Source organism: Nyctibius grandis, chromosome 6 (assembly GCF_013368605.1).
Source record: "Nyctibius grandis isolate bNycGra1 chromosome 6, bNycGra1.pri, whole genome shotgun sequence".
In the NCBI taxonomy this organism is placed as follows: domain Eukaryota; kingdom Metazoa; phylum Chordata; class Aves; order Nyctibiiformes; family Nyctibiidae; genus Nyctibius; species Nyctibius grandis.
This window is the reverse complement of record NC_090663.1, coordinates 75,047,151-75,119,239: the sequence shown is the minus strand read 5'-3', so window position 1 is coordinate 75,119,239 and position 72,089 is coordinate 75,047,151.

Genomic DNA, 72,089 nt, shown 5'->3' with positions numbered 1-72,089 from the left:
GCTTGAGTATGAAGGCAATAATACCTAGTTGCTTGAAGAGATCAGGACAACTGATATGTTTAAAGATATCTTGTCCATCTCTGCACTGTTGGAACATTAGACCATAGTTTCTTTGTGCAAGGATTGCCTGTTACTATATGGCTGTAGAGTGATTAATAGCATAAGCCTTTGGGATGTTACACAGTAGAAATAATTCTTACACTTCCTATTGTAGGAATGCTTCAATTATCACAAAAGAGTGCAGTCTTCATTAGTGACTTGTTAATGTAGGGATTTTTGGCTGTCTGCATGTTTTTCCTTACATTCAGAAATGCTTTGTAAATTATACTACATAAACTGAAGTAAATTTGAATATGTGGTACACAGGTCATCAGCAGTATTTGGATTATGAGCTTTATTATTTGGCTGAGGAAGTAATTCAAGAGGTCCAAGGTTATCAATCTTATGTTCTGTCCAACTTCAGGAGAGAAAGATATTTCCTGGAGGGATTCTCTGAATAGTTAGCTATTTTTGTTCCCTTAGCCATACCCATGTAAATCACATATATTCCTCTCCTCGGTAAATGTGCAATACCAGTTCTGAAAAATAAGAAGCCAATAAAGCCATCAGTAATGACCGTGGATTTCTTCCCTAGTTGGAGAAAGTAAAATATTTTCATGGCTCTCCCAGTACAGAAGAAAAATAAGATCCAACCATTAAAGACCAGTAAGGAAAAAACTAACCTACTAAAGGACTTGGGGAAGATATAGCCTAGGAAACAAAAGTTAAGGCTCTTGTGGTATAGTCTGAACTGAAGAGCTGGAGAGCAAATGTTAGACTTAATATGTACAAAGTTAATGAATTAACATATTTGTGCAATGAAAAAGCAAAAAAAAACCCTAACCCAGCACACTAGCCAGAAAACAAGTATCTGTTGCAGAGAAGGGGTATGGAACAAGGGGCAAGAATCACTTTAGTCAGTCTGTTCATTTGGATGAACTGGCAATACAAGAGCTGACATGCTTTGGTGGGTAACGGAACAAGTTTAAAAAAGAAAAGGTGAAAAATGCAATATGCATGAAAAGTCTAACTTCTAAAAGAAATATTGAAGGGTCAAGGGAACCAAGTAATGTTACAATTAATTACTCAGCACTCAAATAAATTATAGCATTTATAATAAAAGTCCATTCTTTTGAGAATCCGACAAAGAATCTGTTGATAGCTATCCTTCAGAGGTCAGGAGATAAAATAGACCGAGAGCAGTAACTCCCAGGATATACAGGATAAAATTTTGGAATAGAGAGGCAAGGGCCAAAAGATAGCACTACAACCTCCAAAACCCAACATACACAAAAGTAATCAGTGCTTGATAAAATGTGCCCAAGAAAGATCATCTGTGAGTCTGTAAGAAGCACTGTAGTCCATATACCTCAGTCAAATACTAGCACTCATATGACTGTAAGAAAATTATATTTAAAGGAAAAAAAAAAGTAATAGTAAGGGCCTTTGGGTTATGAAGTTGATTATATGACTATTTATACATATCAATAAGTAGCAATCAGGCATACTGTCAGTTCAGTCATCTTTTGTTCCACAAACCTTCATATAAATAAAGAAATGCACATTTTAGCTACTCACCAAGAATTTGTGTCACAATACTATTCAGGGGTTAGTAAATTACTTAGAATATGTTTAGTTTTAAAGAGGCTTAATGCATTGTAAGTAGTGCAAGGCTCTTCTGAAGATAACTAAAATCATCTTTACCTAAAATGATTCTTTATTTGGCTCATTGAGCTTGTGCTTTCTCATTTTACCCGGTATTTTCTTAGTAGCATCAGTTACATTCAGCGTTGTAAAGTGCTGTCCCCTATCGCCAGCAAAGAGGTTGTTCTTTGAAAATATTAAATAATTTTTAGTTCTCACAATTTACCATGGCATTAAGTTGCTTGATATTCTCAGTTTTTGACCAGAGCCTAATTTAGAGATGAGGAAAATCCTATTTTGTGTAGCGGGAAGTACATTGCAAAATTTGTCTCAACAGTAACAAAGAACATTTGAGTTTGTTTGTACACCATGCTTAGTATTTAATAACATTATCTGATGAGTTGCTTTTCAAGTTTCCTCTCACACAGGTGGCAAATAATTGTCCTAAGTGATAAAACAAAATACATTAAAAATTTCTCTTTGTAGTACTGATCTACTGTAGAACAGACACAATCTCAAACTTCATCATCTAAATATCCTCTAAATTCTTCACCTCTGATGGTGGAAAAACATATTTCATTAGTGGAGAAATACATTTCATCAATGTATTTCTCCTCACACTCAAATAGATTTAATTTACAATAGAAAAAGAATCCCCTGCTCATGAGTTTTTTTACTGCTCAAGTCATAAATCCCACAAGATTTTTTTTTTTCTTTTAGGTAATACATAATAAGGAAACCGTTGAAGCATTTCCCAGAGTTATAAAGTTGTCGGTACTTTAGGATAGCTGTTTCCATCTGGAAAAACCATGGCCCCAGCAGTAGTAACCTCCTACCATTGGAGGGAGCCAACAGCACTTGTTCAGAAATTCTCTTTCTTAAGTCTCTCGTTTGAAGCCAACTTTTTCAGCACTTCAGTAGTCGAATTGTGTACTGAAATGCTGCAGCACTCTCCACTTTTCATAATAAAGAGGAATTCTAAAAAATAATGGCCTATTCCTTATGATACCCTCTAGCTACCCTTATTTTGACATATCAAAGAACATGCTTTAAGCGTAGAGCAAGCTATATTTGGTGCTTATTTTGAGGTTTGTATAATAAGCAATAAGTTTTACTTTATAAAGCTGTCACATATGCTTTTTATTTTTTTAAACTAAGACACAAAAAGTATTTGTTAAATACTAATAAAATGTTTTTAAAGGTTTTAAAATAAAACCACATTCTGCCTCACCATCTTATTTAACTCTACATTTAAAAGAGAGTAGAAGTAGGAAGAAAGTAATATAGAAACGTGTTGCATTATATTTGGATTTTTTAAGTGTTGTTTTACTTGAGCACCAAGATGGTGTATGAACCAAGATTTTACCTTTTGTGTGGTTATCCAGAAACAGAGAACAAGATACAACAGTATTGGCTGTACCTTCAAATTAAATACTAGGTTCTGAACTGTCGGAAGATCCGTTGAGGACCTGCAATGCCCATATCCAACATTTAGAAATGTTTTCTTATTTTTTGTCTTAGAGTGTAATTTCACTTACAGCTAACCACCACATAGGTAAATGAGGCCAGGAAAACCAGAAAATATGTTAACATAAGAACCCACCAAGGCTTTACTCTAAATAAAATGCAATTGTTGAGTTAAACACTAGTCAGAACCAGAAGGGAAAAATAAATTAATCCATTTTGTATTCCATCTTGTAAATATTTATCCTCTATAACTCAAAATAAGTGTGTATGACTTTCACAGCCTTTTTTATTTTTAAAGTGTTCTCCGTTCACAGATTGATAGATTATAGCCTGGCCTGTGCTTGCACATAGAGAAATAAGGAAGACTAAAGCCTCTGTAAGGTTTCTGGGCATATTGAAAAGGCACAAAAGTGTGGGAAATTGGCATGAGGTATTTACTCTCCCTTACTCCTGTCCTGAGGTAACTTTGGATGATATGGCTATGACGATAGCCATGCTATTGCTGAGTCATAATTCCAGCACAATATGAACTACCTTAATATGTAGCTTATTTCCCATGTCACCAAGTTATCATTATAGCAACACTACAAAGTCTCAAATGACTCAGACTAGGATTACCTCAGCCAAAATCCCTCTGTTGTGGAAGAAGCCCTTTTTCTCTGTGATAAAGAGATCCATTGAAGTTCTGGGTTGGCTGCATCAGCTTCCCTGAAAATCAGACCAAGCGAGACATTACGCTTATTTCATTACTTTTGTACTTTGTGTTTGGAAAATCGGGGTATTCTAGTTAGTTAAAGGAGTAACAGCTGACACTTCTGGTTGCAATTGTTGGTGATCCCCGAACTATCAAGGTAGTCTATAGTAGAGAGATTCGCTGCAATCAGATGACAACTATTCTTTTGTAACATTCCAGGCTTAAGGGTATAAAATGGACATCTTGTTTTCTTCTATATTTTAAGACAACAGTATATTCTAAGAAGCTAAACTATTAGTCACTGTGCCTAACTTGCTAGCAAAGTTATCATGTGTCTTCTCACAGAAGACATCTGTGAGGACAGACTGTTGCTGTTCTTGATGTGCTTTAAGATATACGATATGCAAACTACAGACACATGCAAGACTGTTTATAATACCATCTCTGCCTTTCATCAGGTCTCACTCTTTCAAAATGTTCTGGTTTAAAGGTGTAGCCTAAATAAGAAGATTTAGCAAAGGAAGTTTAGGACTGAAAATTTTCAGTTGTCATATTCTCAGCATTCAACCCATCTGACTCATTTTAAAAAAGTCTTAGCATCATAGGATAATTCAAATTGGAAGGAACCTCAGGAGGTGTCTACTCCAACCTCCTGCTCACAGCAGGGTCACCATTGAGGTCAGACCAGGTTCCTCATGGCTTTATCTTGTAAACCCCAAATGACAGAGACTGCACAAGCTGTCTGGGCAGCCTGCTACACTGCTTGGCTGTACGCAAGGTGAGAAAGCTTTTCCTTCTATCCCGTCCGAATGCCTGTTTTTTCAGTTCTTGTCTGCATGCACTATGTGGGTATGTATCTATGCCTGTACCTGTACAGCTATATACTCACTGAAAATGCATGATGGCAATGTCAAAATGTGACAGTTCTTAATAAAAATATCAGATTGCCACAGATTGTTACCTTCCTAACATCTGCACTGGTGGGAACTGAGCTGGGGTTTTTTGTTTGTTTGCTTAATCCTTCTGTAAAAATTAAGAGATTTTGAAGGGTTATGGAAGGGTTGAAGGGTTATTGATTCTGTAGTTTTGCAGTGAAATAGAAGTTGTCACTGGATTGTAAAAGTAGTCTTATGTAGCCTAGTATCATTAATGTTGACCTAATAAGCCCTTCACTTCCTCTAAGAGGCACTTGCTTCTCTCTGCTTCAAACTTGACTACAATACTGCAAATTTGTGTGTATCCAGCATAGTGCTATGATTTCTTTTTCCTCCAAGATCACATATATGTGGCATCGTTTATCAACTGAAAAATGAAGAAGCATTTGAAGGATTATGAAATCTCAGGTTTCATAAGATGTTGCAGTGAGTTTGTTTCATTTTTCATATACATATCAGTATATTACATATACATATCAGTAAAACGCATATCATGTGTTTTAAGCTTTTCAAATTAAGTAACACATGCACAATTCACTTAAAAAAACACAAAGTGTATATACCCACAATTATGCTAAAAAAAGATACTATTGTATTGGTATTGCACACTATCACTTATGGTTTTCCAGGAAGTTTCCTGGAGCCTGCATTTCTCAGAGCTACCACACATGGACTGCCCTTTGACCATGGTTCCTAGAAGCCTGTCTCACAAGTCAACAAGCCCTTAGCTCTGCATCCATCCACCTAGAAACATGGGGAAGCCTGTCTCTAGCTGCACTTTGGCTTCCAAAGACCCTTACAGCAAAACTGGGAAATATCCTTTGGTTAAAAGTAGGGTTACAAAGGGCCCCAAGAGAAGGATTTTGGAACTTCAGTGTGGCATGCCTGGTCTGCTACAGAGCTGCTGACCTCTGAGTCCCACTAGAGAGGTTTCTATAGAGCTCTTGCAGTTTGTTTGCACCAGGGACAGGTTTTCCAGATGTATAGCCAAGCTCCGAAGTCCATCTCTTATGTAAAGTGGCCATAGGCTAATCCAGAGTCCTACTCTGTGTAACACAAGCCATTTTGCAGAATTCTGTAGAGTTGGGGTAGCTGAAAAGGAATTTTAGGTGGAATTAAACTAACCCTATGATATTTCAAATTAAATTGGAGAAGTAGCAATTCCTGAGTTCTTTTTTTAGCAAAATTATAATATTTGATTGCTTTTTTCCTCCTGTTTAATATAGTAAAATAATAAAATAATTACTGTGATGCAAACTTTAAATTGTGGATTGTTTTTTTGTTTCCTCAGTGGTTTTAAACATTCAAAATAATTTCAGAGTGGCCAGAAGCCAGAGTGACTCTAAATAGGGACATGCATCATGTTACACACTGCCCAACACTGCCCATTCAAGCAGCTAAGAGCAGAAATAGTGTTTGTATGATCAACCATACCTTGTCAGTTGAATATTAAATATAAACAGATATATATAAATGCTGTAAAGAGAATCATACAATTAGACTACAGTACAAAAGTGAGACCTTTGTCAAAACTAAAGCACACAAACTTTTTTAAATAGCAAGTCGGTCTCTCAAAATAGGATAACGTAGAAAACATCAGATAATCCATTTATTTTGAACAATTTTCCATTGTCCTAAAATGCTACTCAAACATTTTAAAATTTTAGCATTGCTTTATGTTAATAAGTGATAGTTATTGTAATAAGGAACAGATGCTATCTGTTCATAGTAATATCTGTAGTGCTGGATGTTTTGAGTTTTCAGAATAAAAAAAAACTAATGCTTTACTAAGAGTGATAAGAACGAACAGCATTTGCTGTCATTGACTTCAAATGTGAGGGAGACACTTTTGAAGATAAAGTAACCAGATCCTCTGGAGGCAACCATTTGTTCATCTTGGAAGAAGTGAAGAGGTTGCAAGCTTTTGTCAGGAAAAATATAAAAGACCAAATGGTTAATTTCCACTGTTGCTGGTCAGGAGTGCTTTAATGCTTGCCAGAGGCAAGTCTGTTAGCAACACTGGCACTTTGCACTGTGAACTTTCCTTCGCACCACTTTCATTGTAGTTGTCAAAACACTGCACACAGTTTACCGGAGCTGCAATCTGCCTTTGAGATAAATTTTATCCACCGATTTCCTCTCCCTGAGACTGAGACCAATATGGGAAAAGCTTATGCTTATTTGCTTATATTATTCCTGATTCCTTTCAGATCTCACACATCTCAAGAGCTTTCTGTAATTCTTAACTATGATTATCAGGTTGATCAGTTCCGTATGTCTTTTATAAGAGTGCTAATCTGTAAAGATGGTACAAAAAGCTACTATCACCAGTCTCTAACCAGATCTGAATTTTAACTTGGATAGACAGTATACAAAGTATTACTAATTTTCAACACAACCCTTCAGGATGGTCTGACACTTGACTATGAACCATTATATTTCTATCCATTTTGAATTAAATTTCCTTTGCCAAATAGGAGGAAATGTTGCTGTAGAGCCTCCAGGAGAAGTGACTTTGCCTGCAGAACAAGCTTTTTTTTTTTTTTCTAATAATTTATGTCTGCAAATGTTATAGCCTCATTGACATAACAGTATCCTGCCACAAAATGTTACAAAACTTTATATATACTTGATTGTCAGATACTGATCATAACTGGGAGAAAAGAATTTTGTTATTCCATGGTGGTATTTACAGTATGGAACTGTAAACACCACGGGTGAGTCTGCGCCCCACACACCTGCAGTAGAAAGAATCATGCAAAGCAGAAAAAGTAACTGGGTTTGAGCTCTCTTGTTCCAAATATTTCATATTCCCATTGTTTGGGGTTTTTTTTGTTTTGACGTTTGTTTTTTTCTGGTCAATGAACTATCAGCCTATGAAATAACATGCTCCGCAGAGAAAAGATAAGTTGTGCGATACAGCAAAAGCAATTTAGCTATCTTTTACTACGTTGGAATCACATATTTAGGCAACCCAACTTTTCTGTTCTGCTGTTTTGTTCATATGGCACTTGAAAAGCTCCTACAGGACACTCCATAAGAATTTTCCAAAACGATGAGAATCTTCAGGATAAAGACCAAGACCTTTTCCTGGTTTCTTCAGCAGAACCCACTTTCTGAATGAAGTTCGGTGCAGTACTACATACCAATCTTTGAACATAAAAGGATTGCCAACCACAGCTGTAAAGAAAAAGGGCAAAACATTGCTCCCATGTGATCAGTGACTACTCTCAATGACTAATATGAATGACCCAGTATCTCCATGTAGCATCGTGATCACTTGAACTACACCTATTGTTATTCTTATTTTTTTTGACTCTACATAAACTTTTAATCAAGATAGGGAAGATTTTTTTTCAATCAGGTAGATTAACAGACATAACTAAGAAAGACTAAAAAAGCTGTAGACCAATTGTTTGGAAAACAAACAAAAAACCTACCTAATCATGATGAGTAAGGTTGTGTATACACATTTGACCTTGTATAAATTTCCCAAGAAAACAATTGAGGTAAGCATTGATTCACAGTCTATATTCAGTTGGTTGCCCCCCTCCACCCCGAGTCTAACATTTTAGAGCTGTGTGTAGTGAAGAAAAAGCTTTGAAGTCTGAAGTACCTGGTTATCTAACAGTATGTGATATCTGAAGACATTTTAAAAATTTTAAATAAATCTTAATGTCTGCTATTTTTTTAAAAGCCAATACAACTACCAGTGAAGGCAATGTTAGCAAGCCAAAGACCAATTGCTATAATCTATTCCTTGAATATTACATGACAACACACTGTGGTTATATGAAAGCATACAAGCTTTAGGCAAATGGTTTCTTTAATAATTTAAAGATTTTTTCAAATTACTATATCCATGTGGTACCTCTGAGTATATAAAGTAAAAAAGATAATGAAAACATGCTTAACTTACAATGTTATTTCTCCAACCGAATCTCTCTTTTGAACAAACCCATTCAAAGAAAAAAAAGAAATTTAATCAAGGGTGGTTTTTTGTCAAATTATTACTTTCCCCCAAGACTTATTGAATTTTAATTATGTAATAATGTGCTTAATAACAAGAACTGGGTGTTAATGAAAATCTTGTCAGAAAAAAGGCTTTAAGGAGGATCTTTGAGTTCTTTTTAATACCAAATATAGATATAGTATTTAATGCAGTTGTACTTTGTAGCCCTTAGCAAAAGAATGTTACTCTACTGCTTCTCATTTTCTTTCCATAAAAGACTCTTGCATTTGAAAGATTGACACTGCTGTGCTTGTAAGAATTCTCTTATGCAGCTAAAGAAAAAAAGTAATTGCCATATTACACATAACCGAGAAATTCCAAGTGCGTTTCATTTGTTACTTCTCATGGTGTCTGATACCTTCTTCCCCCTTTCCCGCACATATGTCACAGTTATTTTCCATGGAGTGTAAGAATCTCTGTTCCTACATAAGCGTTAGCAGAAAAACCCTTAGAAAGACTCCATTTGAAGGTATTAAATGGCTTAGGTGTTTGGATTCTATGGTAATGGAGCAGGCTGAGAACCTGAGTAGAATAGGGGAAAATACTTAATGCATCTTACGTACCAGGGCAGGGGGAGACGCAGGGGGGGAGGCTGACAATTTACGCCAGTTGCAGTAGTAAAAGCTATACAGGAAGAATCTTTCCACACCACAATATTGCTGGAAAATCAAGCAGCTGGTTCAAGTCAGGGTTTGGTGGAACACAAAGGGACACAGAATCAGTGTCACTTTCCATCATGCTCTGAAACTGGACATAAGGAGAGATGAGCTGGAGGGTGTGACATTGGATGATCGAGAGTAAACTCCACAGCTTATGCAGATGGCCTCTCACAGCTGGCTAGACAGGCTCGAATGAATGATGATACTCTTTGCTACCTTACAAGTTTAGTGTACTCAACTTGGATTTACAAAAACTGCCATGCAGACAGAGCACTTGCAACTGAGCAAAGAGACAATACAAAAGTATTGAAAAGCAATAGTGGTGGACTTGAGAACAAGTCAATTTTCACGTGTGTTTAGGAAACTTGATCAGTGTTGACAGTTCCATCAGGGATGAGATAAAAAGAAGATAAGCCTCAGGCGCAAGCACACACAAAAGAAAAGATGAAGTAATGGACAGATAAAAGCATTATGTTTAGTACTCAAGTCCAATTTTCTCAAACTAACCTGCCAACAGGATTTTTCTTCGGACTGAGACCTTAACAAATTTAGTAAAAGCCAAATATATATCAGCCCTTCCCCTCTGCCCCTTTCTGCTTTCCACATTCTCAATTCTGCAATGCCAAGTATGTTTTAAAAGGTAGAAAATCTCAAAAAAATCCCTAAAATAAAAACCCCCAAAAGGAAAAAAAAAAGATAATATTTTTTCTGTAATTCTGTGTTTTCTAATTCTTTCCTCTCACACTGTTAAAAACAAACAAAAAAAAACACCCAAAACAACCGAGACTTGTATCTACTGATTCCAGCAGCACAGTAGTCCAGAAAATTTACATACAGATTACTTCACATACATACACTTTCCTGTAAGTAACTGTGGATGGAAGATAACATAACTTCATGGCAAGAACTCTGTAGACTGAAGGCTTTCAGTAAAAACACTTATCCTCCCTGACAAAGAATTCTCTAATGGGAAGAGTAACTCCAATGCCTACATTTCCACAGCATTTTTACACATTCCTTAAAGCTGGAAGGTTAAGAAATAATTTTAGTGAAAATTATCAGAGACTTCAATGTACCTATAAGGTAGACGCATTTATATGAATGAAAGCATAGGTTCTGACTTTTCCTCTGTCTCTAATTCTTTTCAGTTTTCCCTTCCTCAAATGTCCCCTTCATTCCATCCTGATTTCCAGCCTCAAGTCTCTTATGTCTTTTGCTGGATCCCCAGCCTGGCCTCAATGACAGTTTTAATAATCGATAAATGAACTATTCTTCTAACTCACTTTAAATGAATTAGACAAGAGAAATCATTTGCGTGAAGAAGAAAAAGGGGCTTCAAAATTTGTAATTCTGAAGTACGGGTAGAACAGATTTTACTTGTGAGAAAATATGTTTTTCAGCATTCTAGGTTTTTATATTATTTGAGATAATAAATCAGTGTGAACATTGACTGTTTACTTGTCAACAACAATCTTTATATAAGCTGTACGTCTCTCACCTGTGAGAATATGACAGACATCTTTCAAAAGCCAGGTGTTTTGGAAAATCTACCCTTCAATGTGATTGAGCAGTGATTACAGACCACCCCACCTGGCACTAATAAGGCAACTAACACCCAGGCTCCTTTCCTGTAAATGTGTATTTAACCCTGTCACAATGAGCCTTTGTCAAGGAGTTTGGTATTCAAGATCAATAATATTTTAATATTGTGTTCACATTATTATTTAATTGGCTGGAAACTGTGGTATGTTTATACTAAGCACTTTTACCTACATACAAAAGGAAGCCAGGTAGGTAGCTGTAATGCCTGAAGAGGTGTTTCTGTCAACCACAATTGCACTGAAATTATTATATATTCTTCTCTTTCCCAATCTCAATGATTCCAAGGGGCTGCATATATAAAAGTTCTGTATACTTCAAGTAGTATATGCCGTGTTTCAGACATTTAAACTCTTGGATTATTTTGAAAACAGGAAATGTAGACATTTAAAACATAGATATAAGAAAAAATAGAATATAAATGCTTTTTTATAGAAAAATCTATAGACTTCTTGTGCTGAATAGTTCCATTATATCAGTGCAAGATTTCTATAGCTTTTTCTCTGGTTGTCCTCATTCCTTGATGAAAAATCCCTGCCACTAGATACTTAAATGCCATACAGTATCTGATTTGAAATGTTATCAGTAGGCACAGTGCAGCCAATGCTGAATTATTGCATCTTTACTATCAAGATACCAGATGATACTATCATTCACTGTGCACTCAAATTATTCAGGCCTGTTGAATGTCGTATTTCCCATTTGCAATATGGCCCTTGTGATTGCACTACCATTTCAGTATCTATTTTCTCTCTATATACGTATTCTGGTACATTACATTAAAAATCACAATTGCTGTGCATCAGTCCCCTATGTCCTTCTCTGACTTCCTGAAACATCCTACCAAAATAAATCAGAATTTTCCACGGAATAAATAATTCCTGTATGCCTTCTGCAGATTTGGTATCAAACTGGAGAGATGAAGGGAATCAGATTCCTCTTTTGTCCCAATAACTAAATGCACGCTACTGTGCAAGCAGTGTCTGATATAAGGACAAAAATCTCAAAAATACTCAAGCAAAATTGAATTTACAGTGTTTGTAAACTTTCTGTTTTTAAAGAAGCATCAGTACTCTACATTCTTCAACTCTGTAGCTTCTGTAATAATAAAAGCTACATGCACCAACATAAGGCTAATTTGTGGTATACTTAATACTTATTAGAGCTTTTATCAAGGAATTTTCTGTAGTTTCCACAGTTACACTGAAAATATTATTGTATAATCCCTAAGAAAATTTTTAGATATGTTTATAAAGATTTGATAACTATAAGATATAGAATTTTGTGGTGGTACTTAAGGCTTTCCAGAACAGCAAAATCAAAAATGTTTAAACTTCAAAAAAAAACAGGAATTATAAAGTGAAAATGTATCAAACCAAGTAGCTGAGAATCAAGCTTATATCAAACTAATCTCTCCACAGCTCATGTCCTACACAAGGTTTAGTGTGGCCGTTCTGTCCCACTAGTTGGTTTGCTCTACGTCTCAGTTACCGCTAGTCCACTGTACACAGCTTCAGTCTGACTTTATACCTCTTCAATTGCACTCTTCATAAAAAGCATCTTTCCACAAGTTTACTTCATTACCATATTCAATACTGTGCCCACTGTAGTTATGGCATACTATGACATATGGCCATAACTACATAACTGCTGAGAGAAGGCCCAGTCAGAGCATTTGTCTCAAAACAAAACAAAAAAATTAAACAGTGTTAGTCCTAAAAATGCTCTGTTGTAGAGGTTTGGTTGAGTGAGAAGGGGCACGATCTTGTGCCACTGAGCAGTCTGAGCAACCCAGGCTTTGAGCAAGGGTTAAGCCCAGAGCTAGCGACCTTGGACTCCCCTTGCACGGTGCAAAACAAAGAACCCCGTGGTGCCTGCTTAGGCCGGAAGCAGATCTGCGTCGGGGGGTGGGGGGGGGTGGTCACGGCTCTGAATATGTAAACGTATGGACCAATCACAAGTGCAATCGGGGCGTGTGATTAACATATGCATAGTCTATATAACCACTGCTTTCTTTGTTAATAAACGAGAAGCTTCCATACTCACATTGAGATTGTGAAGTTTACTCCGGACCGTTCCCCAGCACCCGTGAGCGCGCCTCCCCCGGTTTTCCCCGTACTACACTCTGTGTCTCTGTATAATTATGTATCCAATAGGTGAAATGAATGAATGTATAGATCTCAAAATATTCCTAGAGAATAAGGATTTACTTGGAACTGAGTGGTAGCAGTTTTAACAAATAATGATGAAAACACAAAGAATGACTGGTGAAAAGACAAATCAATTTCCACAGCATAGCCTGTACACCTGTAATGTCTCACATTTTTACTGATTTTAGAACTACTGCCAGTTCATTACTCAGTAAAAGAAGCAGAAAGCCATCATGACACACCCTATACTGATAAACTTCATTCCAAACTCAACCACAATACCCAACTCTCACATTACATGCCAACATCCACGGACATAAATGATGTCATTACATAACATCATTCTACATGTATCTAATACAAAATTACCATACACTACTTCTAAAAACTGAAGGGCTAGTAAGGTGCTACCACCTATATAGAGCAAAAGATTTGTTGTATCCTTGTGAAATCCAGCCCCTTAGAGCACAATAATTGTGTACTAGAGATGTTGCATTCTACCAGGATAAATAACATCAGATGTAATATAAAATACATGAGCCCATGGGACCAGATGGGATGCATCTGAATGTGTTAAGTGAGCTGGTCAATGTTATTGTCACGCTTTTCTCTATCATTTTTGAAAGGTCATGGTGATGGGGAGTCCTGAGGATGGGGGAAGGGCAAGAAAGAGGATTCAGGGATCTACAGGGGAATCAGCCTCGCCTTAGTCCCCTGGATATTTACAGGGAAAATCTGAAAGTCATTTCCAAGCACATGCAGGAAAAACGGTGGTTCAGAACAGCCAACATGGATTTACCAAGGTTAAATGTTGCCTGACCCTTTTGATGAGACAAGTGGTTTTGTGGATAAGGGGCATGCAACATGCATATTGTTTACAATGACAATAGTGAGGCTTTTGCCACTGTCTTCCATACTATCTTCATAGCCGAATTGGTGAATTGCAGATGATTTGGATGTTAAAGTTGTCATGAAGGCAATAAATAAATGAATAAATATTTTTAAAAGCAAGCAGAATAAAAGAAAAAAAAAAACAAAACAGTAACTAGCTGTTTGGAGAATATGTTTGGAGAAAATAATTTCTTGACATTTAGTTGCATTGGTCTCAGGTTTGGTCAATATGCTTCAATACAATGAAATCTTATCTGCTTCCCCAGGAACAACTACAACTGTCTTGTAATTCTTTTATCACACAGCCTCTGTCCTCCCCTTGTCTAAAATTTTATTAATATAGAAAAAATAATTTACAAAATGTACTTTTACAAAGTGTTGTTATTTGTATTTTAATGTGTTATTAAGCTGTACTGCTGCATTTTCTGAACACTTCTTAACACAACACAACCATTACACAAAAGACATTTCACTCAAGAAATACTTGAGCCTGATTCATAGTATTCCTAGATGGTTGTCTACTGAAATGTTAAAATCTTCAGCTGAAATATATACCTCAATTAACAAATTATGTAAAATAGCACTAGCCAAATACTTCAGACTAGCCTCTTGATCAGTTAAGTATGTGATATTTTCAGAGAGAAGCATCTGAAAATTCAACTATTGAAATATTCTAGTTGCTTTTTAAATAACTCAGAGTCAAAAGCTGAAATAAAGAAATCAATCTATAAGAATGAAAACCAAGCCTTAAAAAATGGAGCTAAATCAGCAAAGTACACTGAGAAGATAAACCTTATACCTGGTTAGTTAACAAGACACTCAATCTCATCAACAAGTTACAAACAGCAAGCCATTTTGAAAAGCAGTACTAGTAAGTGATATATATTGCTCAATCAGCAAGCTATGCAATCAAATCATAAAGCTGTAAGAAACACAAACTGCTTAAGTATAAAGTTCTACCACAGAAAAGGAAAAAAGCTCCCTTAGCTAAAAGCATATTTACCTATGACATATTTCCTGTAAAATGGCATTTGAAATCTCTTCCTACAGTTTCAAGAAAAATAGTAAAAATAAGCTAGATTATTAAAACATATAAAAATATAAGAAAATTGGAGTGTGTACTACAACCTGATGTTACGGAGCATTATTTTCTGATGTTCTTTCTTAGGCTGTCCTGAATGAAACTGCTGGCTGGTCTTTCAAACTCAAGGTAAGTAAAAAGGGTGGATACTAGCTAAAGAGGCCTCTTTAAAGCCACTCAGCATTCTCAGGTCTCACTGATAGGCTGTAATCAAAGTGATTTGAAAAGACTGTGCCTTTCATTCTTGACCTTCAGAAAAGGAAACGTTTAAAAAAAAAAAGACAGCGCAACTCAGAGAATCTACCCTTTTACCAGGTTAACTTGCAGGAGAGCAGAATGCATGCTCATTAAATGCAAACACTGTAATTTGGCAAATAAAAAGTAGGTTCTAAAGTGGTCTTACATTTCATTTCTGCATGCTTGATCTGATTAGCCAGTCAATATTTGTATAGCTGTTAACCACCCAAAGTACATGCTTGCCCAGACCCACAAATAAGGAACATCAAGAGAAGAACAGTGGGTAATTGGAGCCATAATAATAAACAGAAAAAGAGGCTTGCTTGCTTTTATTGATCATGTCCTTATTGGGTAAGACTTTTCCCCACAGAGATTATTATTTCTCAAGGTAAAGAAATAAGTATTACTACTCCTCTCTAGTTGTTTTCTAGTTTCAAATTCATGAATAGTTCATCAGCTGTAAGTAGGGTTAATAACCTACTGTGATATTTTTACATTGAGTGTCAAAATTCTAAGCTTTTCCTGTGTGCTTACTAGAAGACACAAATTCCTATGAAATCTATTATATGATATATAACAAGACAGTTATTTGTTACTGCATACTTTTATGTCATTTCATGTTTGCTCAATATATAAACTTTGCATGCATTATTTACCAAGAACACTGCTGTTAAATCACTCTAAAACAAAGGCATTCAGATATTCATTAAGGCACAGGTAGGAACAAGCATGAATGTGAATGAAGTATTACTTCATGGTTTGGGTGATACGTTTGCCATGACTGACAAAAATTAGACACCTGATTTGATATCTACAAAACAGTTTTAATCCAGGCCTCCTGTGATCTGTAATCATGTCCTCTTCACACCGATACTCATTTTGTAACAACTGCAATTTATGATTCCACTACATAATATTCCAAAACATACCAGGAGCCTGGGCTGCAATCCCTTGATGTAATTTGCCTGCTACTTTCCTTGAGGAAAGATTACTCTGTCTCCTGATAAAGCTTTAAGAACTCTGCTATTGGTAGCAAGTAGTGGCGGCTGGAAATGCCTTCAGGCTACAGAAACCCCTTTTCTTACCAGCATTTCCAGAGATTAAAATTTGTCATACTCCTTTTTTTGTTCATGATCTTCATCAAAAATGTACCCCCATGTCAGAACAATCAATAGGGGGATCATAAAGCCAGTTACTGCTGTAGCAGCTGGAACTCAGACCTTCAGCAGTAAAAACAGCAGCCACATGGTGCAACAACAACATCAAAGACATGATTATGGCATCCTATAGTAAACAAAATAAAGCATATGCACAGTGACAGAAGATTTTAAATTAAATCTGGCATTTCCTAACTTTCTAGTTTTTCATTTCCCAATCTAATAAATCTTTTAACTTTTGGTGGTGACAGTGGCATGTCCTAGATACCTGGAGGAAGTCAGCTATCTATGCAAACTCAGACACATAACTTCCCTTTGCATTTGAAGCTAACTTTTAAGTTTGGTCCTGTTTGTGAGATCTAGACCTGTCTTTTATGGCATAATGGATCATATTTGATACTGGAACAATGGACAGGAGAGATTAGAAATCAAAACATGAGCTTTAGGACTGATCTTATGCAGCACCGTATAATCTTCTGGTGAGCAGGAAAAGACCAAATGAAAGAATCACACGATCTTAACATGTTAGCAGCATCCTCTAAATGTTTTCCAGTTTCAAACATCCTCTGGCAATCTGTATTTCACCATCAACTGTAAAAACTTTCTTAAAATGCCTATGCAAACCTGTTTTAGCAATGCTACTTTCCACAGTAACTGCAGCTCTGCTCAGTCAGATGAACTCTCTTTGCCCCTTCTATATTTTATGCAGAACCATATCAGTCAGAGCAAGGAATAAATCATCATTTTATCCAAAGGCTGATGTATCAGGTGAACATGAGCCAGCAATATGCCCTTGTGGCAGAAAAAAAGCTGTTTGTCTATCTCTGCCCAATTATGGTTCTCAGTGCTTCTTTTGAACAGCACCAAAGTTTCTTTAGATTTTGTGTTTATGTTTGTGTGCGCATAAAAAGGCAAGGGAGAAAGGATATAACCTGTGCAATGCTTACGCAGTTTAAAATCAGATCAAAGTACATTTGTTTGTACAAAGTATGTTTTGAAGTATGTTTTCAGAAGAATACTCAAAAGCTGGGACTATCATTTTCTAAATAATAATATTTTACTGGAAATACTGTTTTGTAGATCTACCTCCATAGTAAGAGGAACCATAGCATACCTTCTGACATAAGAAATTTTAGTTCTTTTGTGGTTAGGTTAGTCTCACTGTTCTGCCCCAGTTTATCAACTGGGAATACACTTCTGAAGCCGAATACCATTTGTTTATTAGCTGAACAGTGGTTTAATGATGGTAGAAACCTGCAAAAATGAGCTGGTTGCCATCAGCTATGTGGGGTCATAGCGTGTAAAAGTTTTTTGTGCCTTTGAATTCATGCACTAGCAAGAGCTTCCAACTTTGTTTTATCTTTAAAGCTCAAACCAAGCTCATCTGTCTAGCTCTGTCTGAAGGTAAATAGTGATTTCTTAGATAATTTTTCTAGCAGTATTTACCTACTTTCAATTATTATTACAATAAAATTTGAAATACAAATCAAATCAATTTTTTTTAAAAAAATTGTAGAGAAGTCATGTTTCCTTAAGCTTTCCTGGTGCTTCTTGCAAACCCTTTTTTTTTTCCCCTCAGTTATTAAGGATATTCAATCTGTAAGACTGACATATTTTTTCCTGTCAATCTTCCTCTTATCACTATAGTTGTTCTGTCAGGGGTAATGTTACTGCAAAAAAAAATTATACTTTCTGTTTAAAATAAACTGCATAAGTAGGTTTAAAAAGTAGTACAGCAATTTTAAATTTAAAATTATGATCATGAAAGTACAATGATGACAGCAAAAAAAAAAATCTTTTCTCTTCGTCAGCTCATGGTTTTGTCTAAAAGAATTAAAATGATGTTGCAAGAATGAATCAGTGCAATATGCAAACTAAACCTTTTGTGCTTCTTGTGTTTCTCGGTAAGAACATTACTCTTCAATTCTTTATACTGAAAATAGTATTTTGGTGTCAATAATAATTCGTTATCTTTGAAAATAGGTATCCATCCATTTTCAACATGCTTTTACTGCAAATTTTGTGGAAGCCTAGATCTGCAGTGAAAGAGAACAGTCATGATGTTCTGTAGATGATACGCTGTGTCCATCTATGAAATAGCTGAAGCAGCTGAAACAGCTACTTAAAAATCAGAGAAGAGACTCAGACTCTCCATTCTAACTACAGAATGGCATACCTTTATATCTATAATCTGTGAAGAAAAACATGATTCCAAGAAAAGAAAAAATGAGATTCTAATTTTTAAAAACAAAGATAATTTTATGAAGTTAATAAATCAACTCAGCTAATGTGGATCAGAATTATGAAATAATTTTCTGTTTTTTCTTTATTTTATAGTTTCAGTCAGATGTATTATTCCCTTAACATAAAATTAGAAGCTATTTATATAATTTCACAACATCAGCTTAGGTGTGTTGAAACATCTAATTCCTATTTCTGTCACCTCTCTCCCCTGCTCATGTATAGACACATACACAGACTCTTTATGTCTTCTTGGGTAACATTCTACAGGTTTCTGTAAAGTAGAGCAGAATTTGACACTTGTTACTTGCTGCCGATGTCCTATGGAATCTAACAGCAAGAATTCTCTGTCTCACTGTTTTCCCAGTTCCTACGCAGACAGTTTGCCAACAAGCATGAAAGCCAGAGAACTTGAGTGATATATCTGTCACTCATGGGATGTGTTGACAGCTGCCACAAACACGTTGAATAGCTAGACTCAACTGCCCATTCTTAAACCTTAAATTACTAAGCTGTTAAGGGCTATTGTATAGACTATGACTTAGAATTAAATTAGTTAATTAGTTGTCTTACTTCAAAAGAAGTAAAATATACAAACATGTTTTTTATTAAGTTGAACCAGAATCCTTTTACAAGGCAGAAATATAGATAGCCCTGTAAGATAGCAGAGAGTTCCCTAGTCAGTTAAAATGTTGCCTGAAGCCAAAAAAAAAAAATTGTAACTGTGTCGTGAATATTATTTTTCTGGCACTTCTCAGTTCCTGATCCTGCAATTCAAAATGCAAACAAGAAAAGCTGACATGAAAAATGGGGGCTTTTGAAAGCTGCACTTATCAGTTGTACCTTCTTAACAATCTGAAGTGATATTATCAATGCAGCATTCTCAGTGAAACTTTGCAAAGATCAAGAAAATAAAAAAGGGAATTAGTAGCCATCTGAAGAGATGTTTCAAAGATGATACAATTCTATTACTCAGAGCTTTTTTTAAAGCTGTGATAAATATCTCCTCACAATACCTTTGCCTTAAAAAAAAACCAAATCTATCACTGTCATAATTACAAATAGAAGAAAAATTTTAAAAAGAGCAATTGATCTGAACAGTTTTTATACTGTCATACTTTCAACTGAAAGAAAAAAATTACTGATATCAATTTCATTGTCAGCTTCTGAAAGAGTGAATAACTCAGAATGAAAGCATATTAAGATAAAAAGATGCAAAACAAGGAGAAATTACTGAAACTGTACCCAAAAGTTGAGACATTTCAATTATCATCTTCTATATTTTTACTTATTGTATGTAATCTTTCCAAATACTATAAGGAAATATAAGATTCAGTATTTAATATTTTGTTACAGTTCACACACTCCAGAAGTAAGGTGAATAGATTCATCATAGGCAAATGAACATTCAGTGTCTGGATGTTATAAAATCTAATTCAAAAAAATGTTTGGCACTTCTATTTAAAAGACCACGTATAACGAATATCTTGAGTAGAAAAATAATTTCTTGTGTTAGTTTTCCCACTTAATTATATTTATTTTATTTAGTCCCATGTGAGCCTCTAGAAAGGACGAATTGCTTGTGGTTACAGAAACAAAGGGTCTAGATACCACAGTTGGGAAACATTGAGAATGCATTAGAACAACAGTGTGGGAGGATCTTGCGAATGTGAGAGAGTATAAAGAAAAGAAAATGGGAGGAAAATAATTTATGAGGCTACCCTGCTAACCAAGGGTTTCTCTTCTCCCTGAAGGAACTGGAATGTCTTGTTGCAGTCCCCAAGAAAAGAACCGACGTGCTGAATCTCAGCTTTCTAAAACGAGGTCAGAAACAGTTTTCTGCATAGTGGAATGAGCATTCAGAATGAAATACCAACCCAGATCAGTACTGAATCCTGAAGATAAGTTGTGTTCTTAACTCTACATTCTTTTCACAGAATCACAGAATCAACCAGGTTGGAAGAGACCTCAGGGATCATCGAGTCCAACCGTTGCCCTGACACCACCCTGTCAACTAGACCATGGCACTAAGTGCCATGTCCAGTCTTTTCTTAAACACATCCAGAGATGGTGACTCCACCACCTCCCTGGGCAGCCCATTCCAATGTCTAATAACCCTTTCTGAAAAGAAATTCTTCCTAATGTCCAACCTGAACCTCCCCTGGCAAAGCTTGAGGCTGTGTCCTCTTGTCCTATCACTAGTTGCCCGGGAGAAGAGGCCAACTCCCACTTCACTACAACCTCCCTTCAGGTAGTTGTAGACTGCAATAAGGTCACCTCGGAGCCTCCTCTTCTCCAGGCTAAACAAACCCAGCTCCCTCAGCCGTTCCTCGTAGGTCAGACCCTCCAGACCCTTCACCAGCTTGGTCACCCTCCTCTGGACTCGCTCCAACACCTCAACATCTTCCTTGAAGTGCGGGGCCCAGAACTGAACACAGTACTCAAGATGCGGCCTCACCAGTGCCGAGTACAGAGGGACGATTGCTTCCCTAGACCGGCTGGCTACACTATTCCTAATAGAGGCCAGGATGCCATTGGCCTTCTTGGCCACCTGGGCACACTGCTGGCTCATGTTTAGCCGGCTGTCGATCAGCACCCCCAGGTCTCTTTCCACCGGGCCGCTTTCTAACCACTCTTCCCCCAGCCTGTAGAGCTGCATGGGGTTGTTGTGGCCGAAGTGTAAGACCCGGCACTTGTTCTTGTTGAACCTCATGCCGTTGGTCTCAGCCCATCTATCTAACCTGTCTAGATCCCTCTGTAGGGCCTTCCTACCCTCCAGCAGATCGACACTCCTACCCAGCTTCGTGTCATCTGCAAATTTGCTGAGGGTGCACTCAATCCCTATGTCTAGATCATCTATAAAGATATTGAACAGCACAGGCCCCAGAACTGAGCCCTGGGGAACACCGCTAGTGACCGGCCACCAGTTGGACTTTGCCCCATTCATCACCACTCTTTATGCCTACTTTTGTGTAGGTAGTATAGCGAATGACCAGATGTGAAGGTAAGAAGTAAAAAGTTTTCCTGTTCATGCGACAGTTCAATTTTCCTGAATCAATCATTCTGCACAGTAGGTATAAGGTGAAGAGATATAATGGAAGCAATAACGATGCTTTGCAGAGTGGAACATCTTCATTAGAGTAAAACTAGAGAGCTGGTGTCAGCACCTATCTGGCTGTCTTGCAGCTGAGCAAACCTTAGAAAAAGGGTCTCAAGATTTTTTAACGACAGAAGCAATCAGTGCTTTCCAAATAATGCACACATAGGATTTCCTGTTCTGTGCTATGTGTATCACTTTGCATGTTCTGAAGTGAATATGATAAGCTTCTGGAGCAGCAGCCAGCTCAATACTCAAAAGGCAAAACGCATTCTTTGTAGTCGCTATTTAGCATAACCAGAGAATGAGTACAAAGCAATATAAGTGTATTTAGAAATACAGGCTTAGCAGGAGCTTTCTGTCTCTTAATAAACAGTACCTTATTATCTCAGGTAATGCACCGTGTAAACCTTTTCAAAAACACATCAACTTTATGTTAAAACTAATAAGTGGATTTTTTCCCCTAACTGCTCTACTGAAAGACTGCATTGTACCTGGTTGTATTGATGGTTAGGAATACCATTACAGTATCTTCTAATTGTGAGCCTAAATATGTTCAAAAAATATCTACACATATTTCTGACAACATCGTGCTTCCCAGGTATAAGTTTTATGGTATATTTACAGTGAGCCAGTCTCTCTTCTTAGTTATCATTTTGCTGAACTGTGCAACTGGAGATGGAGCTGGTAATAGTCATGAATATATGTTTCAGAAATAAAGTCAGTGCTAAGAAGAATTCTTTTTCTACTTCTGCATTTTTCAAAATAAACTCCACTAATAACTGAAACCATTTCTATCACAAAAAAACACACACAGAGAAAAAAACAACCTTCTTGAAAGGCTGGAGCTTCTTAGATTGTATAGTAAGTTGACAAAGTATTAAAAATGAGAATGAATCCAGAGATAAGTACTTTTTTTTTCCAGTTTTCATTAATATCAATTTTCTCTCTGCTCACAACTAAAAAAAAATCCCCAAGATTGGAACATATCTATAAAACAGGTTGTTTTTCATGCTGGAGCTAAAACTCTTATATGTAAGCGTCAATCTTTTCCTACTGAAATGAATCTGAGCCTGAATCTCAATGAGCTACTCCAGGGCAAAAAGTCCTGCAAAATATATTCCAAGAAACTACAGCATCTCACCTACAGAAAGGGAGATTAATACAGCAAACTATAAGAGAAATGAAGAGAAATGAAATGTCTGTATTTACCAAGTGCTACACCTGACTTTCATGACACTTTGAGGAAAGAATTACAGTGGTTGCATCACAAAATATTTTGTTTATTCTTTTAGTTAAGGTAACTCAGAATTGGCTGAAGCTTTAGATTTAAAAGAAACAGTTATATGTAGTTTAGTCCTTCAAAAGACCTTATGAAATCTCCACTAATGCTAAACTGCCCGTGGCACTAAACCCTAGCCCTAACGTGCCTTCCCTATTTAAATCAGAGACATTCTGAGCTTTAACTTCAGTGAAGCTTTTTTAAATTCACATTCTTAACATTACAAGACAGTAAAATAAAGACTAACCAAAGACATAAGGCCAAAGTCAGCTTCTGAGTGACAGGAATATTCAACATGTTAGGCTGCTAGGAACTTTCAGCCATTTGGAAGCAAAGCCAAATTTTCATTGTCCCAGACTCCCATGGTAATTCTGAATGATGAAATTTTTTCCTGTTTTTATAATGGGCCTTTGCTGCACAGTTCTCAGATTCAAACCTTTTCTACCTCTGAATCTAATCAGGCTGTTGGATCATCTGAAGCCATGTGTCTCATGAGCTTCTTTATTGTAACTTAAGTTCTATCTTAACTTTTTCATTCTCCATATCATTCTTTGATTCCCTCTAAATACTCCCCTAAATGGTGGCCACAGTACATATTTGAAGATCCCTACGCTTGCCTGATAGAAACCGAAAGGGTTTCTTAGCTCATATCACAGAAATTAAGTGTCTTAGAAGTAAACATATTTTTTTCTCCTTCTTTATATGAATGGTATTTATTTCCTTCACCTAATATTTTTCCTTGTGGTATTTTCAAAACAAGCACTCAACACATATGCCCAGGAATATGTACCAATTGTTCAAAAGTATTTTTGGCCAGATTTCAACAAATTAGTCTCTGAGATGTGAGCTTCCAAGCTGATAACTGAAGATACCTCTTTTCAGAAAAGATCTGTTATTTCTGAGCATTTTGGACAGTGATTTTTCTTCCCCATATCTACTTATTCCAGAATTGCAGACTAAATGAAAAATATGCCTTTTTTCTTTTTTTGAGCATCCAAAGCATCAGAGATATGCATGATACATTCTGAAGCTCTCAAAAGTGCTCCTCTTTATAGTGAGGTATCATTCTTTTAAAGGTTTGCAAATGAAGAACTTTGCATATTTTACAGAATAGATTTCTGGCTCAGAATCACATCAAATATGCTAATAAATGAAAACAGCAACAGACCCTTGCAAAACCTTTTAGGAAACAGATGTTAAAATTGTAAATGTGAAACAGTAGGTGTATAGTATTTGAGCTTTTACAGGAAAAATAACACAGCAGAGCAAACATTGTGTTCCTATACACGGATGGTTGTAAATAGCACATCTTATAAAGCACTCTTAGATTAATTTCTTTAATATTTTTGTAATAAACTTTTTTTTTTTATAGCTTAGCATGACTTGTGGTTTTAAAAGTTGTTGTAAGGGAAGATGATAAAATTTAGAATGAGACAAAGTCTCATTGCGAGTAAGCAACTTCATACAGCGCTGTAAAATCCCATGGTTTGTTTAACAATGGCTCTAGCAGGTGGCATATGGCTAATACCAAGTCTGTCATTATCTCCAGGGTGCCAGACATTCCTCAAATTTTCTGTGAGAGGAATTTTTTGGTAGATTTGGATTGTAAAGGCACGTGAGCATCTGCTGCCTGCTCAGTCTCATTATCAGAGTTAACTCCTACAGCTCTCAAGCAGACAGAGCCGGAAGCTCAATTTTGCTTTCACCATGAGCAGTGAATTTGAGAATCTGTCTTGAAAAAATGCTCCATTTGAATACAAAAGAAGATTTTTGTTGTAAAGTAAATGCAGCTTTTTGAAGCTATATTATAAATTATAAACCAAATAATTTAATATGATTTCCTGAGAAATATTATTACTATTTTTAAGTTGAAATCTTAAATTGGGATTAAAAAAATTTTCATTATCTTTTCTTTCCAATTGTTTAAAAGAAAACTGAGACCTGAAACAAAACATTTAATCCAAATTTATCTCAAGTTGGAAACATCTAAAATATTTACCTGTTACATTGAGTTTTATATTACCATCAATCACCACAGCATTTAAATTACTTTCAAGTAAAATCAAGTACAATAAAGTCCATAATGAGCTCTGACTCTGGAATTTTCTCTGTTTTCTACTTTAGACAGGTCTTTTGATTTTATAGACTGATATTCCTTTTTCTTCCTCTTACTATTAAATCACTGACAGCTTTAAAACAGAAATGTGAAAGGCATTGGAGAAATAAAGGAAACATTTGTGTCCACTTACCTTTGTGTACTATAACTGCTTTTCTTGGGGACTATTTAACCTCAGTATCTCCCCATAAATACACACCCATCTTTTACCACTGGTGAATTAGAACAAATAAAAGTTTCCTAATGATGAGAAACGGCTATTGAGGGCTTCTGATAAGACGCTTGCTGAAAATAGTGGAAAAAAGTCAGGTGACATTTTGCAGTAAACTTCTGGGTATAAGCTTAGGCTCTCAAACCAGAAACTGGGTGGAATATGATGCTTTAGGTCTACAATCCCTCCATTTTTCACTGCTTAAGGTCTCCAGGCACCAAAGAGTTTTGAAATGTGGAGCACTGGTAGACAAATGCATCACATCTTTGGCCAGTCCTTGACTCTTTGATGCCTACAAGATACCAAGCTTGACTCCTGAAAGATAATCTTCTTACCCTTTGTTATCTCTTCTATAATCCCTCTATATACAGCATAAAATTCAAGCCAGATTCACAACTTGAAAGAAGTCTTCAACATGTGTCCCAAAAACACGCTTGCATAAAGAGCAAAGACTCTGGAAATGTTCTGTCTAAATAGCTTTACAAACAAAATGCAAAGCATGGTGTAATGGCAATGTTTTTCTTCTCATGCTAGTACGCCATTTTAATTTTAATGTACAGGAATTGTTCAGCTCTGGCATTGCTCCACTGCTGCAGGATGAGGCCACTAAAAATCGCTGACACTGACATGAAGAATTTCAAATGGGGACAGCAAATTGTCAATGCTGAATGCTTTCAGGATCTCACTGTGCATTCTCAAACACATAACATAGCTAATAAAACTTGTTAGCACAACAGAAATGGAATCTACTCATGTCTCCGTGAGTGAAATTGCTGTTTATGAGGTTTTTACTAAAATTATTGCTATAATTTGTGCACAGATAATGATGGCAGGTCATCAGCCATTAGCGGTAAGGGTACCTCCATGAGGTACTTGCTTGTCCAGGCATGGTGAGGGCTAATAATGTCCTGCAGTAGTGGGAGCAGTGGCCAGGGCTATGCAGCCCTCCACAGAGCAGGACCATCGGGCCAGGCAGCCTACCTACCTGCCCACCCACCCCATGGCTGGAGGCATGGGACCAGGCTCTGGACCCAGCCGAGAGGTGAGGGTCATTGCTGGGGCCGCACCACAGCCAAAAGCAGCCCCATGGCCTGGCAGTGCCCCCAGGCTGCAACCTCCTTGCTATGAGAGGCATACTCAGCCCAGGGGTAGTGGCAGGATGGGGCTGTTGATGACTGCATGGACTCCCGATTGGTCCCATCAACACAATGGCTAAAATTTTGAAACGATGCTTGAGATGCCGTGTGCAACTGCAGACTACCTCAACAAACCATATCTCCAGTGATGTAAATACCAATATGCCATGCTTTAAGATGGCTAATCCTGTTAAACAACAACAAAAACAACATGGGGAGGGAAATAGTCATTTGGAAAAAGCTAAGTTTTCTCTGTAGCAGCTTCTGGTTTGGAGGATAGGAAAACCAGTCCCTCTAGGTTAGGTACCAAGTCCAGATGTTATTACCTGTAGGATACTTTAAGTGAAACACTGTTATGGGCTGGGAAGTGCCATCTCCAGGACAGCTGCAAGTGCTGCCCAGAGATCCGGCATATGAGCAGGAAAGCTGTTGCTAATTTTTAAATAGCTGGAGGGGCAGAGAAATCTCTCTTTAGAATCAAGTAATCCGCTATTTGCTTTTATGACAGATCAAACTCGTGCTAGTACCCTACCTATAGGAGGAAAAACATGACTTTTCTCCAAAAGCATTTATGGAAGAAAAGCTTTCACAGAGAAAGAAGCTTTGTTTATTTGCTTGTTTTATTAAAAAAAAAAAACAAAAAAACAAACAAACAACAAAACAAACAAACACAAAAAATCCAAAACCCACTTTCATGCACAATTCCCTTTGCTGGGAGCAAGCCAGATGCATCCAGTATAGCGGGTTTTCATATTTTTCTTTGTGACAAAATGTTGATAGTGACATCTATTAAAAACTTCAAAAATAAATGCACACATACTTAAAACGTGTAAATGCTTTCAAGTACCATATGTGCCAAGGATTAATCTCAGATGTTGCATTACAAACCTAATGACTAACAACAGCACTTTTAATGAGCCTTTTGAGGGAGGACCAGTTGAAGGAGAGTAACCTGAATGTATGCAGGCCAGAGCCAGAACTAATAACGTGCACTTGGTTGCACCTCCACTTCCATGGGCATTTTGGAACATCTGAAAAGAGTTGCCTGGGGAAAAGGATAGCAGTTTACCCTTACTGGCCCTTGGCATGAAACACTGGATGCTGTTTATGGAGTCCCAACAAAGACTAGCATAATAACTCAAAAAATTGTAGGAAAATCCTTACAATATTAATTCCAAAGTATAAAATTTGTCAAAGGACTTGCCATTGGTCTCACAAGCAACGCAATAGTTACAGAGTCAAAACCTTGAGAATCTTCTGTTCAGCATGGTGGCCAGAGGCAGACACCTTATTTTCAACTGGCCAGACCAAGAAACACAGTGGCTGCATGTGGAGTACAAACTTATCTTCAGGTTTGGATTAACTAGGCATACATTTAGACACACAATACTGAGCATGTAAACGTCTGATCAAACCTCTCATGAAGCATCCTGTCACTTTACTTCTACAATACACGTGAATCACGGTTCTCTCTTCTGTTTATAGTTTACAAACAAAATGAGAAAGCCTAAGAAAAACATTAAATGAAACAGACCATATGTAGATTAAGAAAATACTTATACTTAAAAGAATGCAATACTTATATTAATAACTAAAGGTTCAGTCATGTGGAATACGCCTGTTACAGAGGTCTTCGTTAGCATGCACAGTGTTGTAGAACTCATGTAGAAGAAACTATGTTGTTTCCCACAGAAGTTTTATATTTAAGACTTTTTTTTAATTGAATTCAGGAAACAAGTCAGAGGAACACTGGAGCTTTCAACCATTTGCCCTAGGACAAAACACATTCTTCATGAAGTAAATCTGAACAACCAGCCTTGACTTGTAGGTTTTCCTAAAATCATGGATCCTGAGGCCCTGAATTTCCTAATGTTCTTACTCTGAGGAGTTGCTCTGTAAATCATGCAGTAAGAGAAAACTACACTGACAGGGTTTTCTTTCAAAGGCCACGGAGAATTAGGCAAACAACCTAAAGAGACAGTCAGGCATGAAGCCAAAAACCTCTTTATTCACAAGCACATTGTAATGTAACCCTGCGTAGCTTCTGCCATTACTTCAATGGTATCACTGTCATAAAAACATTCAATTTTGATGACTGAGCAAAGTTCAAATGTTGTTTTTTTTTCTAAATGTCTCTCAAAGCGCTTAGTACCAGAGGGTGATTTTTCTAACATTGGTTAAGATATATGGTTCTTTGTTTTACATATTTTTTTTTGTAATCTGTGTGTGGAAGGCAAATAGTGTGCTATTAATCATGTGTGTGACAGTTTTATATCTTTAACATCTTGTGTTAGAAATGAGAAAATGTTAGACAAGGGAATAAATCCTAGGTATTCTGTATGCTTGTCTTACCTTCCTGCTCTACTTCTACATTTGGTGTCAATGTAGTAACAGAGTATGTGGTATACAGTATATGTATAGTGTATAGTTCATTGCAGGTGTAGAAAGCAATTATTCCTATTTTCCATGTCTAATATTAACGATTAAAAAAAATCTTGCTAAATGTATCACAAAAAATGTCTCTATAGACATCTGGTTTTGTTGGCTTTTGAAAGTCACCTACACTATGCTACTAATATCAAATTTTAGAACTATTTTTATACTATCTGTTCTTGTAGTGAAATAGCAAAAAGGACACACTAGTTAAGGTCCTCTTGATTCATGATGCAGCATTTGCAAGAATTAGCCCTTGGGGAGCCGCCCTGTCCTAGAGTATATCTGCATGTCTGCAATATAGGTCTGAATCACAGTGTATCTCAAACATCTTCCCAATGCACAGAAGAAAACAACCCTTCAAGGATGCCATCTTATCCTCCAAATCCTTCAAAAGCTCAAGACTAGACCCATTCTGGCATTCAAGTTTCTTCCTACCCATATACCATACTTCAGTCTCCAGGTACCTTGACGATATGTCTTATCTAAAACTAAAGGCATCTTAAGTCATCATTTAGAGTTTAGGACACTTTCAGATATGGCCAGACACTATCAAATATGCACATATGCAATCATATATTGCAAGTACTGAACCTGTTATAAAACACTCAAATAACATATTGTTTAATTGTCTTCCTGAAACATGCATGATATCATCTTTTTTGAGCCAAAATCTTCCTTGTTTTCAAAGTTAGCTATGCTGCTGAGGGTGTCTTCTGTAATTTGCTAACTACATCCAAACCAGTCATATACTGCATACAAAAGATATGTTCAAATTTTATGTAGCTGCATTTGACTCTTCTGTCATTTCTACACTTCCTTTCCTACATTGCACAATTACCACAGCAATTCTTTGATTTCACTTTTTTCTTCCTCCCTCCCAAAAGCTCATAAATCCTCTATTATTCCAATTTCATACTCCACTTCTAACAAAAATATTTCCCCAAATGCGAGACTGCTTACACGTTGCTGACGTCTTCAGCAATTCAAGCTACCAACCTACTCGTACTCACAAAACACAAAGATATTCAGCTTGCCAGAATACACAGGCAGCTTGTTTATGACTTCCTTTTTATCCCCTAGCAGCTGTGCATAAATATCTTGCTTATGAAAATGATCTTAATGTCATCCTGGGATTAAAAACATGCTTAATGTCCTGCATCAAATTTCAGCATTATAAATGAATCTAGTTTGACAATTAGACCTATTAACAACTCTGCATATGTGTTGTAAGTGGAAGAAGAGACTTGCCTCAAGTTTCCAGAGCTTCTCTGTTCCAGGAAAGTAGAGGAAGAGAGAGCAAAAGTCTCACATTTTGGACACACATTTACTGCACCATGTACAAGTGGTTAAAGCTACTGTTGGACTGAACAAACTGTGCACTGAGCTTTCCCCTCACTCTTTAAGCCAGCCAACCACTTTTGGTACACAGAAGGCACCACTGGCACGTGTCTTTAATGCTGAGAAAACACAAGGCAGAGAGGTAGAGACAAGGGAATATGCCATGCCCACATCAGGATGTGCGACTCAAAGATGTTGCTCTCAGGCAGGTTTGGGTCTATAGTAGTGCCGGAAGAAGAAATATCATAGGGGACTTCTCTTGGAACAGGTTGGTAGGCAGTGAACTGAGAATTGCTTTTGAAAGGAGCATGTAATACTTGTTTTTATGGCAAGGCACAAAATGTGTTAATGAAAACCACTGCTGAGGGCTCTACAAAAGACATACAATATCAAGCAAAACTAGTTGCAGTCCTTGAAATTAAATATTTCTTGTCTTTAAGGAGGAGCAAACCCCACCAATTAAAGTTTTACCCCATATTATCTTGCTACATCAGTAATTATGGCAGTCACGAGAGCTGCTGGACTAGGCAGTTCAACAATTGCTTTATATGGAACAGCACAGATTTTACAGTGAAAGCTACAAATAAACCAGCACAGTCAAACTTTTTAGAACCTGTCTTGAACTGGCAACATAGCTTGCTAATATGCCACTTACTTCTGTCCAAGAGAATAGTCTTCTAAGTAACTGGATTAGATTATGAAGTTGACAGGCATTAATCTTCCCTCTTGGCTTGGTCTCGTATCACTCCCTGAAATTAGATAACAAAACTGAGACATGGGCGTATGACTGAAGCAGTTTTAAAGTTGCAGGCAACCATTTTGTAAAAGATTTCAGTCTTTGTCAAACCCAAAGAGAAAGCCTGATCAAAAGCAGGTACATTACAAAACTCTAGAAATACTCTGAGGCAGTGGCAACGTGTGTTCCTACAAGATATCTAACTTTTCAGCATAGTGAATTCTGTTACTTAAACAAGCTGTCATATAGGGTACAGTTTCATTCTAAATATCATCTCTTCCGTAATTCCAGGCATAAACGTAAGTTATTTTCATGGGACCATTAGGCAGTATAAAATACTGGGTAAAAGGGTAAGCAGAAAGCAAAGCTAATTTGCACCTTCATGTGCTAGAAATACTGGAGTTATCTCAGTCTCACACACTGGCTTGAAGGCAATTCCTCTTGAAAACGCTGTATTAGTTTGTGTGTTTTTATTTCATGATCATAACCAAAATATTTTTATGTGAATAACGTTTTGTTTTGAAACTAGAGTGGCAGCCTGCACCTTCCTATACATTTTTCTCCTTATTTATGTAAAATCCCAAAGAGGAAGAATACTCTGTATATAAACATTGAAGTCCCACATTAGCTGCTTGATATGCAAGAGATTGTATACTTTTGGTGTGGGATATAGTAATGAAACTATAAGTCTCTATTATCAAGATAATCTCAATTATATAATAATCATCGTTTAGCCTCCTAACATAATGCATGAACAGAATTTTTCCTTGAACAAAAGAAAAACCTGGACATTTTCTGCAATTTAAAATATGCCTTATTATTACTACACCACAGATGAACAGATACAGTGAAATTTGTACTCTTGAAATGTTGAAAAGTAAGAATATTTCCCTTAAGAATTTAACTAATCAAATTCTTTTCAGTTTTCTTAAGTGATTTTTTAAATAAAAATTCAATTTGGCCCCCATTTTTTGACATCTTAGTAGACTTTTTGGGGGTTGGTTTTTCAAAAACAAAATTTATTTATGCAATTTTTCTTATTTAAGGTGTTCCTTTTTTTATGTTTTGATGCAACTTCCCTAGAAGTTTGCCTTGTATAATTTTGCTTACCAATTGTACCATTGAAATCTCTAGTTTTCAAAGCTTCAGAAGTCTACTGAAAATAATATATAGGTCACAGTAAAAACTCTTTCAGTGAACACAGAATTATCTGAGAAGTTTTCTTTGTTTAGCCTGCACCTGGGGCTAAACAATAACAATTTTTCTCTCACCCAATGTCCTTTCCCCAGCTGAGGAAGGGAATTAGGAAAAGGAGGGAGACTCATGGGTTAAAGTTGAACAGATTTAATAAAATCAAAATCAAGAAACCAATATCAACGATAACACAAAACACACAAAATTATCCTTAGCTACAGGGCTGCAGCATGTTGTTCCAGGAATACCAATCATTGGGAATGAGAAAGAGGGACGCTAGAAGAGCAGAGAGCAAAAAGAGCCCCCCCTCCTCCCCAGCAAGCTTTGCCTTTTGTAGTGAACTTGATGTTATTGATATAGAATACAACTGTGGGCCAGCCTGGGTCAGCTGCCCCACGTTTAGCTGCTAATGGCCCTGATCACCACGGCTGGCCACAAACTGAAACAAAAATCTAAGAGAAACTTGATTCTATAAGTTTTATCCCATGAAACCAGGACAGAAGTCTGCAAGTGTTAACCAGAAGTGAAAGGTGGAAAAAAGCATTCAAACCTTTTCAAGAAAATGTGTACATAAATAAAGTATTCACAGCTGTATAGTAAAGACAAATAACATACTTACAGATTATTACTAAAAGAGACTGTAACGTCTCTTTTGTAGTCTTGATAGATTCCTTGCTTTTCTCTCCTTTTTGATATTGGAAAGATTTATAGTTACTTCTCTGTTCAGGCAGTAGATAGAAAGGTCTTATAACTCTGTGTTCATCAGTAAACACCATGTTCACTATTTCAATCCATTGCTGCTGAAGTCTGAAAGAGTCCAGTGTCTTTTCATTTCCTGAAGAAAAATAACTTTCATTATTTCAGGAAGAACACCCGTACCATGTGCAATGTTTAGAATAATTAAACATCACTCTGACTTTTCCATGCTAGCCTGAAAGTTTGATTAGGTCACATTGTCTAGCTGTTTGATAAATGTCTGGTTAGTGTTATGAATTAACAGGACTCTGTTTTGGAGCAGACAAATATGTGCATGGTAGCTTAAATAGCAACGCAGGGATGACTAGCACGAGAACTACTAGCTGGGCAGGGACTTCATGGAGAACCTTAAGTCAAAAGGCCTTATTTACCATTTGGCTTTTCTGCCCTTTCTAACATAAAGAGACTACTTGTCTGCTTTTCCCTACTCACCAAGGACACAGGGAAAGACAGCTCAGGGCCCTGCAGGCACCAGCAGGCCGTAAAGGTGCCCAGCCTCACCAGGCCTCGCCCCTGCTTCCACCAGCCTGAAGCCCCTGGCAGGACCACCGGCCTTCCCACCCCCTCACAGTGCCAGGGGCCATTGTGGGCCCCATTACAGACCCCTGTCTCTGCTCACTGTGTGTAGGAGCCATGGGACAGCGGGTGAAGGCACAGCAGGTGAGGGCATAGCCTGCGCTGGCGTCAGCCTCGTCTCCCAGCTCATTTTCCCCTCACAGAGTGGCCCTGCAGCACTGACAGGCAGAGTAGAGTAAAACGCTATTTTGTCCAGCATCTTTCTTTGCAAATTGTACCAATTTGGCAGAAGAACAGAGAAAATGCTTTAAAATTAAGAAGAAAGAATGAAAAAAAGGAGGAGCCAGGAAAACTGAGGGCATTAATTGTCTTCATTTGCTATGTGCTAGCTAGCAGTCCCTCACCTGTTGCGGTTCCCCCAAACCAAAATGGCGGGAAGAGGCGGCTGCATCGCTCAAAGTTACTGTGGAGAAGACAACACAGCAACTGTCCTTTGAAACTCTGAGGAAACTACACTTTCAAGCCTGTGAGTACATGGCCCTTTGTTTTACACTCTAAAAAGTAGTTTTCACGTGTTTCCAATAAGCAGCACGATGGTGGCACTGTCAATAGAGTCACACGGGCAATTCCTTCCACTTAATAGTACGGTTCCCCATGGAAAAGTAGAGTCACAGTCCCATGGGTTATCGTGGCCTTTATTTCATCAGCAAACCTTCACTGCCATGAACATACTCCTGGGAAACGTCTTTTTCAAACTAGTATTTTCTAGCAGAAAAAATGAGGCTGTTCTGATAACGATCTTACAGCACTGCTCTCAAAAGTCAAAAGACAAACAGCAACATTAAAATCTCACGGGTGAGAGCCATTTAATTAATGCTCTTGTGCCCTTTAGCAACCAGTATCTGAATAAAGGGCACAGAGAAAGAATACAGACTTCTGGAATTAAAAAAAAAAAAAAAAAAGCCATACTCACTGTTACTTTCTGGTAAAGATCTTCTTAAACAACAGGTAAGTCTAGGACATAGTGTGATACCAGTTTGTATGTGCTGAGAATAGAGTTACTTGATTATATTAGTTAAATCCAGATGTTGACTTTATTTTCCTCTCCTTTTGGGGAAAAAAAATGCTATTAATGTTTCTATCACATTATCTCATGCAAAAGTGACAAAGTGTCGTACTTCTGCAGTTTTTTTCATAAGGAAAAGTGACCATGTATATAAACAACAGATAGTGTAAAAGGTAACATGCTCTTTCTGGTCTTATTACAGTGCTATATAGATGCCCTGATTCAAGGCAGATAACAATGGTGGTATCTTTGGTTCCATTATACACTAAAAGTGGCTATCTTGTAGTAACTGCATATGTTATTGTTTTTCTAAAAACTGTCCCAGGCAGGAATATAAATGCCATTGATATTTTAGTTCTGAATCTGAGCAGGATTTTGTAAAGGGCTTGCGAACTGATTCAAGATTTTAGATCCTGAACCTACTGATGTCTGTAATAAAGTAACCTAATTCTTAATATATCATATGAAAAACTTCTCTTCTTGGGTGGCATAAAAAGATAAGGTTATTTAAAGTGAATACAAGCTTTCTGATTAGAATAAAACTGGTTTAGAATTTACTCTATCATTTCTGTAACTAGAAACTCTGCACAAATGAGTGGCAATGCACGGATATATTCTTGATGTACTCACATGAGAATTTCTCTTATTTCAGAACAAAAAAGTGCTCACACGATATTTACAGAAGAAGGAGCTACAAGAAAAGGTAATGTTTCTATAGCAACAAAACTTTCTCGTGTCTTGTTCCTATTCACACTAATTGTTTTTCTCCAAGCCAGTTCTGGCTTTTTTGCAACCAAAAAAAAAGGACAGCAAAAATTGCTCACTGCATTTGTGCACTTAACTCATCAAATGTGCCTACCAGGCTGGAACTTGCTTCAAAGGCACTCAATTAATGATCACAGAATACCTGCCAGGGCAGAAATGGTGTTATAACAATTTTCTGCTTTTACCACAATCTTTATATTGCTGGAAAACTGAATACAGATTAAATTCAAATCAATACACAGAAAAAAAGTCCTTTGGAAAATATATTTTGAAATCAGAAGTATTAGAAATATGGGAAAAAGTAATTTTTATATTTGAATATCACTTTTTTTCCTTATTCATATAGCTATTAACCTTTCAGATCAGCTTCACATTGAATTTCTATTCATTAAATTACCTCTTTTCTGACTTGGATAAAAATCTGCTTATACCTATTCAAAATGAATGGATATTTTATTCTGGCTTATTCCTGGGAAGTACTCCTAAATATCCACACAGCTATCCCTTTTATATTACTTCATGTTCTTCTATGGTATAACGTAAGTAAAGTTTCTACAGTACATGGTATAGAAGTCTTCACTGGTGCCTGATCTTTTTGCAAGATGAAAAGCAATTTATTTTTATAGCCTACTACTTAGTAACATACATTTTGTGATACCAGTGCAAAGCTATCCAGCTGTCAACATCAGTTCTGGCAGTATAATGAAGGCTATAATTGAAGAACGCTTTTAAAATAGTGTTAAGAGTTACAAGGGAAATCCACAAGGAAGAACAGATTCAGTTTTTATGCCCAGCATTAAAGGAAGGAAATTAGTTTGGTGGGTTTTTTTATTTGAGTTGTTTTCTTTTTTAAATTCATCACTGGGAAAACCAAATCTAAAATGTGGGATTTGTTGTCCAAGTATGATAAATTCCTTCTATCAAGGTTATTTGAAACTGGCTCAAACATCAAGCATAACCTTCCTGCTTAATTATCTTAAATAATGCTGAAATAGCTAACATTCACATATTGTAGCAGAGTGAAAATGGGGAGATGATTAAAGTTCAACTCATGCTCTGAACTACTTGGCCCCAAACTGGAACTTACACTTGTGCAGCAGGAAACATGTACCAACAATAAAAAGTTTGTAGTAAGAGTATGAGACTTCCATACAGAGAAGAATAATATGGATATTATTTTATTAATAGGCAAATGGTGTATTTATTTCTGTGTCTAAAAAAAATAATGGCTTTTCCTTAGGAAAAGGGGAATTTCTGAGACTGAGATTTAAGAGCCATGCAGCACTGATAAAATATATGAAGAGCTCTCAAAATTATGTCAAAGCTTTTTAGCTGCCTCAAAATGCAGCAAAGTCCCCAAATGTGAATAGATTTATGAAGTATCTCTATTAATCTTAAAATTCCTTGCTTCTTTTAGAGACTTACAGCACAATAAATTGTATGAAATATCAATAGGAGCTGGTGCAGACCTGTGTGCCTTTTAAAGTCTTTCCAAACATATGTAATCAGCAAAACCTTGTCAGCAACGTTATGCATACATTGAGTATTTTAGAAACTCCTGCCTTTAAAAAGTTGAACAAAATTTAATAAGACAAGGTTTATCTTGAAACTGTTTTATATAGCCCCAAAGTAATTTACCATAAAGTTATTACATCTCCTAACATAAAAGGACAAAGCTTTTATTGATAAATGTGTCCTTTACCACATAAAGTAATTTCCCTCTTCCTTATTCCTTCCCTCCCCTATTTCAAACCATTCATAATCAAACTCCTTTAGTTCAAAGCTGAATTAATCTAAAATGTTACAATTCTTCAAAAATAAAATGGCTTAAAATGAAAAATAAGTAGAGTCAGGGGACTTCACACAGCCTCCGTCTTAATGAGCACTTAGTATTATATTCTTAGTGTCTTTTAGGGAGGAAATAGTAGACCTATTTTCAAGTTTAAGAAACAGTCTTTCCAGTGAACATATATAATTTGAGAAGAGAGGTGCTCTGCAAAGGAAAATTACTTCTAAAGCTTCTCCCACCACCTGAAGAACTAAGAAGACGTGTTTTCATGTCACCACCCTCTTTATTTGGGCTTCCAGCAGTCATGCCTCTTCTGGGCTTCCACAGCCACTGGTTTATACTTTTTTATAAGATATTGGCACTTACTAGCTAGTATTTCAAGGAAAAAAGTGAGTTTGAATTAATTAACTAAGCACTACATAAGCTCTTGTTTAGGTGAAAGGAGAACTCATCTGTCACTTAACTTAGATTTTGTCTCATTCACAGGCCAAAATGTGTTTTAGTAAAGTATAAAGGTTCTATTAACAGTGATAAACATTCACTGTGTAATTTACACTACACATTAAAAACAAATACTTAGTAGCAAAAATATTTGTGTTGTTGAAAGATACTATTCACAATCTATTACGTATGCATAACAAAGTTAGTGATTTTGAGAAATACTAATCTGCAAAGTAGTTTCATAAATGAAGTTTCATGTACCTCAATCATATTCTTAAGACTGCATGCAAGAAGTGATACAGAACACCTCTGGTCTGTTCCAACACTTTCAGTCCAATCTAATTTTAATAGCATTCATTTTTGCCAATTTTTCTACAAAGGAACCATTTTACTAAACAAGTGTGTATGGAGGTAAAGGTGGGAAAAAATAAGCATCTTGCCCCCAGATGCGAAGTGAAGACAGAAGCATTTAGCTGGATCTATTTTCTAGGCATATCCCAGAAGCCTATAGGAGGCAGGTTTGACCTTAAAACCCTTTAACCATGCACACTGCTAGACAAACAGTTCTGTAATGAAAGAGGACCTTGTATTATGGTGAAAGTAGTGTACTTTCTTCAGGATATATCATCAGCTGTAGAACTTCTGTGTGAATGCCATTCAGGTCTAGCAATTTGTAACTAATCATTTCTCAGTTTCTCCTGTTTCTACTGATACTGCTGAGAAATAATGGTTCTGATTTTTTTTTTGAGACAGACACTATATCCAGATGACTGTTTAATAGCCCTTGATTAGCATGTTTTCCCATGAATTTTGACTAGGCACTGTTTGAATCCATTTATATTTTTGGTGACCGCAGCGTTCTTTGCCAATGACAATTTAATTACGTCTGTTTTGTTTGTACAGAATATCTCCCCAGTAATTCACTTGCTGCATCCCCCTGGACAGCCTGCATGACACCTGCAAAAACTAACTGCTTTAGACTATTCTTTAATATTCTGTTCATAAACACCCTTGTTAGTTTCCATTTTTACTTGGCATCATTATTAGGTGGACTTTTTTGCTTCTGAAAAAGTGTTGAATTTGAATACTTTGCAACCACACTTAGAGTGGCTTTGCATTAGTATATCTTCACCCAGGTCTTAAACAAGAAATGCTTTCCTGGTTTTGAATTCTCTCATTAGTTGCTCATAACATACAAGTTTGACACATAAAAGTGTTACCCTATGTGTTATATTCTTTCCTAACACTGTCCTAGTCTACTTACACTTAGCTGAAGTCACCTTTTATATGGAAATAATATAACACTATTTTCCTCTGATTTGCCATACTTTTCAGTACCTCTTACAAAATTAGTTGGAAAGCCCCAGTGCTATTCCAACACCCTCCCAGTGCATGACATTCCAGTCTGAAGTGATTTTTGTAGTATTTTAATGACATAGTAAATATATTTGTTCACCTTGCTTTCTACATCTATCTCTTAAATACAAGAATACGAGTATATTTGGTCTTTGCTCATTGTATATTTTTTTAGCCCTGTTTAGTGAGTAGTTTTAGACCTCAAAGTATTTGGTTTATCATTTTAGAAAGACTGGGAAGAGTGTGTATGCATTAGACAATTTATAATCAATTACAGAATAAAATAGTTAATTTATACAAGTAGAAAGTGACTCTGAAAAAGCTCAATATTTCTCTTAGAAGGCACTAATAGATGCTAACATCAGTCTTCAATTTCAATTACTCATTTGCTGTTGAATTTCTGTATCACTAGGGGAAACACAGTGGAAACTTTCTCTACAAAAAACTAAGAATACATGGGAGCAAGTAGTCCAGAACAGACAGCACTTTAGCAAATGCTAAACGGTTCATTAGTTTGTAGCCTAGTTTGTTTATGGTTTCTGACTGAAGTTTGCTTGTGCCTGGTCAGATTAGCGTTAGTTGCCTACGCCTTATCGCACAGGAAGTATAAAAACTATATTATTGAACTACCACCATAGGTTTTAAGTCTAAAAATATTCTTAAATAATGTTCATCTTCAGTGTGTTCTTAAAGGTCTGATTTTGTGTCTGCCTCATTGCTCAGTGCTTTCAGTACTATTTAATATTTGTTAATGTTTATTATCTATGCAGCTAGCTCATAGACATATCCTGTAGGATAGTTAAACTTAGCTTTCGTCAGCTACCATGGCCAAGGGAACTTGATTACATTGCAGCTCCCATAAATGCTAATTGCAATGAAAAGAACATTTTTTGATACATGGGGGAAGCTGCATTTGTGAATGGTACGGTAAGCTAAATTGCAAGTTGTTTAGGTCAACCAGAAAAAGAGGTGTTGTTCAGAACCAGAACTTCAGACACCTGGTGACATTTCTGACAAAACTCAAACAACTACACAGATAAGGAATTTCAGCTTTTGGATGGTGATTGGATGGGAGCTCAAAGAATAGAAGTTTGGGAGTGGGGCATACGTACAAGAGAGAGTGCCATGTACTTAAGGTGTGTTTGTATGTAAAAAGGTCAAACCACTGCCAGTCCATCAACTGGACAGGTAAGAACTCTCCAGACTACAGAATGTTATAGGTTTTCCCTTCAACAAATAGATGTGATCTACACTGTAATTGCTGAAAGAGAGAAATAAACGGTAATCACTCAGATTCAGTTCAGCTCTTTTGGCTAGTAACTCTCCACCAGGAAGGATTTTGTGCACCTCAGCACACCTGCATTTTTCTGTACAAGATTGTGCCTCCATATGCTCAGTTACTATTTTAGCATTCAGTTCATCACTGGATTAGCGTTTTCCTGGGAGTTTCAAGTTCCTAGTTTACCATAAATCTCAATTTGATATCACCCAAGGTCCAGAGACAAAACTTGTAAAAGCTGTGAGGGTATCGCCCACTATTGCTACAAAATCACTTCAGCTAAATATATTTATGTACTAATCAATGTGACCAACATACCATAAACGTCAATACACCTTAGCAAAAACTGCAGTAACAAAACTTAATGAAAATTCATTTCCAAATACCCTTCCTAGTTTTCTTTGTTTCTCAATAATATGTTAAACTTTGCAAAAAGATTTGGTTTTACATCTTATTAAAGATATTACCAATTGAAATAGTTCATTAGCTTGCTTCAGAGCAATTTCTATGTAGTGCTACTTTGCATAAGTACTGGCTACTAGTATTTAGTGTTAATTGACCTGATTTGGGGAACCCCAATAACATTCAGACTGATACTTTCTTGACAATCTCTAATCTTTTCACCAACTTTTATGACTGAGGATAGAGAAATGTATTTCTCCACTGTAAGAAGACTGAATAAGTAGCAGCCAGCAAAACTGAGATAGCCCCATCCTGTCTGTCACATCACTAATGACCAATAGCTAGAACTAGATCGATAAATACTTCAGAATATTTTCTATTAAAAGTTTTCATATTCCCATGACTCTTAATTTTTGATTTCATAAATCTATTCTGTTGAACATGTTTGACAGCAGCAACACTCATTAGAATGGGAAACCACCTACAAAAAGCAGTGTGTTTTTAATTAAAAGTAATTTATCATTAACAACCTGAAGTTCTACCTTGTTTCCAAATTATTGTTAAAACATAAAACCCACCTCATTCACAAATGTTATATGATAAAGATTTGAAGTTTCACCAGCTTTAAAACCTTCATAGATACACTTCCAATTGACATTTTCCCCATTACTGCCCTCAGAGTCCTGTCCCGAGTTTTGCATATGTATCAAACACACCTGGATTTCTGAAAACCCAGGAGAGCAGAAGACAAACATGCTTTCCAAGAGCCAAGCAAAAAGGAGAATTTGGCTGGCTACAAAGGCCACAGGAAGAAGTGCCCATGCAGAGAGTATTGCTAGCAAAAGGCTGAAGGAATAACAGCTACACACAGCCAGCAAGAACAGGAGGAAGCAAATAACTGTAGCAGGTGTGGAAACTGTAAGCTGAGAAAGGATGTGATTAGAGTGGGAGGAAATACAGGACAAAAATATGGGAAGGAAGTGCTGAAGAGGGAAGGGAGCTTTAAGAGCTTGCAAGTGGGCTGGTGAGAAGGAAGTCTGAGATGGGAAAATTTGTGTGGGAAGGTGCTGGAATGAGGACAAGAAAGAAGGTGTAACAGGGGACAGGGAGGATAGGAAATACTGGGGTGGTTTGAGCCCTGAGGTAAAGGGAGAGAATTGGGATTTGGGACACAAACAGTATGAGACTAGGAGGGGGATTTGCAGCTTCACTGCCTCAGTCCCTGCTTTTCTGTATGAGAATTTAAGTAATTATTTTAGTCTTATATAGAGCCTTTATAGAAAGAGGTTCAGAGTCTGCAATGGGCTAGCTGGAGATAGATTCCTAAAGTCAAAATCCTGAGACATTGAAACTGAAGAACTTAATTTGAGATGTGGGTTATGATACACAACCTCCATTGTAAAGCTCAGAGCCACGTTCACCATCAGCATGATCTCGTTATAACGGCTTAGAAAAAACACAAGGCAGAAAGCATCCGATGTATTTACTTCGTTTCAGGCTGGTGATAATGGAGAATTCTCTCTCGGTATTTTCTGGGTGTGTTTAAAAGCGGAAAGAACACACTCTAACCGCACCCAGGAGAGCGTCAGGGACACAGCTAAAAGTGACAGTAAATATTGCAAGTTTGTTGAAGAGGGCAGCTTCGGAATCAGCAAAATCATTGTTAAATTCAGATTGGAGAACTACTTCAGTTCAAAAACACGTGTATACAAACCCAAAAAGACTTCTACTTTGACAACTTAATTTTTTTTTTCTTTCTGAGTGGTCCTTTCAATTTTTAGTTGCACTATTTTTTTAAAAAAAATATAACTTTTTCTGAAACGGTTGTTAATAAACACTTCAAGTTGAAGAAATCGTTTCGAGACAGAAAGCTTCCCTCCGCCTTTCAAAAAGGCTTAAGATGTCTTTTGTTTTGGCTACTGAACTGCAAATGCGGCTATTTGCAAATGCATAGGTGGAACGGAGCTGGTAGCAAAGCCATGTGCTTTAGGGACAGTCTGACGCGCCTCCCCCGCTACCACCCCCGCCCCACAGCCTTCTCAGGCCTTATACCCACACACACAAAAAAATAACTTTTACAAGTTCTGAAACGATTTAGGATGCTCATATTTGCTCCAACACGGACTTGGCTGTTTGGTTGCAGAGGTGACTACCTCTGATGAGTTACCTGTCGTGTCAGGGCAGCGGGAACGGGGCAGCTCGGAGCGGGGAAGGAGCCGGGAACCCGCCGGCCTCCGCCTGCACCCCCGGGGCAGAGCCCAGCGTCCATCAGCAGCCCCTGACGCAGCAAGGGACGGAGAAAGGTCCTTTCACGGGGGCCAGGCAGGCAGGAAAGGAGCTGGAGCCAGAGACGAGCTACAGTGTCTCGAGAGACGCACACAGGAGGGAAGCTACCTGCAGTACGGGTCCAGGGACCATCCAGGAGGCAGGGCTAGAGACCAACACTGCTACAGCATAGGCTGAGCTTAAATAGGGCTCCTGGGCGCATGGGCAGAGCGGGGGCCTGCAGGCATCCCAGGTGAGGCTGGTCAGGGCCAGTAAGTCCTATTAGCACCCTCAGGGCTCTGACATTGTTACGCAACAGATGACTTGTGATTAATCATATGCTTTTTTTTCTAGCTCCCAGCACATGTAATATAGTGTGTTCTAACTTAAATAACAGTAAAAGAGGCTAATGTTTCTTACTTAAAATTTGTGACATGCTAACAGTATGCATAAGCCATATGTCTAAAATCACATATGGCAATTTTTTATTTAATTGGATTTGAGACTGAACCCTTAGCTAGGCTATCAAGTACAAGATACTAACAGGTATTTGTGTGCTGTAAGATTAAAAGGCATTGGTGTGTGTAAAAGCAAACAGATTATTTGAAAATTCCATAAGGGTATATTAGAGGAATACAATGTGTAGCCATTTTAAAAGCCAGCTTGGCTGCTATATGCACAGTTAGGACTGGATTAGTAAAGCTTTGTTTAAATGTCTGCAAACAAAGATATACCACAAAATAAAAAGAAAAATGCCTAAGCACCTTATATCCTTTAGGAGCTGCCTTTATAGATCGTTTTGAAAAACTCACCCAGCAACTGAATCTGTCAGTATCATCAAAAATTGGCCATAAGTGCAGAAGTTACTTTTGAAAAAATAGACTCATTTTCTTTAGACATTTATGTTCCTCTGTATCTTTGCTTAAATGCAGGATGATTTTCAAAATATTGCCAATAAGCAAATATTTCACTATTCCAAACATTAAGAACCTTCCTGGAAACTTGTCAAAGAACCCTCACAAAACTGGTGTTTTTTTCTTTTACTTCACACTGCTGCAGTTTGAAGTCTCAGGTTAAACTCATAAACAATAATCATATATTACTTCTATATAGTTGTCAGTGTTCGTGGCCCAAAGAAGCAGGGAAGATACTTCTTTGTCCTTCTGTTTTATTTCACAGGAGGGTTTTTTTGATCCTGTCTTTTCCGTCTGCTTTTTTTCCAGTCCAAGTCTCTTGACTGGGTTAAATACATGATCCAAATAACAGCTTATTTATCATGCTGTTTGGTGATGGATGCTTGGTGATTGCCTCCTATTCTTTTCCGACTGTAAAACTGAATTAGATTCTACACCGTGCAAATGTACACAATACACATTGTAATGGCAGCTGGTGGAGTGCCGCTGTAGCCAATTCTGAGTCTTTTTCCAGTCACAACTTCTGTTTCTTGTCTTCTGTGCGTAGTTCTCCACCAAACCCCCTCCCAACCAGCACCCTAAAGAAAATGTGAAAAGTACCAGGCAATGGCACCAGCTGGTCCTATTTTCTGTCCACAGATATTCATGGTCTCTGATTGGAGTCATGGTCCCCTAAAAGCCACATTTGCACAGTAGAAGAAAAAAAAAAAAAACCACTGTACCTTTTTGTCACAAAATGTTAAACACTTTAGAAAACAGGCTCATGTGGTTCCTGTTCCAGAGATGGTCTTCCTTTAAATAATAAAATGTCAGCTTCTTCAAAATATGAACGCACAAGCGTATAAACACAGTATAAGTACGTAGCAGCATGACTTCAGTATCTTTTCCACTTAAGTGTGTTTTCCTGAAAGGAATGAGCTGCTGCCTGTTTGTAACTAAGAGAGGTTTAAACTTAGAAATACTCTTATTATTATCTTTTAACACCAGAGGTGTTCTTACTAGTTATGGACATTTGTTGTACAGGAAGGAATCACAAGACTAGCAGTCCCATAAAATTTGTGAGTGAAACATAAAGGAATACAAAAAACGTAACTTCAATACATCCTCCTTTTTTTGTTTTGTTTATTTAGATTTGTCTCTGCTTTCTTCATTTGTTTGTTTTAAAAAAATTCAAGAGGTCTCTAAACAAAGGCATGCAGGCTTTTAGTTTTAGGCCCCTGATTGTTTTTTCATTCGTATTAAGAGGTAGTGATCTGAGCCGATACATGCAGGTTTTGATTTTTGATTTCCCAGTACAATACAATTCCATGTAAGCCTACGGTTGGTCAATATATGACAATATGTATCTTGATGTGGCTACATAAGTGATGGGCCAAAGGCATTTTGCAGACTGCTGCAAGGTGACTAACCATGATTGATTAATGTACTGTTCAATGGTGTAACTGTTAGATAGATCCTCTCTTTTCAGCTGCCAGTTTCTTACAGTTATTGAGACAGCAGCTGAGCTACTTCTCTTCCCCTTTCTCCTTGGTTAAAGTGAATTATCTCTTTATTTAAACTGCAAAAATGTTGTTTATTTCTGAAATTCTGTGATAAGTGTCATGTCTGCTTCACTGCAAGTATAAGGGTAGATTTTACTTTCTCCATATATTTATCATTCTTAGTGTAAAGAAGTTCTTCAAGAACACTTTTAATGCCTAGGGGTTTTAAACCTAAATTAATTTGTGTTTCCCTGTCTAGCAGCTTATTATCTGCCTATGCACTTTCTCATTATGTAGAATACAGAAACTTATACCTGAATCCCCATTCTGATTAACTTCTCTTCGTGGCCTTTTTAATTTTCATGGATTTATATTTACGTTTTTGGAGTTGGAATGAACATGATTTTTTTTTTAATGCACATTGATTTTAATAAATAAACTTTTTTTTTAACGTTTTTGTACTTTAAGAAAGTTTCAGCTTAAAAGAAATCCCCCAAAACAGGCAATATCATTCTTTTTCTAGATATTGTTTTGCTTTCCTTGATACAAGAATAAGGAAAAGAAAGGAAGGAGTATGAATTTGAACATGTAACTCATACTGTTGGTTGTCTGAGACCATCCCTTGCCATACAGCCCTGGAACTTCCATGCAGTACCATGCTCCTCAATGTTTTTTTTCCTTTTGTTATCTCTTTTCATCCCCGAGATACAAGAGCTTCTGACACAGTCACCTTCACCAGCTTTGTAATCGTTCCCCTACCCACTGGGAATTTTGCAGTACTGCTCCCTGACTGCTTTAGTTCCATGTTATAGAAAATCTTGTGCTAAATGAATTTGTTAAACTGAAGAATCCAGCCTATACACCTTTTTTTTTTTCTAAAGTTCCCACATAACTCCATTTTCTGATATATTATCTGTTTATTTCACTGGCTCCCTGTTTGTAACCTTTATAAGGAACAGAGTTATACAGTCTATTGCATTAAGCATCATATTTCATCAATATGTTTCACAAAAGAAAATGCTTGGTAAAAACTGGTCCAAGATGCAGAGATAGGTTTGTATTCAAACCTAATGATCAGATAGATTTTCTTGTGTTATCATACCAGACCTATTTACGGTGTCATGCTGAACTGTCCTTATCATTTAGCACTAACAGCTTCCAATTAGTGTACCAATGGTTTTAATTTCCTGCCCTCTATCACCCACTGAACCTTTCCCTGGTGGTTGCTTTTCATCAGATTCATTGTTTGGTAACTTCAGTCAGTACCAAGTTTCATAATACCGTATATCATGGTTTGTGTGTAAGCTCCATAAATGTCCAGACTTCCTGGCTTTTTGTGAAATACATGATGACTACAGCAAGAACAAATCATACACCGAAAAAATAATTTACTGGTCTCATTTGTCTGGAACGCTTCTCTCCCTGATCGTTTTATGATCTTCACAAATATTTGCAAAGGTAAAGCATGAAATCCAGTGAAAGGGTTGGAGAGGATATAAAAAGAACAAATTTGTCAGTTTAAAGCCCCACATCCAACAATGTGCTGTAAGCTGTCTGCACCATGTTTAAAATTGAAAGCAAGGGAGCAAAACATTCAGAACATACAGATAATAAAGAACAAAAGAGACTACAAACAGGAGACAGCTGCAGACAGCAATTCTGAAACTATAATCTTCCTTAAGTATATCTAAAACAGAGCAATCATTTCTCTTCGTTGACATTAGCAAAGCATAACTGATTCACTGAAAATTCAGACTTTGTTCCGATCTTCTGTATGTAGGATTTAGTCCTTAGTGACACTGAAACTACCGATCGCATTAAAAATCAAATAGACAGTTATTCTGCACGTGATATCAGAGGGTACTGAGGATAAACAAAAGTATCTGACCTATAAAAAGTGAAATGGAGGAGGAATGTTATCTGCATTATAACAGGAATAATTAGTTAGGAGATGTCGTAGAAGTAGATCATCCTTGTCAGACATAGGAAAAAAAATCCTCCCAACTTGGCTTCAGCTTGTGTTTCCTCAGAAAAACTTACTGAGCCCTGTTCTGATCATCTTTGCATGCATATTAACTGTACTGAGTTGAGTAGAGTTATCCTGGTGTATTCTACCATAAATATATCTGAATGGTCCTATGTGAACCTGAAAATCGAATGAGAAATGAGTTGGAAAAAAGACAGCGAGATGACCCATTTTAGGGAGAACTGTGCTGGAATCTCCAGACTGCAAAACACTCACGGCGGTTCAGCATCATTGAAGACGGTATGGTAACTCAAGCCTAAGTCCAAGGCTCAGCGGCAGGAGGCATATTCGCTGAATACTGCAGAGCAGATTCCATTCCTACAGATATGAAAACAGAAAGGAAACATGAAGCAGAAAAATGTGGGGTATGCAGATGGTATAAGGCATTTTACTCGGTAAAATGAGAGAGACTGATCTTTCAATATGTGCAAGAAACAATCTTATCAGAACATACTTTTACCAAAGCATAAAGCATCAAGCTTTTGATCTCTAGGTAAGAATATTAGGATGGTTTTATTCTGCCAGAAAACTATATTTACTAAAATCCCATAAGTGCACTTTTTTTTATTGTATATACCTTAAAGAACACACATTTACATCTCTATCTTGTCTTGATATAATTGATCTATGAGCAGGAAAGCAAAAGACACTTAAAAACAATGGTTCTATACTAAATTACTAAAAAAATTACAAATTTATACTCTCGCTATAAATTTTATAGCTACAAAAATGACAGGGTACCACTCAGTGTTTATAGAAATCTAGAGGAATCTATAAACTTGGGGTTATATAGGGCATTTCTTCAGCTCCATCTGTCCCTGCAGAATGTCCTGGAGTCATGATTACCAGGCCACTTGAGGATTCAAGTGCTCTTGCATTAAAAGCTATACTTCACAGTCCTTGCTTGATAGGGTGAGAAGTTACATCAGCAAATCATCTTTCTGATTTACATTGAGAACTCAACTGATTTGCCTAAACATGGAAGCCTACCACCATTTGAGGTATTTCAAGGTGCCTAAGACTTCTGCATGGAACTGGCAGAGATGATACAGGGTATACAGGTGACCAGTGTCCTCTTGGTCTCAGATTTCACTAGATCCCTATATGTGGGCAACTGAATAAAGCCATGGGCAGCACCCAGAGAAGTCTACCTCTACTCAGGTTCCTCCTATCTTCCTTTAGGCATGGCTCAACCAGATGCAGCCCTGAAAGTTCTTCAGAACATTAATATTAAGGAATAAACATTTAACATTAAAAAAAAAAAAAAGAAAACTCTCTCACATTTTCATTATCAGAATTAAAACACATGAATATTAAAAATTGAATTATTGAAAATATCCAGCTGTATGTATCACCAAACAAGAGAAAAAAACGTGTTTTATATATGGACATACAAAATTTAAGACTCAGAGATCCACAGCATCCAGCCACTAGCCAAACATATATGTAAGTCTAGACTTCAACATATATCATAATGCAAGCACTTTGTGAGGACAAAATGTGAATATAGTATCTCTTTACACAAATCAAATTATGATTTTGTGCAGTCAGTAGTTCCTTGTAGGCTTTGTAGATGGAACTTAAATAGACAGATTTGAAACCTTTGCCCCAAACGTTTTCCACCAAGGAAAGGTGAAGGAAGTATAGGGTACATTTAGGTCTGATTTCTTTGATTTTACTGATAAACCATTCATTTTTTGCAAAATACTTCAAATTCTATGTATGCTTTGGAATCTGACTTCTTGGTCATAACATGCTTGGGTACCTCCAACATTTGAAGACACTCCATCCATTTATGGTGCGTGCATGTATGTATATATGTATACATATAAGCACATGAAACTACACAAACATGTTAGACTCTAATTTGATCTCTGGCAGCTAGTGAACAGAATTAGCAGTTAGGGTTTTCCTAGAGCTAAAATTGATTTTTTTTCTCCCAACTCACCTAAGAAAACAAAGCAGACTGAGAAATGTCCAATTAAAAATATAAGGAATTGTAATAATTTTACTTTTCATACTGCCTGTTCCTATCGTTTATCCTCCTGTGTGCAAGTTATACATTCTGCAATTATTATACTGTCTCCCTCCTCACAGACTGATTTCTTGCTGGTTGATTTATTCACCAAGAAATTATACACCAGATTTTGTACCTGTAAAATATTTTACCAAAAGTGTCTTATCTTCAAATCATGACTCTGGGCTGCAGAAATGCCAGACGAAGTAGAAGACAAGCAGATTTGGAATAAAACAGATGTAGAATTAATTGACAAAATGTTTCAGAGAAATAAGAGAATCTCCACCCCCTGATGCACAGACCACTATAGCATAATTCTAAAATTTCATCTTTGACATGCAATACAAGTATATATGCAAGCAGAATCAATCACATTATTTTCATATAATGCTTTAAAAGTGAGATGTGAGAGTGAATTTTAGTATCCCAATTCTAAGACAATGAAGCTTCCCTGAACTTGGTCACAGCAAAACCATTCTTGGAGTAAGTGACATTGATTTTCATAGCCTTGTATTTTTCTATACAAGTACCTCAAAAAATACTCAGGGAAACTGAGACATAGATGTGTGACTCAGCGCCATCACTTCTGTTTCATCAAAATATTAATACTACTGTAAATTTAAAAAAAAAAAAAAAAAAAGAGAAATCCTACTTGGTATAAGATTAGATTTATTTTAAATGTCTGAAAAGCAACAGCAAGAGATAGAGCCAGACTTCAATCCAGTAGAAATTTTTAAAAATTGGGTAATTATACCTCAAATATGTATACTTTTTTCCTACTTAATTTTTAAAACATCACTAATAAAGTTGGTGAGTAGAACTGGGCCTAAAAACCGCTGTCTCTGCTTACGTAAAAAGAAACAGGGTTAAGATGAAGCTTCACCTCCTTTGATGCAGATATGGACACGGCTCAAGCTCAGGCAGAGTGAAGCTGTGTGTGAATACATGAACACAGGAGCATGACTGAGATGAAAGAGTTTGAAAGATGGGAATTAACAAAGAGAACAGAGGGAGAGAGGAAAAGAAAACCATAAATTAAGTAAATAAAAAAAATATTCTAGATACTGTTGTAGTTACAGACTCTGCTTCTTGGACTGACAGTTCTTTAGTTTTCCATCTTGCATGTTGTTGTCTTTTGAGGGCATTTGGGGGTATTTGAGGTCATTTCTGAGGCAAAATTTTAGAACTGACACTTCATTGTAATTAGGGCCCTTTCACATTTCTGTAATGCAATGAGTCAGGGTTATCAACAAGTTTCTTTTTCCTCTTCTAGTTGCAGATGAGCAGCTAATGATGGATTACTACTCTTAGTTAGGTACTTTAATTACTATAAGGCATAGCCATTGTGTTTTGAAGAGATTTTGGAATTAAAAACAGCGATGAGGAAATAAAAACAATTAAGACTAAGACAACATAAAAAGAAAACATTTTCTTTGCTCTTTAAAAGCAGAAACAATACAAGTTGTCTCTAAATAATTCACATGTGGTGCTGGGCCAGCTTCTCAAAAAGCAACATTTCCATTTTCATTTACAAGTTTCCCCAAATGTTTCATTAAAATTCAAAGGCTGTGCTGGAAAACAAACTAAAGTACTTTCAGGTATAGAGGTTTTGGGTTTGTGGGGTTGTTTTTTTTCAGTTTTAAACAGGTTACCGTCTTCCCTTATCTTCTTCAGCAGCTGGCACTTATATATGAAACAATTTTTTAAAACTGCTGAATTCCAAAATTCTGATCACTTAATAAAGGCTGGTGAGATGTGACACTGGTACATTCTGTTTTCCCGTGGCCTTTCCTCTACTGTTCTGCCTTCTCTCCAGCTCAGTCTGTGGCACTTCATTGCAGAGCCTGATTTTTCTGGTGATGAAGAGATAATGGACCCTCTGAGAAATAAGGCACCACATAATAACGGTCTGCTCTACAGAAGTAGTCCATTTTAATTTCATGGTTGTTGCATTATCCCACGTGTTTTCTCACAAGACATTACAGCAGGATCACAATAATGCCACCGCTGGTATGTACATAAAACAAAGTTAACTTTAAAAATGTTGTTGTTTCGAGTACTTTCTTTCTCTAGGCTGTATAAAGCATTAATTCGTAATGATTGAGTCTCCCCTTTTGTTCCCTTTTTCTGGTACAAAAACATATTTATCCTATATACATGTATACTCAAAGCTAAAGCTGAGGGGGTTTGTTTCAGCATAAGGAAGGGACCTGAGACCAAGTACACAATATTCAGTGGCTAAAATTCAATAGCAAAATATTTTGAAAGAATGACATTGAAAAGAGAAGGATATTCATGCAAGAAAGAAAGGAAAAAAATAGATTATTTTTTTTTTTAGTAGTTTTTAGTAGGGTTTTTTTTTCCTTAAAACACTTGAAATATGTTATATTTCTTTAGTTGTTTCAGGAACTTTGTGACTGCAAATAGTTGATACAGGCTTTTGTTCAGATGACGCAGCTAAAATTTTGATTAGACTTAAAAAACTCTTAATATTTTTATTATCTTTATGTATATGTAATTATGATAATGGCTTGTGCACAAAATGATATCTGCCTTAAAAATACACAGATGCCTACTGCTGTTGTAAGCCTATGAAAACGTGTCATGAAACTTTTTTAAAGATCTTTTTTGACATTACTAGTGTCTTGGTGGCTGTATTTTGATTTCCAACAGAACTCTAAAACAAAAGACTCTTTTCAGGATGAACATAGCCCCTCGCTGTACTTGAAACATTTGTCTCTTTCTGTGTGTTTTCCAGTTGTAGAAGAATTTTGAATGTGCTGGTATATGAGCTCACTTTAGTTATTGAACAGTATTACGAGTTATTGAGCAGTATTATGAGGTATTAAGGTCTCAGGAAAAAAAAAAAACCAACAACAAAACACCACCACAAATACTTAATAGCTGACTGTAAATAAATCATCAAAAATATCAGTTACCCAAAGCTCAATCTGAACATGCATGTATTTGACTTAATGCCATGTCTCTGGCAGTGGCCAGGAGCAGGTGCTTATCGAATACTAGAACAATGCTCCTCTAAGATACCATCCCCCTTTCCAGGGAGTTAAAGACTGTGGACTTCCCAAATTTGAGTTGGAGTCATATATTCATTAAGAGTTCTTGATAGACTTTCATTATTTTTTTCTAAATACTCTACTTTCAAGGGTTTTTGAACTTCAAAGATACAAGAACCTGCACGACTGAGCTATGTATTCGCTTTTCTAATCTCACAATATTACCGACAATACTTTTAGCAATATCTATTATGTAGAAAATACGGCAAACACAAGTAAATATGTGGCATAATCTCAATGAGAGACATTCTATGAACAGAAGTAAAAGATATGCCAATAATTTCACACATACTGTACTAGTCAATAGCATGAAGGCAAGGACTTTCATAACTAGGGTATACAAATAAATGTTGTAAGGACATTATTCTTATTGTAGATTCCTTGTGAAACCCACTGGTTCAGCCTGAGTGACTCTTCCTAGTGACTGACATAGTGGAGAGAGGGGAAAAAAAAGCACAAAGCCTACTGCTGTCAGCAAGGAAATGTTGTGACTTGAGTGGTAAAGTCTTGTAGCCAATTTTAAGGTTTAATTAGTTGCTTATATGGTGAAAAGTTCATTGATTTTGTTTGTGACTTTTTCATTTACTGTAATAAAAACGTCTACATTTTTTCAAGCATTGATTCCCTCTATCGCCCCATGCCTTGTCTTCCCCTTATTTTCAACACCCTCCACTGTTGGGCATTTACAAATCATAAAAGACAAGAGAATTATTTTTTTACATTTCTCCTACTGCTTTGTGATCTAATACCTCCCAGAGGTTTAGCTGGTACAGGAACTATTCACATCCTCCATTCATTTAAATTTTCCAGGTCCATTAAACATCAAATTCTCAAGAGATTAAAAAGACAAGACTTTTAAAGCAGGCTTCAGTTATGACCACAAATCCCTCTGTCAGTGAAGGAGAAAAGGGGTTTAAACTTGAGGCTAATTCAGAAACCTGCCTCGAATGGTCAGTCCATTTCTGGTTAAATCTTTTGATGTGACAGTTGCATCAGAAGCAAAGGTCAAATCATGGTTTTTCTGTTTGCTGATACTGGCAGATCATCTGTCAGCGGGCCAGATGTGCCACCTCTCCAGATGCATACTGGGCTCTAAATGTAGGCCTGTAAGAGGAAGAGCTCAGGCAATTTTTATCTTCTCATTCAACCCAAGGAGACGAAGATATTCGTAGTGCAAAATGCACACTTTCAACTGCATTATAAAGCACATTTGAACATATAAATTCCTTCAGAACTAGCCTTTCATAACACACTCTTAAATTTTAGATTTTCTGGGATTTTTAGGGACTTTCCAGTAGTCTGCAGCATGGAATCCCTACAACTTCAGCTAAAATGATGGGGGCTTTGAGTGTCAGGCCATTTGCTTAAGTGACATTGAGACTGTTTCCTCCTCTCACCAGGTACACAGCAAGAGATTTCCTGTGAACATCCAGTAAAAACAGTGCAGTGGATAAACATAAGCAACTGAAGTCTAGTGAAAAACACCCCTGTGGTTCCACTAGACCTCCACTTCCAAAGTACTTTCTATGTTGACTTAGTATACTGAGATTAAAAATAAACCTAGCAGAAGTGAGGAAAGATGACGAGAGTTGCTCACTGATCAAATCAACCTACATGCAAAGTGGTACAAGAGCCATTAAAAATTAAAAAATAAATAAAAGCAGTCACCTCTACCCAGGACATTGCTGGTGTGGGCATTCAAGTTTTCCATCCATACTGTTCTTACCTACTGCAGGTTCTATCCAAAAGCTTATTCATCCAACCCTCATATAGTCTTATCTCTCCTCCATACACACATACTTTTTCCCCTTTCTGTGTACACTAGACAGAGATTTACAATAAGCCAGACACAATAATTCCTGGATCCATTTTTCTAATTTCCATCCAGGTGTATTAGGATTTCAAATTAATCCTTTACATGCATATTGTCTAATATTTTTAAGCAGAAACTAGTAAGTTTTTCTTAGATCTTGGTTTGTTACCTTGTCCTGAAACCCTTTAGTTTTACTTGATTTGAATAAGCCTAAATAGTTCTATATAATCTATACATTTTACCTCTTCAGAGCTTGTCTGTACTTAGAGCTCTAGTTTTATTAGAGAACATCTTGAATTTGTACATCAGTCCTTCAACTCACTAAAATGGGCATAAACAAATTGTGATACTTTGATAAAATAAAAAGGCGTGTGGGAGGAGTTAGAACTGTATCTCTCTTTTTGTAGACAGTGGCATTAAATGTTTATCAACAGTGTAATCCTATCACTTCATTTTTTTTTGTGATAGTCTTTCTGTAAAATTATAAAACCAACAACAACAAAGTTAGTGAGATTGAACTAGTTAAAAAGGCCTAGATGACAGTAAATTTGAGGGTTGATATGTCGCTAGAAGGGTAATGCCTCAATATTTTGTCTTGTATCCCACTTTTGAAAATAGCTTCCAAGTGAGGGTCTAGGTCTTGCAATACCAATAGGCATCTGATCTCCTGGCACCTGAAGCCCAGCACAGATACCACAACTCTCATTTAGGTATCTATATGAAACACAGAGCAGGGAGATGTAGAGTGTGATTAGATTAGCCCTTCTGGACACTACTGCGGTTGAGGTTGGAACCTGCATCTCACTCTTGTGTTCAACAGCTCCACTGTAGTCCTGCCGAGGTAGAAGTAAGTAACTGCTCCTGCATTAAGGTGTGTTGATTACACTGTTTTAAATTTTTCCTCTAGTATTTTTTGTTTTGGCTTCCATTTTAACCTTGATAATTTTGTAGAATTAGAAAAAAAAAAAGCGCTTAATTCAGCACAACTGCTCTAAAGCTGAGTTTTTCTAGTCATACCTTTAAGCTTTTTTTGTGTTGGGCTCTACCAAATAAAAAGTGTTTATACATACAGCAAGTAATATTGTAGGTGCTTCTGCTGAAGTCTAGTGCCTATGATCTTCTGTTCAAAAAACAGGAGCAGTTTCCTTTAAAATATCACAGCCAGAAAGTGTAGTAGTGGTGTTTTTCCCATTCCTACACTTACATCCACTTTTGTTTTATTCATTCGCTAAAGTATTCCAGTGGGGTCAAGAGCCCCATATACAATGTTCTCTTTTGACATAGCAGAACTCAAACCCACACCTCCAAGGAACAGCTATAATTGCTGCAAGGAAGCACTTTCTATTCCTCCTGTTGAGGCTGTCACACTTTGCATAAGAGAAATAATTAACTGGAGCATGAATGTCTAGGAAACTCTTTTGAGAGCAGATCTTACACTCCCCTTCCTCCTCTGTGCAAGTTCTGTGTTTCTTGCAGTGATTAATGTAAAAAACATCCAGGCAGGAGAGTCTGGTATCCAAAAATCCTTACCCTCTCCCTCCTTCCTCTTGTCTGGAATGTTTTAACCATATAGTCATGATGAAGCAATTTTGTTTTCTTGCTGGTCCAAAGTGTTAATTTTATGTGCCCAATGGAAGTTTTGGCTGCTCATCATTTTGCTTAGTCTAAAATTAGTGAGAATTTTTCCTCCAGGTAGGGAGTGTTATTTTAACTTTCCCCCAGAAAACTGAATGTTTGATTCTAGTCCATGTGTGGTCTTCAGATAGGCACAATATCTAACACTTCACCCTGAGGTGCTGAGTTGTGCAAGCAATGGAGCTTGAGGACTGTTGATGTCTGAAAATGAAGGACCTACAGTGAGAGGGTTTCAGAATTAGGCAGCAGCTGAAAAGCATTTTGAGAATTGGTGTTTGGGATTAAACACACAAGTAGCACCTAAGTATACCACAAATGATCCTTTCCATACTAGAGGGAGCCAGGTAGGATTTGGTGTGCTCCCTTCTTTCTCTAAAACAGCTGGTGGGACTTGTTTTCATACTCTTTCCTTTTCATTGTTGTTTTTACTGTGATATTAAACTGAAGATTAAACTGAACACATGAACTTTATGTTCTGTTTTGAAAACAGTGAAAGCTGTAACCACACTTCTTGTCATTCATTTAGAAGGGAATTCTGTAATCTGGAGGAAGATACTCACAAAATTATCTCCTTCTCTTGTGTTTCACCCTTGAAGCTGGCAGCTCTGTTGTTTCTGAAGAAAGCTGACACAAAAGAAAGTTTTAACAATCAAAACCAGTGGTTTATGGCTGGGGCCATGCCCAGTCTTCCCATACCGAATATTATAAACATACATTCAACCTTGATCATCCTGTCTCCTTTTTCATTCCTGCTCCTTAAGGCATAAGGAACATCAAAGAAAACTTTGAATGAATGAGGACTACATAAAAAATTATTTCTAACTTTTGTTTATTGATGATGGACAAAGACTTGTAAATGTTATTAGTAGTAGATTGTTGTTATGACTAACATTTGCCATAGATTTTGTCCTTTCATTCATGAATGGACTCTGATTTTATCAGAGTTGCTTTCAGATTTTTAACAAAATCCATGCATAATTATCAAGGTATGGATTATTCCTTGCTAGTCACAGTATGTCCCTTGTTCTATGAATGACAAAAGTATTATTTAATAAGAATGTGATGAATAAGCCAGTTCTTGTCTGAAATTTCAGAAGTTTACAATAATATCTGTGCATAAGTGAAAATGTTCATGAGTACTCTGCAGCTGACAGAGCATTTGTGACACAGCTCCAAGCTTCAAAGCAATCAAACCTTGGTCCAACACTCTAGGCACTACTGTAGTGCAAAATATTTTGGTAGCAAGAAGCTATTTGCATCAGTGTCAGCCCGAGTAAAAAAGTTTTAGTAAAACTATGACTTGGATCATTTCCTTAGCCAGAAACAAAGATAGTCTATTCCTCATCACACTTCTTAGTTATCAAAAGAGTGCATCTTACAGATGCCTAACAAGTACTAGAAAATAAGTTAAAGTGGAAGTCTTCCTGGAAGATCTCTTCACATAATCACGGTATAAAACTTAAAGACAAGGCTTGCACCTGCACGGGGTCTCCAAATGGACTTACCAGCCCACACGCCCAGGATTTGGCTCACCTGTACATGATATCCTGCCCACTTCTTCCCTGTACCCTGTTTTTGATTGGCTTTTCACCCATGGAAAATGTGGGTGTGTAAGCTAAAAGAAAAAAGTGCAGTGGGCTTTGGATAGATATTCAAACTGAAGAGAGGAACAGAAACCTGGTACAGACCGCCGTATACAACTGCAAGGCAGATGCTTGCCTATTTTTTTCTCCCTGTCATCAACAGGGCTGAGTGCCTTATACGTTCAGGAAAGGAGGAATGAAAAGACTCCATTTTGCAAATGGAGACTAGAAAAACTAACACTTTCAGCATAGAAATGTAGAGACAGCGATTAAACCCCACTCTTGCAAATCATTACCTTAATGTTTAAGTTCTGCAGGAATTTATCAGCAGACATGTACAACTGTCAGTACAGCATGTAACAGGTATTAGTGAGTTTGTTTACTTGAAAGGTTTGAAAATGGAAAAGATTGACAGCATATTATTTTGCTCAGGAATATTTTCATACACAAATATATTCACTTGAGAAACAGCACACACCAAACATCTACAAGAACAAAACTCAGTACAGAGAGAAACTATTGTATCAAAAAGGTCTTAAAAACAGTTAAACCAAAACACTGTTCTGAACATGACTGAACTAACTGTAGAATCTGTGCACCTAATTCTTGATTAAGCAAGATTTTGGATCTTTTACCCACTCTTGAGTTTATTGAAACCAAAGGGTCAAAGTTACCTCCATGAAGTTAATCATTTACTGTATACTTTCTTGAACAGGATCTTGAGAGCAAACCTCAAAATATAGACAAATCTTCCTGTATACAATGGAAACTCTTAAAGCCACCTCTTCACTTACATCCACTTTAAAATTAAAAGATAGTGGGGAATGAGGAAGCAAATTCATTAAAGTGGTTAGATTAAAGTAAGAGATGTTTTATGTTTTTAACTTTGTACAATCTACAGTTAGAAAAGCAGAATTTGCTTAAATCCAGATTGAGTTGTGCTATTTATACCAGGGGGATGTAAGCCTGGTGTAGTAAGTGTCTCTAGTTTAGCTAATACACAGCACATGCTGCACTGTGTTTCTTTTAAAGACTTTATTTAGTGTTTCATAAACCAAGGACCCACAGTAGAATAACCAAAGAATTGACATACCAAGCTTCTTTCTCTCAAATACATTTTTGGTTTGTTTTTAAAGCAATTATATGAAGTGCTCTAATTGCTACTTACTTTAGGAAAGGTTTAGCTCTGCAAAAATGCAGACTAGACCAAAGATATTTTGAGAGATTTTTAAAAAAATATACAGTGATGCCAAACTGTTGCACCTATGTAGCATTTGGGGTTTCATGGTTTTTACCTCTTGCAGACAAGGGGGAAAATAGAAGTCTGCAACCTTGGCAGTTGTTTCACTTTAGATGATGCATTCAATTTCATAAAAATTTGTTACAGTAGTTAAGCAAAACAATAGTGCTTCTATTTTCAAAATATGTTATTTTTTAACATGTACCAGAGCTGTCATGCAGGCAGCCTGTTTGCCTGCTCTGCAAGAAGGTTTTATATTCCAAAAGACTTCCACCCCCTGCTCCCTAATGGTGAAAATAAATCAATTTCATCTGCTGGTAGTCTCATTTCTCCATGCCCACCCCCCCCCCCCCCCCCTTTTTTTTTTTTTTTTTTTTTTCCATTTCCCTCTCCTTCCTTTCTGGGCCCCTTTCCACAATGCCATATGGCAGCTGAAGGAAGGGTAGAGCAATGATCTGCATTTTGAGCTCCTAACAAAAGATGCAATAGTGTCAAAGAGGCTCATGAATGCATGAGACATACATGTATAGAGAAGTGCCTCCAGTCCTGTCAGGAAGGACTAAAGAGAAGCCTGATAAACCTGACATCGCTTTAGTGCGGAGAAAGGCAGCAGTGCTTCTCTCAGTAGTTCATCTCGCTCCCATCCGTCTCCCCCAACCCCCCTTCTCCCCTCCCACCCCTTTGGTTCCATGCCAAAATCCCATTAGCTCTATTAATGACATGTGGTTCGAAGCAAAAGCATGTGGCAGAACAAGAAAGGCACAAGATCAACATGCTATCTATTCATTTTTGATACATGTATCACGAGATAGAAGTATTTCAGCAGGGGCTGTGTCAGCTTGGCTACGTGAACAGCAAAGAGGAAAAAATGCAGCAAGAGGCTGTAATCAGTTTCTCAGCTGTCCTAATTCATCTCCCTAAAGTCTTAACATATGAATAGATGAAACTTAATTTTAAAATGCTGACAAAGTTTTCTGCGTTCGCATTCAAAATGCAGCTTGGGCTTTGTCTGCCCCTTGCCCTCCCCAAGACTTTAAGCCGTTTAAATACGCTCCCGATTGGCATTGTGTGGCAGAGCGACTACACCCTGTACCATTTCAACCACTTACTTAGGACTCCCTTAGTTAAACAAAAAAGGCACAACCGCATTCTTCTGTAAGAGTCCAGAGCCCCAAAGCTTAGAGACATGGCATTTCAATACGCAAAAGGTGTTTCCTCCTGGAGTATGTTTAAGGGCTGCCTACAATAAGCCTTGCTGCACTTCTTAATTATTTAGACCTAGCATGCTTGTAACTTGATTTGCCCATATTATGTTTCTAAAAGCAGGCATTTTAAAGAGAGAAAAAAAAAGTAATTTGTTTTCAAACTGAAATAAATCCTAACTTTGGCAAGCAAGGTGGTGTCTGTGATATTTATAAGGCAACACCTTATTTTATTACAACAAAGTTGTAGAGAAGTACAGGAGTATTGATTGGCTTTATAATAAACATCCTGTTTTGTTCCTTGTGCCTCAGGATACTTCTGCTTAGTCCACTGAAAGTCAGCAAACAGTCAAATTTCATTCAGAAGCCAGTGAGATTTGCCATTGTCTCAGTGCCATTTTAAATAATAATAAATTTTAATGAAAATATATTTTTAAAAGCACCTGAATCAGTTCCAGAGGTATAAATTCAGTCTTTCAACATCTGCACATGCTTTTCTGATTAGCCCCAAATAACTCAGAAAATAACTATCGACCTGTAGCCGTCTCTAGGGCAAAAGTGTGAAGTTGAGAGTTTCTATTGGATTTAGCTGCACTTAAAGCCTGGCTGGATTTGCTGGTCATGGCAACCACCCTTTAAACCTGTAACTGTCGGTCTGAGCAGAACTGCGACAAAATAAGTCAGCTATTCAATACCTCCTTTTTTCTTTAAGAACATCTGTTTACGTAGCTGATGTCCACTCAACAGGGTGTGGATATTTTTTCAGTAACACAGAGGCTGCTTGGTGATCCAGAAATCTGTCGTGCTTTTTCTTTTTTCCCTTAAACATTTGTATTGCATGTAATTTTTAACTATCATTCTTGCACAGTTTCCTTTCAAGTTTTTTTTAAAAATCAAGTTATGGTGAATCTAAGCATGATTTCAAGCACAATATGAAGCAAACACCCCTTCCCCCCAGAAAAAACCTCCACAGAATCCTGGATACGAAGCTATTTAGTATTTTGATTGGAATTGCCAATAATCCCTGCAATTTTAAAGATCCAAATGACTTTGGACTATATAATCATCAGTGCTCTTGTGGACAACAGCCATGTATTACTGATTTCATCTTGAATTCTGCCAAAATCTAAGTATCTCTCCAAAAATTGGCAATGTTTCCTTGTTCCTATATCTGGACTTCATTCAGGTAAAGACTGATAATTTTTCTGGGATGTGAAGCTGCTTGTTCTCAGTTATACCAGTTCAATGACATTGGGTGCATCATTGTATATGTCACAGGGAAGAGAGGAGTAGACCCTTCTAAGCAAGGATACCAAGACCATGCAGTTAACACATACAATTTCTATTCTGATATTGTTGGACAGAGTGCTTACAAATGAAAATATATGAGCACTCTGGGATATGTGATTATGGGCACATCTCCAGCTGTAAGACAACCATGAGCCGATTACATGCTTTTTCCCCATCAGTGCTTCTTCCTTCCTAGCGTGATAGCCTTTGCTCATCTGGATGTTGTTCTGAGGCAGTGCTTGGCACTGTGCAGTCCTTAGACTGTCCTCAGCCCATAGCCCATCCCAGTTATCCCTCAGCTGTATCAGAAGCTAAGGTCCTGCAATGTTTGCAGATGTAACTTGGTCGATATTATGTCTGGTATGTGCAGACTGTGGCAGCACATCCATTTTGGCACAGGGTCTTCAGGCAATACTCTTAGCTTTACACATTTACGTCTTTGTGGGCACATCAGTCATAGTGACTCACTGGCTGCTGACTAGAAATTTCTATACTCATCACAGTGAACTCACCTGTGGTTTGGGATTTAGCCCATACCTTCCTTCATTGCCTGCTTTGTTCTATATAAATCGAATAAACCAGCACATTTTGGGAAATGTCTATATCCATTTTTCAAGAGCACAGAGGAGAACTTGTACTTACCTTTGCTTTTACCAGACGTCATAATTGAAGACCATTATTTGGGAATACAGGGAAAAAAAATGCAGTTTTGGAGATTATATGCAGAAAAAAAACCCTTTATATATATTTGTTTCCTATAAGCACTGGTTAAAAGTGGAAATATTTTGATGGAGAGGTAGCCATTCTCTTGACCTACCATAGGCATGCTAATACATCCTGTCACCACAACAGCGACATCTCTTTTGGATTAGAGGTATTGTTTTAACATCCAAAATACCAAGACTACTGGTATAAACCAAAAAGGCGTGTTATTTTTCTGATGGAAGTTACTTATTTCCTGTGCTGATCAAACCAGAAAAACTCATGCCAGTCTTTGCAATATAGAATAATGTTCCTTTTGATAACATGCAACTTTGTCTGATCAGAGACAGACAAAAGACATTAAGGTCAACAGAAAGCAGATTCAACATTTCCCTGATAATCTGTGTAGTGATGAATCTAAGCGGTTCATCCAAGTGACACCTAAGGAGGGCGTTTTTCTTTTTTTTTAATTCTTCACAATACATCAAGTCTTCAGATTTGGTCCCAGAGGGTAAAATGCTTTCTGCCAAGCTGTAGGAGGGAAGCATGAAATGTCTAACTTCTTCCTCACTGCATGGATTAGGTGAGCTAGACTGAGGCTTGAGCGTGAAGTGACTTAAAAGAGAGGTTCATTGCCTGATCTAATAGCCACTTGATGGGAACTATCAGCAAAAGAGTAAGATGGGGCAAATCACAGGGGGTTTAAATTCTGGATTAGAAGAACTTTCTTTCAATATATTTTCCATCCTCTTAGTCAGAATTTCATCTACCATGCTTGAAATTGCAAGTATGACACCTCGGGTCTGTCTGGCTGTAGCAGTTTTTTCCTAGCTAGTAACAGATTCGTTTCTGCTAAAATTCTATTACTCACAGCTATTTCTCTCAAGGATTGTAACAGTTCTTCTGAAAACAGATCAGCAGCTTTGGTATAATCTAACTCCTTATAACTGGAACAAGGTCTGCTTCTAGTAAATCCTGCAACTAGATGTGACAAGAATAGAAAACTTCTTTTCATTTGGTCCCTGCTACCCAGCCAGGTAGTAATGAAAGCCATTTTGAAGCTTTCTGATTCCAGACACAGTGTTAAGTGCCAGCCCTCAGTGAAAGAATGCAGCTAATGTTATAAACATTTTTCCCTACAGCTTTGACATTAGGCAGGGACAGCACAGGAGGGGTCATTTCTCATGTGTGAGGCTGACAAAGGAAGTTAGTGTGGAATAAACATGTAGACTCTAACAGATTAATTAAAAGGGCATTTTCATTGTCTTTGATGTTTATGAAATAGAACTTGTGTTTAGATAAATTAAAACTGTGGTATATACTATAAATTATATGGATAGACTTCAGATGTTATGCATATAGAATTGAAAGAAAAATTTACATGGGCTCCATAATTTCATCTCAAAGCCCCTAATGCTGCATTTTTTTTTTTTTCTATATTTAGGTGGATTCAGTTTTACGCATAACCACATGTGTAATGAGCAAGATTAAAACTAAAGGCCTCATTCTGTTTGAGGAATGTTTTGCAACATTTTTTAACTTACATGAATTTGGCTGTGGGCATTTTCATTTTTATTAAATCTGTGGACTGCAAAGAAGCATTTGTTGTGAGCATCTGACTTTGAAATGTTTAATATTTCAGCTTGCTTTGTTGAGTGTGACCGTTCATACAGGTTATGTGGAGTTTTGTTTTCCTTTGATTACACAAGTAAGAATTAGAATAAGAGGAAGTAATTTGGGTTCTGAATCTGTGTTGTCAGGCAGAATCTCTGGAGTAGTAATACATCTTAAAGAACATGAAGCAGCTCTGTTCTGAACTATGAGGAATTTGTTGTTAGCTAAAATTTCATAGGAACAAATTATTAATCTATATTATTTGCAGAGTTTAATTTTCTCTGATCACGTTCACGCAAAGCAACTGTCTATGGATGCATTGTCCCAGCTGTAACGGGTATTTTCAGATCCTTTCCCAGATCAATTTTTTTTCCTGCTCATGGCTCTGATGAAAAGCTGTTGAAAACAATATTGTATTTCATGTTACATAGTATTGGGAACATTTTAGCTGATGAGCCTAAAATTCACCATCTCTGAGCAAATGTGTGCCAGCAAAAATGTCTCTGGACATTCAAGTGTTCAGAAAATTGATACAAGTGGTGGAAAGAAGCAGAAGCAAGTCAACACCAAATTAATTTTTAAATGTGTATTAATTATTTTTATATCAAAATAGATTGTATTCAGTAGGAACTAGTTTATAAAGATGAGAAATTTGCAAAGTTCAATCTATACAGACCAAAGTAAGGTAATTTACTGGGAACTAGAAATATATCAGAAGCCTTAACAGTGGCTATTTTGAATAGAAATTGTTAGTTGTTAGAATATTTCATGCAGATGTAAGTGCAGGGCAGGGTGCTTTTAGTTTAAGGAGGAAGGTGGACTGTCCCTAGATAAAAGGGGCAGCTGAAGGATTCTGCTAATGGATGTGCAAATCTCATCCACCAGATCCATCAGACTACAACCAAGGACTTCTGAAAAGAACAAATGCCACAGGCCAATAGTTTTTGCAGACATTAAGGATCTTCTGAAACTCTGTAAAAAGAACATCGTGATAGCTCAGTCAGCAGTTGCTGGGGCTGAATCTAAGGCAGAAGAAAGAAAGAAATCCACAGCAATGTCTAAATAGAAGGGCAGGTATGCTCTGCTCTCAGCCAAGGCTCTCCCTCTAAACCTAGCCCAGGTATCAACCTGGGACACAAAGCATGTGTACCTAGATTCAGAAGGTGTGATGTGATCCCAGCTCCTGCCCTTGAGACATAATGCAGCTCCTGGGGTGCTGCAGGATCTCTGGAACATGGAAGGGTTCCAAGAGTCTGCGTTTGGTACAGCTCCTTGGCAGAGTGATGTTCAGGCAACCCAAGAGAAATCTGTTGCTGCAGACTGATACGGCCAATGAATCTCCAGGTATCCTACCTTGGAATAATAGTGCCATAAAAGATTCTCAGAAGGACATCAGTTATACACTTAACTGTAGAGTTAAAGGAATCCAGAGAAGTTTCAGGGGCAGAGGAGCAGAGGAAACAACGTTATTTTTGGGGCCACATCCCAAACCACCTCACAAAATTTCTGTTTTCAGAGAGTTTTGCAGTCAATTTGGACTACTTAACTCCTGAAGGTGAAATCGGAGAATGTTTCTTTGAGCCATTTTTGCAAATTAACATACTTCCTGGACACCATCACTGAAAAGTATTTTAAAATGCCACAGAAACCCTGAGAATCACCTTCATAGTTCTTTTCTCAACTCAGAGTTACAAAGTGCTCCCTGCCATACTATCCCAATTATTCACAAGTAGTATGTATTTAGCTAGAAATAAAGCACAGGAAGTTTCTGCAGTGTCAGATCTTTACCTGTTTTCTTAGGAAGCACCTCAGAAATACAAAACTTGTAAGTTCCAGACAATGCAGCAGAGGAAAAAGGATTAGAAGTAATGTATTTAAAATTTTATCCTGATGAACTGGAAAAACAAGCAAAACCAAGCAGCTTGAATGTTGTCTCGAATGCTGTTAGACTTGCAGCACATGACAAGTTATGTATACATACAGATATGTACAAAGATGCACATTCTTAGCAAATTGTCATAGCTCCATTGAAGATAAGGAAATTAGGAGAGTTTATAAAGACAAGGAACTACTGTTTAGTATTTAGCTGCTCTGTCAAAGCTATGTTTTGGGACAAGTGCACAGGTTTTAGAGAAAAGCAGGAAATGTTCTTACTTGCACATTTAGTAGAATTTACAGAGAAAAGTGCTGTGCAGTCTTGTTTGCCCAATTTTCCTGAGATATGAGGCTGTCTGCTGCAGCAGTGTTAGTGCTGACACAGGTATCACTAATCACCCAGAAATAAACGCATGACGTTTTTGAATTTGGTGCACTAATCATCTCCTTAGAAGCCAAGATGTTGCTAGCACAGTGACAGGACTTAATTTATTTTCTCTTCCCAGAGAACAATAGAATTTTATCTGAATATTACATGGGGAGGTAAGTTCTTTCCCATTAGCTGGGCAGTAGCTAATGGAATGGATGGCAAGTTTGTTGTAGCCGATTTGAAAATGGGTATGATATAACGTACGATAAAATGTAAAGGATATATCTGATAAGCCTTTGTGATCTTACCAGCCAGTCATCTTTTCCAGAAGACATTAGAACTCCTAGGGGTGTAATAAATCTTTTCACTTTAGCATGTCATATACAAAGTTGTCAAGGTTCAAAGTTCAGAGAAGGTGCAAGGGAAGGACCTTGGTAGCAAAAGGCGGATGTGGGACCAGTCCTGGTGAAAAAGCAAATTAGAGAAGAAGAAGGAGACACTGGAATGGAGACTAGTTAATGTTAGCACATTACTAGCAGTTATTTAGATTTCATTTATTATATCCATATTTAGCCAGCTATGGAGACCATCACCATATGAGCTTCAGGAAACACTTCCTTCCAAAAGTGGGTGGTAACTTAAAGATAATGCAGAGACAAGTGCAAATCAGAACTCCAAATACCAGTGTTTCTGAGCTTTGGCAATTTGGATGAAGTACCACATTCTAATTGTTACTCTTCGTTATCCCCAAACGAGATTGTTAGGAAAATTAATTGGAAAGACACCAGAAAACTGCATTCAGGAGATGCAAATTCAAATTTGGGATTACTTTATGTCTCTAGATCTTACTGGTTTTCTTGGTTTGAAATAAAATGGCTTTTGGCAGAAGACCAAACTGTGGTGAGAGATGATGCTCTGAGGTGTTTAAACCCGTGAACAGGAAGAAGAGTCTGATTATTGTAGCATTATTTTTTTGACTTGGATGAGAATCACATGACCTATTTTGTCACAGTTTGCCTTTGTGATTTTGGGGGACCAGCTTCTCTAGCTAAGATTACAGGAGGACAAAGCCTCTTATGTGTTTTATGGGAGGAAGTTAGAGGCACTATGGCTATAGATTTCGCTATGAAATTAGGTGTCTATACAAAAAAAGCAGGGTATTAATATACATAGGAGCAATTTATCTCCCTAAACATAGGTATTTAGTGTTGGTTAAGATGCGTTAGCCTCTTTTAGACCTCTGTATGGTGGAAAACATGCCAGAGAATCAGGAGACTCATCTCTGGAACAGCATCTGGCAGCCAGGTGGAATACCTTGAGACATCTAAAATGGTACTAGAAACCTATATCTACAAACTTAAACACTTATGACAACAGTGTCAGGAGGTGCTGCTCCTGTGTTGTTTCGCACTAACATTTTTTTCAGTGGTAGAGCCTGTTCTGTCAAAAGACCTTCCTGCATAATACAATTAATTTAAAACTTGCAATTGGCTAGACCTTTTTATCCCATACCAGTCCTAGCAGAAACTCTATTTCTCAGTAACCTAGGCCAATTCAGTCAATCTCCTGATGCTTGAGTCATTATTTAGTACCTGTAACACTGGAAGGAAAGGTACAAGTTAATGTAATAAGGTAGTGCATCTTAAATAAGCCATCCTCAGTGCATATTATCTATTTTACTAACCCTTTATGTTTCAGTGTATTTGTTTACACCAGTGAAGTAAGGGAAGGTCTGTCTTAAGTAGCAGAGGACACCAGGAAAGATCCAGAACAAACACAGAGAAAGAATTTTAAAAGTAATAAGAACAAGGTAATAGGAATTTAGGATCTTCTAAAGCACCAACATCGTCAGTAATGCCAAGATACTATTGCAAACCATGGATTTCATGGGCATCTGAAGCTAGTGACAGAATAGAATAAAATATAACTAATATTCTTATTAGAATCTGTGGTATGTTTTGGTATTGCACTGTTATATTTTACAAACAAGGGAAGTAACCTGTACTAGGGAATAATGAAAGTAATGTTACTGAAAGGCCAGCAGTAAATAAAACCCAGAATGTAAAGTCATATCAATAGTTGTGTGCCTTATGTACACAAGGTACATATAAGGCAAATCCATTTTTTCTAGTCTCTGAAGGAAGTGGCTTTTCTGATTTGAATGGAAACCCTAAGTGCTTGTATTTCAGATTTGAGTCTAAAAAAAAGATTTTTCATCTTCTTCGTTTGAGATCAATTGAAACATGCCATTATGAGTTAACTTTGTATCATCTGCATGTTTTGTTTCAATTGTTAGTTTTACATCTTGTTATGTTTATAATAAAAGCACAAAGAACATTCGGAAGGAAGAAAAATTTTCTAATTTAAAAAACCTGAAACATTCTATTCTGAAAATATTAACGTGGTATGAAAAATCATAAGAAGTCAAAAGTAATTTAGTCAAAGCCAGCAGTTTCCAATAATATTTCAGATGAGTAGGAATGAGATGTTTTCCCTTTGGGGTGTAAAGCTTATGTATTTATGGAATAGCAGAACTCCAAAACTATTGCTAGAGATCAAAATAAATATTAACAAAATATGTCCCAAATCTATCTTTGTGTAGTTTGTCTTTTGTTAGATATTTGAACAAGTTTTGTGGTGCATGTCAGAGGAGTAAGAGATTTTCATCCATTTTCTGTGCCACATGGCCTCCTCTAAAAATAGTTTTCATTTTTAACCTTGGTAGAGTGGGAGGATGTTTTCTCTGAAAACAAAATCTAAAAAAGAAAACAGAAATCAAACAATCTAGGTGGTATTTGGCTGAATAATAAAATGAAGGTATCTGTGTGTGCACCAAGCATGTAGCTGCAGTTAGAACGAGCAGGTGCTGAGGGCAGGATTTAGCTGCCTGCATGCAGGTAGCTGGTCCCACCTGAGCTGATACAAGGCATCCCACCTGGTCTCTGACACCCCAGAAGGGTACAAATCTATCAAAGGTCTTGTGTCATATCTACCAGTACTTCACAGTCATTGTGAATACCTTTGGACACCTCACACGGCACAAGCCATGTACATTTAGGTCATCATAATATAATTAAGCCCCTCTAAATGAGCAAAGGAGCCAAGCTCATCCTAAAGCAAACACCTGTGCTTGGACAGTTGAGTCATGCCCTGTACTCTGCAGCTGTACTGACAATACCACCACTGACATAGCAGGAGCTTGGGCAGTTATAAGTGGATACCTAAATTTAGGTTTCTATTGTGAATTGAAACCCACCTCCATTATTCTAAAATTTGGACTTTTTTTTTATTTGTTGAATTCATTGAAAAGCTCAAAAGCTTTTAGTAGGCCAAAGACAAAAATCAATCTTTAAGTTAGTAAGCCAATTCCTATTGTTTGTTTGTGTTTTAAAAAAACCCAAACAAACACCACAAAACTCAAAAAAACTTTTACTTTTTGAAGTCATTGGAGAGCTAAAAATTTATCATTTGCCCAGCTAAAGTTTGGCAGCCACACTTGAGGAAACTGATGTTGGCTGAGAAATTATTTCCCTAAATCTTGTGCTGCATAGTGCAGTCCTAATTTGCCATAACATTTGTCCTTGTGTTTTCACATATATTGCAATGTTAGGCTTCCCTAAAGGTATTTTGCTTACTTCCCATTGTGTGACCATCTTTAGCTAGCAACTTACAAATTATTACTTTGGAGTACTAAAACCCACTAGTAAAGCAGGAAAGAAATAATTCACTCTTTAGCCTGTGACTTTTTTTGATCCAGTTTTATGCAGTATAATCCTGCGTGCATCTACATACAATCCATAATTTTAAAAATCAACATCAACTGTTCTACACTGAAAAATTTCCTGTAATTACAAATATTTTGTATTTATGGGAAATAATTACAAATTGTTACAAGTCTTTAAAGTTTAAGTAACTTTTTTCCAATAACATCCTTGCAGTCTAATTTGAATTCTTCCCAAGGAAATTGGCAGTGTAAGATTGAATTATAGCAATAACAATTGAATTTAAATTGCTTATCTGGGTAATCATGATTAGGTCCCCTTGTGTTCATGGCTATATGATATGCAATGTCACCAGGTTTTTCTTACAGTCAGCTTTATTTAATATGTATTTTAGCAAGAGCTAGGAAAACCGAAAAGAGGGCATTTTACATAGAACAACTTAATGCTTACTGTAAACCCACAGAAGAGAAATGTTTCTGTGTCCTAATCAAACAAATATTTAGATCCTCTGAACACATTTTGGATTGTACTGTGGTCAATACAACCCCCTTTGAAGTCAGTGGCAAGAGGCCCAATTAAAATTCCATAAAACCTAACTTTTCCACTGCAATAAAACCCACATGTTCGAACTAATTTTCTGTTCCATTCTAAAAGCAAACAGTTGCTTTAAAAATGTGTTTTCCTTGAAAGAAAATGTTTATTCCCAAACAAATGTTTCCAGTTCCTCAGCATGTTGTTCAAATTCATTATTTTTAATTTCTCTAGAAGTATTTCTCTGATGGGACACTTCTAAATGGGCTTTTCTTCTACCCCAAAAGGAATATAGAGCCTTACCAATAGGATTCATTAGGTTGCAATTTATGTTTCTTTCCTAAGGCCAGTTATTTTGATGCAATACCATTTTACCTCCTTTTTATAAGTCTTGAACTTCTGTCAACGTTTACACAAAAAGAAAGCCAACAGAGCATCAGTTCCAATATTAGTTTCAGTGCTCTGATAAATCTCATTTATATGGATACTGCTGTAAGTCAGACATTTTCTGTACTAATCTTTGGTGATACAGTTATTACAATGGAAACTCTGGAAAGGAAATAATTTGCATTCTTATCCAGTGAGGTGAACCGACAAAGAAAGCAAAAAAGCAGATCTCCTGAGCTTCCTATGTCATGAAAAGCAAAGTCGTGAACTTTCAATCTCTGGTGTGTCGATGTGTTACACGCCTCCTGACAGACATTACATTGACCCAATAACTGCTGAAGTCTTTATAGGCAGCGCTTGAAAATAATTTCCTTCAAGGAAAGCTTTAGCTCAGGTTAAAGAAAAGTCCATTGCTCATTCTTAGCATGTGCATACTGCATGTGGCTATTTCTGTAGCTCAAGAGGCTGCATTACAGCCCACAATTCCTTTTTAACCCTGCCATAGTCCTGCTGCCATGGAAACTCTAGGTGGCTTTGACAGACAAGCAGTGAAGTTTTCTCTTATCATTTTCTGCTATTTCTTCTAACAAGCCTTGCCCACTGCCAAGCTTGCTGGAAGGACTCACAAGTTACTTGAAAATATAGGTTTAAATCATTGCAAAAGCCCAAATATTACATGAGTTCGAACTAAACACTCTGATAAGCAACACAACTTGCAGATAGTACATCTATAGTTATTTCCAGGTAAGTGATCAATATTTGTTTTCCACTGGGCAATAGAGGAAGCTGAAAGGAATTTGACATTAACTGCATCTGTTTTAGTAAGATTGGAAATAAAGAAAAAACTTGGCCCCAAATCTGTTTTGAGAACACTTGTTCATTTTTACTTCTGGCTGAGTGGTGTTTACTATTATGGTGGCATATTTAGAGAGACTGTATTTAAATATTTTGCTTTTTTTTCTTTAGAGAAACCGATACTCTGTTGCTGATGAAATAGTTTTCTTCTTCATTGCAACCTGTTCTCAGTTATTTTGGGATAGTAATGTGCTCTATTAGTCAGTTTGCTGTTGAATTTTCTGTGCTTCCAGCTCATAATTTGCATCTGATCCAACTTTCACACTGCACATCTTGCCTCACACCTCTAAAATGAAGAGAAGCTAAATTCAAGCTTGTTTCAACTCCAATGATTTTTGTGAATTTCAACACAAGAACTACACATCATGAAACCATGAAAATGTCATATTAAGCAACAATTCCAATCTTTCATCTGCAAACCCCTTTGATTCAGGCAAACTTTGGTAATCCTACAGGCTAAGTCCCTGGTCAGTAAATGGGATCAAGCCTGTTTAGCCCAGTAAATGTCCTGTTCAGCCACAGCATGGCTCCAGCTTTCCCAGCTCTGTTTTTCCAGCTTTATGATGCTGGAGGAACAGACTCACCCACAGTGCCAGGCTTGCTTTTACAGAAGACACTAAGTAGAGATACACACCCCCACCCCGCTTTCAATTCTCTTAAGGCCTTTTGTAATTTGCAGCTATTACATCAGAGACCCACTGGGACCTCTGTAGACAACATACAACTTTTTCATTACAATACAGGGCAGAAGGAATGTGAATTGGCTGCCTC